The sequence below is a fragment of the Equus asinus genome, chromosome 20 (assembly GCF_041296235.1).
Source record: "Equus asinus isolate D_3611 breed Donkey chromosome 20, EquAss-T2T_v2, whole genome shotgun sequence".
In the NCBI taxonomy this organism is placed as follows: domain Eukaryota; kingdom Metazoa; phylum Chordata; class Mammalia; order Perissodactyla; family Equidae; genus Equus; species Equus asinus.
Genome location: NC_091809.1, coordinates 36,266,146 through 36,338,234, shown reverse-complemented (window position 1 = coordinate 36,338,234; position 72,089 = coordinate 36,266,146). Strand labels below are relative to the sequence as shown.

The following is a 72,089-nucleotide window of genomic DNA, read 5'->3' as shown; positions in this document are numbered from 1 at the left end:
CAATATGGAGCCTGAGAGAGGAGTGTCAGCATCAGACCCGTCATGTCATAGGTGGTACCTTTGTGAGTGGAAGGGGTGGGATAGGTTTGTGGGTGGGGAAAGAACCTGTGGGGAGGTCTGTTCTGGATCTCTCTGTTTCGCTAAGGTCATGGAAAGATTTTTAAAAAAACTGTCAGGAGAGGTTAATCCAAACCATTTTCTGTGATGCTTTTCAACTTGTTCATGAAATAAATGAACTTGCTGTTAGACCTATGGCGAAAGTTGGTCTTTTTAGCAGCAATCTACCTCAGGAGGGCCGATTTTCTTCTTTAAAATGGGCCTACACTATACCCTTGAAAAATAGTAATAACTCTAACTACAAAGTGTGTCTAAAAGTGAAGTTTAAAATATCTTCCCTTCCCCATTTTCAGCATCTCTATTATTAATGTCTCCCCATCAATTGATTGTAGATGTTTCTTGTCTCTTCTTGTGTCTCTGTTGTATTGAATTTGGTTTGTTCTGCTGAGAAGACCCAGCCTGACAGGGAGGATGTGGAAAAATGATCAGAGCCAGCCCTTGTGCCTTAATTCTGCCTGCTGTGTTGTTCCCTAGAATGACACCAGGAGCCAGCACACAGATGAGCCATTGTAAGTTCCCATCTCTGTGCAATTGTTGCGTTTGTTACCCTATTACTCAGTAAGCTATCTCTTTGGATAGAGTGCCCCTCTGGTCAATTTTCAAATGGATTTGGATGTTGGAAGATCTTCTCAGCTACTGTGATTAAATCCAACTCAGGATTTAAAAGCAGGCATTCTGCACATTGGGATAATTAACCAAAGCTTATCCCACTTTATCCCAAATCCCTGGTGACCTATTTTAGGTGTAATGTTTCAAGAGTTGCTATCCAAAGGTGGAAACAGAGTCAGTCAGTGGCATCTTGCCACCCTCCCATTCCTTGTTCTCCTCCCAAATCTCCTTCTTTAATGCCTAACTATCCCACCTGGAAGTTAAACCGAGTTCAATGCTCTTTTTTTAGAAAGCCCGCCAGATGCAAACTTGGCACTAGGACTCTGGTATAGAGAGCACTGAGACCCAGGGAATCAGAGAGGTGCAGGTTCACCTTGAAGACACTAAATGCTTCCATCTGCCCGACCTTGAAAATCTTAGGCGTGCACACTCGAAACAGCACAAGAAAAGCGTCCCATTCTCCAGTGGTGTTAACTGTTACTACACTGAAAACTCCCTCTCTCCTTCTTTCTCTATCCTTCCCCACCTCTCTCTCTCTTTTTCTATCACACACACACACACACACACCCCTAAGCACACGTGCATGTGCAGAGTCAAGGAAAGAGACAGAAAAGAAGTAACAAAGGAATCCAGCAGGAATGCCAGAACACTCAGATAAAACAACGTCCTTCCACTATGCTCTCTCTTCTATCCTTAACTCTGGAAGGGAAAATAAAAAGCAAGCAAATGACCCGCCGAAACATACAATATGAAATAGGATGAAATGGTACGTAAACGGGCGTAGAAAACTGCTCTCTGCACAAAAAGTTTTACTGTTGTATGGTGAGCACGCTTTCTTTTTCTTCCTTTCCACTTTTTTGACCTCTGCTGTTTATCTCTAGATTTATCAGCAATACTAGATGGCTTTTTCACGTCAGTAAGCACCATCCAAAATATAACAATCAGAAAGAATCAGAGAAAATAAATCAATGTCCACAAACAACCAACCAATTTTGGCAAGTACAATTTATTCATAAAAGCTACAGTTCACTGGGGATTCTCTTGTCTTGCATCCACAATGCCCTTGATTCAGACGCCAGCGTGGTGAGCGCCAGGTGGCAGCCAAGATGGGAAGACACTCATTGTTCCATCCGCCTTCTTTCTTCCCCTAATGCCTCTGGATGCCTCTGGTTCCCTCTCTTTAATCTCAGAGGCGCACTTTATTGTAGCAATTCTATAGGATTGTTATCCTTACTAATTAAAGATAGAAATTAAGGTTGTGCTGGCCTTGTTTCTTTTTGGGAGGGAGTGCTGGGGGAGGGGTTTGTAAAAAGGACTCCTGTTCCTGTCAATAGGCTCCCTGATCTGAGAATTTCCCTCGCTGTCTTCTGATCATGCACATCATTGCCCCTTGGAGGTCATAATCATGCACCAGCAGAAACCTTCTTAGCAGAAAGACTTCCGTATTTAAGCTCTATATTCTGTCTAGGATTAATTGCGTATTTTTCCCAAAGGAACTCTGTGTTTCCTAGCCAACACTGTAGATATCTTGTCTCAGATCCCCTCTTATTTTCCAGCTTACATTTACATTCATAAGGATTTTTCTTCCTCTCTTTATGAAAGCCTGTTTATGTCTGGGGTGCAAATGGGGGGCTAAATGCTTTGCTTTCCAGTTAGGACATGAGAAAGGTGAAGAGGAAGAAAGGGAGAGGAGAAAGACTCAGATCATAGCCCATCACTGTGGGTGGGAGAAGAGGATGGAAAATATACAACAAAAGCATTCTTTTATCAGTAAATAAGAGCTCCTAGACCTGAAAACACAAAGTAAATAATTCCACTGACAATAATTAATTAACAATAATAGTTTGTACTCAGAGCTCAGCTTTCATCTGGCAACCTCAGAGCACTTTACAAACCACACTTAATTAAAGCACCCAGCCCCCTGTCGAAGGTAAGCAGGTATTAATAACACTCTTTCTGTAGCGAGGAAGCAAAGGCATAGTGGAGTTCAGTGGCTTCAATGGCTTGTTACTCTGAAATTGCTGCTCAGTGGGGAAGAAAGGAACCTTCAGTCAGGTTACTAGGGTCCACGCTGGAGTCACCCGAAGTGGCGGGCAGTGACCTGTCTGGGTGACAGGAGGGTACCGTTGGTAATTACTGCCAACCTGACACAAACCTGCTGTGAGTGTGATTCTCGCATCTTGTTCTAACCTAGGCTGACTAGCTGGCTTGCAGCATCTTATCTGGTCAGAGCACGAAAAATCTCAGCTTCCTGTTCCCAAAGCAAGCTGGGAGGTGAGCTCTGCTGCACAGGCAGTATTTAATTTGTGACGGCTTGATGAGGTTAGTCACCTTGCTCTTTACCGCTGTGTTCTCCTGGCCGCATGTTCGCCAGACTTAGTTTCTGCTGGTGCCTTGACAAGGGGGCTGATGGAGAGGGATCTGGGAGGAACAGAGGAGAGATGCTCCCGTCTGTCTGGGTGGCACTGCCGTTGCCCTTTTCTGCTCATCCTCCTGTTGGCCCTCGGCTGGCAGCTGCTGCTGCGCTCCCTCCCGGGCCCCCCAGATGGAAGGAGAAAAGATGAGCTCTCCCTGCATCTCGTGCCAGGGCTGTGTGGTGGATTAGGTTGGCAAAGAGACCTGAATAGCTTCATCTTCGGGAGCAGGAAGATCTTTCTCAAGGTCACTCTGCAACATGCGTATGTTTTTGAGTTGCTCTGGGAAGCCGCCTCCCGGGTCCACTCACATCCTGGATTCTGACTTAATGAGAGTGATTCCTAAACTATTCTAGTATTGGCGTTGCTTTTCATGTCAAACATTTTGCAGAACACACCCCTTGCCAATTCTGCCACTATAAAATTCTATTATTGTTAATCCTTTTAATACTTACTTTGTAGGAAAATGCATAATGATGAGCAGCTATTATAAATTCAGTAATGATCTTATATAGATATAAATTTAATTGTACACTTGAAAATAAAGTAAGTGTAGGTATATTTACACAGCACTAGTTTTTTTAGGTGACAGACAACATTTGATGTACACTCAAATTTGAAACTGCTTACCCTAACTCCATATCCTTCAAAGCCCCTTGGATGGTAGGTTGGAAACTTTTGGTTTATAATATAAGGTATATAAAAGCTGGAGTGACTAAGCCTGTGAAAATTTCCAGAAATAGACCTAATACTTTCCCGCATGCTTGGACCATTTGGATGAATTTCTAATGCCAAGAGCACACCGGCCCCTTCCTTAAGAGAAGCATAAAAACTATGGAATCCACACAGGCTCCTTTGGGGAAATGCATTGAACCCTCAGGAAACGCCTCTTCCTCACATCTCTTTTACCTCTTGTTGCTCTTGGGTTTCCCTTGCAATGTCTTTTAGTCTGAGGGTATCAAAATATTTTGCTAAAAGTGACCACAATAATGATCCAAAAAGCTATTTAAACAGGACCATGGTGGATCTACAGTATATCAGAGGAGGCTGTAAATATTTTCTTTATTTGAATTTGAATTCTTCCTGTGTACTATCAAGGCCTTGGAGGCCGAAAAAAAGAGCTAAGGAGGATTCAGGGCTCAGAGAAATCATTGAAAAGAGAACAGATTGTATAGACCAAGCAAAGCTTGATGCCACTCATGGTGAGCATTTATTGGGCTCCTGTTATGTCAATATATTCACAGACATACAATAACAAGGTATTTGAAAAATGTCTATATCACTGCTCTTGTTGTTATCTGTGTTCTGCACAACAATTGTAATAGGCAGTTATTTTTAATCTCCTTGTTGAGAAAACACAAGCTGAGTGCAATATGTGACTTGCCCAAGGTCACAAAGTTGATAAATGGCACAGCCAGAGTCAAATGCAGGTTCAACTCAAGATTAGAAGCTCAGGCTGCGGCTCGGTGTATCTGTCAGGAGGCTTACTTGTTCCTAAGAGTAATTTGAAAGTATAACTTGCCACACAACTGTAAGAGCTGTCAGTACCTGATGGCCCTCGCTGTAGACGGCTGCCTGCCCTGTGTGCAATGGGATGTGAATCCACTGGAGGTTCTGCTACCCAAGAAAAGGAGTGAAGCCCTGTGGAGAGTTTTCACAGAAGTGGTGCTGTGTAGTGGAATCAGAGATGCTAGTTTTGGCTTTAAAGGAAAAATCTATGAATTTCAGTCCCAGATATACCAGTGTTTGACTTTTCACAAGATGCTCACCTTCTCCAAACTTCAGTTTTCCTTTCTGTAAATTGATGATTCCTTCATCCATCAGATAATTTTTTGAGTCTCAACCTTGAACTAGCTACAGTGTTAAGTGTTTGTTCTCTACCCTTTAGGAACTCAAGCCAGTGGCAGATGAATAAAAAAAGGTATTAATAATTCAGTGTAACAAGAATAACAGAGACCTGAAAAAACTTCTATAAATGCCTGGTGGTGTCAAGGAAGGCTTCACAGAAGAGATGACATTTGAATCAGATCTTGAAGACATTTGAATTGACCGGATGACGAACACAATTCAACTGATGTATATGTTTCTATTATGTACCAGTTTCTGTACTAGGCTTGGGTATATAGCCTGGGTCTTGGGTGAATGAGACAAATATCCTATCCTCAAGATGCTTAGTCTGATTAGGGAGGGAGGTCACCACAACAATGGAACATTGAAAACTGCAATGAACACACACAGGAGGACCTTCAACTCAGTCTGGGGTGGGGGGGGGGATTTCAAGCAGAGACAACAGGCTGTGTCCAAGTGACAGATCATGAGAGGCCACCACATACCCCAGTGCAGCATCTGTGTGTGAAAATGTGGATGGGAAGGCTGGAGAACAACGCAAGGGGTGGTAAAGGGCACTCGTGCCTAGTTAAAAATGTGGATTTTAACCTGAAGCAATGAAGAACTTTAATCAGGGGAATGGCCCAAATGAGAGCTGTTTTGAAGGGAGGAGGGGAGATTTCTTCTGCAACTGGAAATGATCGTCTAGGGGAGAGAGCACAGGTAGTAAGACATTTACACAGGAAGCTCTTGCACAGGGACAGCAGGTGGGTTGGCAGAGTGAGAAGAGCTGATCTAGCAAATGGCTCTGAATTAGAAGAGACAATTTATGGATTATGAGGTTTAGGAGTGTAAGGACTCAAGAGTAACTTAGAGTTTTCAATCTTGAAAGAGTGGACAGAGTAAGAATGGGACCTAGTCTTCCAAAGCAGATAATACTGCAGCTGGGAGAGAAGGTCTGATGGAAGACCGTAAATTCACATCTGGACATATTCAGTGAGGTGTCTGGACATATTCAGGTGGAGGGGTCCACTTGGTCAGTTGGGGATTCATGAGCAGACCTCAGGAGAAAGGTAGGAGCTGGGGGTTTGGATTTGATAATCATAGAGATATGGATGCAACTGTAGTGATTGGAATGATGAGAAAGGAGGACCAAGGCTAAATCCTCAGAGAAAAGAGCTTTTGGGGGTAACACTGAAGTGGATTGGCTGTTGAGAAGATTGAGAGGGGAAACCAGAGAGCTATGAGGAAGCTCAGGAATGAGGAAGATCCTGGAGGTTGAAAGAGGATGGGCGGTGGGCAAGGCAGCCTGTGCTGCAGAGTAGGACAGAGATGGAGAATGAATCATCCGGTTGACACAGGGGACCACTGGTGGACTCAGAAAGGACTAGCATCTCCCCAGTAAACTTTCTGAGGTTGCTCTGTGGGGCTGATGAGACAATACATGCAAAAGTAATAGATTGGGAGATGCTAGACACATGTAAGTATGTGTTCTCTGCTTGCATCTCTTCTCCTTCCACTTCACCCCTCACACACACCCAAACACTATTTTCAGCTGCTGACCCCTTCTCAGAAACGAAACCACCTGTATTGCTTATCCACCCCTCTCCCGTGCTTCTGTTTTTCATTTTTTTTGTTTATGCTGTTCTCTCTGCCAAGAAAGACTTTCCAATCCCACCTTGTATCTTATTAGCTTCTCTCTATCCTTTGGGACTCATTTGTAACATGCCCTCTCCAGGAAGCCTTCCCTGATTCTCAGCAATGAAAACCACTTCCCAGCCCCCTCCCACCACACACCCAAGGCTGTGTAAAATGCTCCTCCTCTGGTCTTCCATAAGACCCCGTGCATCTCTGTCATCAGGCGTCCACATTTACCATCCATTATCTGTTTATAACATTTTCATTTAATGTCCATTATGAGCAGCAGCCATGTCTTATTTCTTTTAGAATTCCCACATTCTAGCTGAATGCCTGACACTTAATAGATCCTTGATAAATAGTTGTTGAACATGAATGAGCAAATAAGATGCAGACACCCAGGTGTTGTTTTTCTTTCCTGGAAATCAGAGCGCTCAGCCTCTGAATAACAGTCTTCGACCACTCACCTAAAAAGCAAAGCAGTTGGTGGGGAGTTGTGACCAGACTCGCTGACGGCACTAATTAAAACATCCAGCCCATGTGTACGCAAATCCAGAAACAGCGTGTCAGGGAAGATAACTCCTGATCCCCACTCATCCCCAGAGCTTTTCCTGAGCCCAGCTGTTTAGAAGCCATCTGCAGTGTGGCCACTTGATAAAATTACTTTTGTTTGGTAAGTGTGGGTGGGTGTGCGGGTGTGGGAAACCAGGAAATTTGGGGCAGGAGCTGGTGGGAAGTCAAATTGCAGGGGTTTCAGGAATGAAATCACCGTGGAAAACATCCCTCAAGACCTCATCAAGTTTGGGGTTAGAGAGCATGAACAAGGGAAGAAATACCTGATTGTTTTACTTCCTTTAGACTGCCTGACTTTAATGTTCAATGCAGCATCGAGCCACAAACACAAATTCATAGGCACAAACCTTAGACAAATGATCTCAGCAGCCCTTGGCCTGCTAGAGCTGGTGCTTAACTCCTTCTGGTCACTAGATTCAACACAGAGTAAGACCGAGAGTTTATTTGGCACAAAGAGTTGAATCTAAAATGCTGTTCAGAGGAAACGTGGTTATGGAGAGACGGAAAGGGAGATTTGGGTTCTTGTCCCAGCTCTATTACAAACTGGCTGTGTGATCCTATGCAAATTGCTTCGCTTCTCTGAGTCTTTGTCACCTCATCCTTAAAATTAGGGATTTGGGACTAATAGATCTCTAGAGTTCCTTCTTAGACTGTGACTATAAAATGCTACCCTCCTGACTCTGTAAAATAGGATACACGCTCCATCCAAGTTCAGCCAGAGAGGGAGACTCAGACCCTGGCATAGCTACAGGGGCACAGTTTCCCAGGCTACCGGTTTGGACCACTCTCTTCTCTGTAGACTCAGCCCCGGTTTTGTCACATCCATGCATCCCCAATGTGTTGTTTGTACAGCTGAGTCTTTGTTATCTTCCTCTGCTTGGGCTTCGAGGAATCGCCCTTTTCCTGATCTGGCTTTCGGCAATGCTGCTGGGCAGTTGTGAGCATCTGCTCAGGTGACTGCCTCGTCCTGTCGTGGAATATGTAAGAGAAAAGAAAAGGGAAAATGGAAGTTCAGTGCATTTATGCCTTGCACCCTCATGGAACTCACGAGCTCTCTGCAGCTGCACACGAGCTGGGCCAGGATTACCATCCAAAGTGCCTCCTGGAAGCGCCTACAATAATATTCCCTCACAGTGTCAGACCTGGAGGAATTCACCATTCCATGCACGGGCTCTGTGCTGCTGTCTTCAGGCTGACTCAGCCAATGGGGATGCCATGCTCTGCTCTGTGTACTATTGGCCAAGGTGGCACTCCATTCTTTTTAGCTGCAAAGTGGGTGCCCAGAGTTTTCAGGGAGCTGGATAGAATTGAAATCCCTCCTGCTCACAAGGGACAATGCACTGAATTGGTAACTCTCTAAGCTTCTTTCCAGACTCGCAATTGCTATCACTCTAACACTTCAGCCTTCATTATCTGTGTTCAAGGGAGTCAGCAGGGGATCAATAAATAATGGGAATCCATGAGCTTTATTCAATAGCCTCAATTCATTTAACAAAGATTTATTAAATGCCTACTATGTGCCAGTCCTCCTGCTGGATGCCAAGAATACAAAAATGAATAAGCCATAAACTCTGGCACTCAAGATTCTGAATCTAGTAAGAAAGCAAGTCAAATAAAAAGAGAATTTGTGTTCAGAGATATGGAGTAGCGAGTGACTGTTGGAGCAAAGGAAGACGATGCCCAGCTATTCTTGGGAAAATAGGGCAAGTTGCTTATCAGAGGAAGTTTTTTAAAATGGCCAGTGGCGAAAGTGGCTGGAGGGAAGAGAGGATTGCCCAACGGAGCCTGCACAGATGGAACGGGCAGCTTGGGGACTGGCCAGAAGCTCGTCATGGCTGCAGCGTAGGGTGTGAGGGCTGTGGCTGGGGAGACAGGGCAGGTAAGATTTTCAGCAGGACCACCTCCACACACTGGTTGCCTCTGAGGTGACAATAGAAGGGAAAAGATCAGATTACGGAGGTTGTGTGTGCCAGCATTGTGTGAGACAATGCCCAGGGCTCCTTCCCCACCACTCAAGTCATGCACCCGAGGACAAACTGCTAAATCAGATGAAGCTCTGAAAAATCCTTGTAGGGGCTGGCCCCGTGGCTGAGTAGTTAAGTTGGTGCGCTCCGCTTCAGCAGCCCGGGGTTTGCCGGTTCAGGTCCTGGGCACAGAACTGGCACCACTCATCAATCCATGTTGAGGTGGCTTCCCACACAGCACAACCAGAAGGACCCACAACTAGAATATACAACTATGCACTGGGGGGCTTTGGGGAGAAGAAGAAGAAGAAGAAGAAGAAGAAAAAAAGGAAGATTGGCAACAGATGTTAGCTCACGTGCCAATAAAAAAAGTCATTGTAAACGGGGCTCTCTCAAAGGGCTGGTAAAAAGGTTAAACATAGAAACTTTGGTTTCTGGTGATGTGGGCTGGTAAATTGGGGCCTGGAAATGTGTGGGTGCTGACCAACTGACTCCTCTCCTTCGAGGTCCGTTTGCTGAGAGCTGAGCAGAGACAGAAGCTGGGGAGAGAGGAGTGTTCTTTCTTAATACTCAAACGTACGTTTGTAAAATAACTACACTGTGGGGACACCATGAGAGATGCCATAGAAGACTGAACCGGAGTAGTAGGCGAGATTCCGAGGTTCAGAGGGAGTGTGCAAAGAATGGCCCGCTGAAGGGAGAGCGCCGCCAACATGCTTGCTGAGCGTTGTTTCAGCCATGATCTCAATCACTTTCAAATTTCATAACATGACCATCACAGGAAATAATAATAATAGTAATATCCTCTACTGTTTGCTGAGCTTCAGCAAGACCCAAGTTGCCACACTAAATCATATTTTACCATGTGACCTATTTAATTTAATCTTCACAAAAGCCAGATGAGGTACATGTTATTGATCCCCATTTTGTAGACAGAAAACTTGGCTGCAAAGTGATCCGTCTATGTCTTAGGGTCGGTCAGCTCATAAGTTAGAAAGTAAGGGTTCGGGCTGCACAGGTTTGTTGGTCTGGGAGGAGAAACCCAAGCATGAAAAACTTGAGGGGATGGGATTGAAGGAAGGTGGTCAAAAGCTACAAACTTCCAGTTATACGATAAATAAGCCAGGGATGGAATGTACAGCATGGTGACGACAGTGACCACTGCCGCACGATACATAGGAAAGTTGTTAAGAGAATAGATCCTAAGAGTTATCCCAAGGAAAACCCCATTTTTTTCTCTTTTTGCTTTTCCTTTTTATGGATCGGTATGAGATGGTGGACACTAACTAAACTTATTGTGGTAATCATTTCACAATATATGTAAGTTAAACCATTATGCTGTATACCTTAAACTCACACAGTGATGCATATCAATTATATCTCAATAAAACTGGGGGAAAAAAAGAGGGAAGGACTTATTCTCAAAACGTGCCACAGGGGGCCGGCCCCGTGGCACAGCAGTTAAGTTCGTACATTCTACTTTGGCAGCCCGGGGTTCGCCGGTTCGGATCCCGGGTGCGGACGTGGCACCACTTGTCAAGCCATGCCGTGGTAGGCATCCCACATATAAAGTAGAGGAAGATGGGCATGGATGTTAGCTCAGGACCAGTTCTCCCTCAGCAAAAAGAGGAGGATTGGTGGCAGATGTTAGCTCAGGGCTAATCTTCCTCAAAAAAAAAAAAGTGCCACAGGCCTCAGTCTTACCCCTTCAAGGGGAGAGTCTGGTCTTGTGAATTCTTCCCTGCTTCCAGTGGGAGGAAGGGGAAAATGGTCCATAAATCAGGACCGGGCATAGCAGAACAGCCCTGCTCAGAGGAGATAACTCTATAAACAGCCACAGGGTGAAGTAACTCAGCAAAAATATAATGAAGCCTCTTCTCTGAGGCTACGGTGGGAAGCCCTGCTCTGCTAACCTCTCTGATGAGTGCTTGCTGATAACCATGTATCACCGATCAGAATCACAGGCAGTAATTACCAGTGAGGAATTTAGTCTGAAAGGTGAGATGAGTGAGATGGGAGCTGGCATACTTGGTTCTCTCCCTCAGGTTTAGTGACTGTGGACAGAGGATGGTGGATCACTTTACACCTAGAGGATGGGATGCATTTTGGAATTCTAAATGCCCTGTGCCCACGATTGTAGAGAAATCTCAAAACCTCTATCCAGTACTAAAACTATTCAAAATGCTTTTACAAAATGACCAAAGCCGGATATTAGAAAAATTCAGTCTAACTTCTCTGCTGCCTCATTTGAACAGAGCCATTTCAAGGGCCCCCATCCCAGAACTTCAACTCCCTGTTAGCCCCATGCGAAGACCCTGACCCCACCTTGGATACCTGATGGGTAATTTTCATTTTGACTTTTGTTTTCATTTCTCAATTTGCCTCTTATTGCCTGAAACTCACTGTGTTTTTTTCACTGCTACTGCTATTTTGGGTTTGTGAAGTCATTTCTTTTCTTAAGTGAGGAAGTGTGGCCAGACAGTGAGAGCCCACATTCAGAGCTCCAGAATGTCTCCTAGCGAATGAGATCCGCAAAGCTACGTCCAATCTCCCCACTTTGCTTTGCAGGAGGCAACTGAACAAATTTCCTGTGGAGGATATGACAGGGCAGGGTGAGGCCTTTGTGCTGGGCTGTGGGGCCGCTTAGCAGAGCTTCTGAATAGGCAGATCTGGACCCCTCACGCCTCCTGCCCAGGTAGCAGGGGGGGCTCTCTGGGGGCATGAGGCACAAAGCCGCGGGGGAGGCATTCAGTTCCGAGTATGTCTGCTGTAGCAGCACAGGCAGAGTGGCCCGCAAACCTCTTGAGCCTCCTGCCTGGGCAGGGACAGTCTCTCCTGGAGTGGGTGCGGTGTCCCCTTGACCCTAGAGACAGTGCTCAGCTACTGTCCCACCGGCAGCATGTCCATTCAGACCTCAGGCTCCCTCTTCTCCTTCTTGTTCCAGCTATAATTGGGAAAATGCTTTCCTGTCTTAAAAATGCATGGGCACAGAAGATGAATGGGGACCGAGAGCTAAATCCACTATTACTATTCTCCTCAACCCTGTTGTTTATTTTCCAAGGGAACTAAATAATGGATCTAAAGTGTTTGCTATTACTTTAAGGAGCTGCTGAGGCATCATAGAAATCTTTGAAAACATTCTCTTTAGATTCATGATTCTACTTCAAATGTAGCCATTTTCTCTTCACCTCCCCCTCTCTTATTTTGTCTCAGAATCTTTGCAAAGGGAGAGAACCCTGCTTGGCCAGGAGTTTTAGCCAGTTTTTCTTTATCCCTGAGCTGGAGTCACCAGGTTTGGGCTAGGGCCTTGTGGATAACATCAGGGCACAAACTGACAGCCACCAGGCTCATTCCTACCTCTGGGGACTTGGGTGCTCTGCCAGCACCGGTTCCTCCCTTAATGTCCTCCCTTGACATAGGAGCACCTCGAAGAGACGAGACTTAGCCAAGGTCCTATAGGAATCCGATGACAGAGTTAAAATTCTTATCGCTTGATTCTTATGATTCTTACTGCTTTGGGCGTAGCTATTAGACTATGAAACTGAGGATTCATACTCCGAAGGAAAAAAATATTGAATTCATTAAAGGTCCATTACATAATTGTTTAATCACATAATTTTGATGTTGGAAGGGAACTTATTGATTATTTATTCCAACCCTTTCTTATTACTGGTGAAGAAACTAAGATTAGAAAAGGGTTCAAGTGCCTGCCTAGCTCAAGGACATCTGAGTAGGTGGTGACAAAACCAAGCCTGCAACTCAGATGTCCCAGTCTGGTGCTCTTGCCTCCCCTCTCTCTGGACTCGTGATTGCTGCGGGAAGAGGGATTCAACAGGCATATTTGGTTATTTGGGTTGGACATCTGTTAGTCAATAGCTGTGCAAAGAACGATCCCTTGAACTCTGCTGCACTAGGTTCTGATGACCACAGCACGTTTAGAAGACATGGTCCCTGCCTCCTGGAGCTCGGAAAGTGAGAGGTCACCAGGCCTCACCCTCGCTTCTCCACTACCCACTGAAACAGTGATTCTTAGCCAGGAGCTCAAATTCTAGCTCCTAGAGGCTGCTTTTTAAAAATGCACCCCTAACTACTGAATAAGAATTTCTTTGGGGAAGTCTGGGGCACGTGCATTTTGCACAACCCCTACAGGGGCATTTGAAGAAGCCCATTGTTAACAGTCACAGCTCTAAAGCAACTTGATGATCTGCGAGGATGGTCATAGAAAGGAACGGTTCTGGCTGGAAGGAGGGAGGTGGATAGAAGGAGTTTGGTAGTCTGGAGGAGATCTCCAGGAAAGAAGGACTAGTCCTACTCTCTTTCCTAATCTAACCTGGCAAATATCCAGCATGACGTCTGTGTGTAGGGATGTGGACCACCAAGTCTCTGCAAAAATCATCCATTTCAGCCAGTCCCATCTCTTGCCCTCAGGTCTTCCAGGAGAAATAATAGTTGAAGACCAGTCACAAGATACTTGGGTCTCTCTCAAACCATGAGGCCTAATGCTGTGATTGACGTCAAAAGGTGAAACCTAAAACATCCTTCTTTATTCTCTGTTTTTTCTCCAGGCCTAACATTGAAAGATAAGACTGAGTTGGGAGAGAGTCCTTGGCCTGCAAGGATAGTCAGCATGAGTCAGAGGCTATTTTCAGTTTCTAACCTCTAGGATAAAGGCTTTCCAACAGAGAAAGGTGAAATTCTACCTAATTTGCTCCTGACCTGGTCCACAGGTCAGCAGCCTGCTATTATGAAACTCCAGTCGAGCTTCTGAATCCCTAAGATGGGGTAAGCTCCTCTCCTGAAAGTCTAATCACACAATGAGGTGAGGCTCTGACCTGCAGGAACTCAGGTGAGAGGACACCAAGGGGGACCCAGCAGACACGTGGGCTCACGGGCTACTGCCGTATGCGTCCTCAGCCAGGCATCCTTGCCAGCAGTCCTGTCAGCCCCTGGATCGGGCTGGCAGCAGGAGTGAGAGGGAGGAGGCAGGCAGAGGGGCATCACAGCAGGAGGAAGCTATGGAGGCATCTGGAGATAGAGACTGTTTTCAGCCGCGAATCAGCAGCTCTGCCTTGGTCTCGGTGAGGGAGGCTTCTGGCTCTACCAGAAATAGAAAGAAGTGAAGCTCCTGAGCAGGCTCTGGTTCAGGCCAGGTACCTCTGGAGGGGTCTGGAATGTCTGAGTTGGGCTTCCCTGGAGGAAATAACAATCATAAAATAAGCACAGCCACATTCTCAGGGCCAGGCATTTTCCTGTGGAATAAAAATTGGTGGGCTGTGGGCCATCTTTGGCACCAGATACACATTGATCAGCTTGTTTTAAATTGAATTTAAACCACGTTATGTGCGGCATGCGTTTTGCAGTTTGCCCCAGTTCCTGGCTTCTCTATTACATTACACTTGGCCGAGTTTACCTTCTATATTGTTACCTGGCCCCATTGCCATTTGAGTTTTCTAACTCCTTTGCTCTATTTGTCAATCCCCACAATGACTGGAGGGGAAGGCCCTGTTATTATTCCGTGTTACAGGTGAGGAAGCTGAGGCTACGAGAGAACACTGATTCGGCTGAGGCCTCATGGCTGGTAAGCATCAGAGGCAGGACTCACACTGCTGACTAGCAGCCCGAAAAGCATTTACTCTCTCAGCCCACACACAAAATGGTCTCTGGAATCCATTGTCCAGCCTCACCCCAGTGCTCCTCTCCCTCCCTCCCCCGACTCTTCTACACACACACACTCACACACACACACTCACACACACACACTCACACACACATGCACAGGCTGTCTTGGCATCGTTGGACCTGAAGATACCCTAGTACATTTCTCTTTCTCCTCCTTTGGCCTAAAGATGACTTTGAAACTAAGAGGAAGATTTGCCTCTCCCTGATGATCAGCATTGTTGAGCATCTTTTCATATTCTTGTTGGACATCTGTACATCATTTTTGGAGAAATCTCTCTTCAATTCCTTTGCCCATTTTTAAACTGGGTTACATATTTATTGCTGTTGAGTTGTAGGAATTCCTTTAAATTGAAGAAACAGAGTAGAATGGTGGTTGGCAGGAGTTGGGGAGGGAGAAATGAGGGATTGTGTTCACTGGGTATCATGTTTCAGTTGTGTAAGATAAGTTCTAGAGAACTGCTGTACAACACTGTGCCTCTAGTTAACAGTATTGAATCGTGCACTTAAAAATGTATTAAGAGGGAGATCTCAAGTTAAGAATTCTTACCATAATAAAAAAATAAAAAAGAAGAAGAAATTTAGGAGGAAGGAGATGGGCACGCTAGGAAGATGACAGAATAATACGGTATTTGTTTTCCACGATCTTCAGACAAAGCAGCAAACACCTAGAATTGTTTGAATTGGAATCTATATACACTTTACCCTTCTCAATCTTGTCACCAATGGTTGAACCAGCCCCAGTGTTGAAAATTTGTCCTGAAAAAGATCAGAGTTGCAAATGCAAGAAGTTCAATGACGGCTGGATTTGCATTGAACTCTAGGCAATCTCAATGTGAGGATGCACAAATTCTGGGGATGTTGTTTACAGTTTAAGAATCCTCCTTAATTTCAAAATTCACATACGTCTTCTCTTGGGAGTCCACCTCACTGGAATCTGTGACAACCAGAGTAAGTCATCTGGCGGCAGGTAACATGCAGTCCTGGCTGATGGAAATTTCTGGGTTTGCCCTCTACTGAGGAGAAAGCTGTTGGGCCCAAATTGCTTTCTGCACAAGTATGAATGAGTAAGCCTGTCATTCTGACCCTTCAGGCTAACATAGCTCAAAGGTCTAACCTTCCTTATCACCCCACCAAGTGTTTTCTGTGATAAAAAAGAAAGTGTGTTTACTTCCCTTTGAGATTCATTCTTTTCCCACATTGAAGGCCAGGGGTCATTTTCGGGGATGGCAGTGAAACATGGGACGGTTTAATGGCCACTGCGCCGAGGTCTGCCAGAGGACTGGGCAAGGTTTCATGTGCAACTGGGTCAGATCCAAACGAGGGTATTGCCCTCTCTTGTTGTCCCTATGGATGAATTTGTTTCGAGGGGCTTATGCACAGCGACGTTAGATAGGAGCATCGTTTCACAGCAAAGTCTCAGGCTCAGGACAGATTTGCTGTTCATCTCCCTGACAAATTATGCGTCCAAACCACCCATGATTTCTTTGGGCCTGCTGTCCTTCGGTGTTGGGCCAGTCTCTTCTACCTCCTGGATTGTGTGATTCTCGCGCAGGAGGGTGAAAGCAGCAATGAGTCCCCTTTGAAAGCCCGAGGTGGAATACTGATGGCTTCCCAGATGTTTCTGCATCTTCCTACCTGATCCAGGCCTGGCTGATGACTCCTTCTGGGGACTAACTGTGCCCAGCAGAGGGGCTAAATGAGGGTGTGGACTGAGGGTCAAGAAGGGATGAGCAGGAGGAAATAGTATTGGAAACAGTGATTGAAAAATGGTCACATGATAGCATTGAATTTTCTTGACAGGTTGTGAAAGTAAAGACCAGGAACCAGAAACAGGTTGGTGCCAAGGAGTTGACCTAAGGATGGGGTGAATCTGGAAGATAAGCCAGGGTCGAGAATAAAAATGTGTATTAATTTGGGAATTGTGATAAAAAATAAGTTCTGCTTGGAGAGAATGGTGATTGGGCAGGAGATGATGGAAGAACGTGCTTTGTTGGAGCCCAGACAGGAATCTGATGGGTAGCATGATTTAGCTGTAGCCACCATCCAAATGACACGGCTCCCGCCTCTTCTCTCTCCATGCCCCTCCCCCTCTGCTCCAGCTATCTGGAATATCTTCCAGTCCCTCAAGCACCCCCCACCCTCACCTCTTCATAGCCTCTCTTCTCTCTTTCTAGAACATTCTAACCCCAACCTCATTACATGGCTAATAAATGTCTCTTCATTTCAGACACTGGCCTAAATGTAGTTCTCTGGGAAGCTTTCCCTCGCCACCATTCCCGCCTCAGTTTTAGCTCGCTGCTCCCTCCATATGCCTCGCTCAACGCTCCTGTACTTTACGTCTCCCAGCACTTGTCACATCTCTTTACAATTGCTTATTCATTGTTGCTTTTCCCCAGCAGACTGTAAGGGCCGAGAAAGCAAGAGATCAAGTCTATACTGATTCTGGCCCCTCCAATACCTAGCACTGTGCTTACTGTCAACAAATAGCAAAGAAATTTTTATTTATTCTTATGAGGCACTTTCTTTCCCCTACCCTGATGAGAGAGCCAAACATAGTTTCTGATGAGCAAGATCAAGTTTAGCACCATAAATGATCATTTTATTGTCCAAAAGAAGATGGTCTTTTCTCCTCAACAGAAAATAAGCCCCTTGAGAGTAGAAGCTGTGTGTTTCACCTCACTTTTCGCTCTCTATCCATAGACTATTTCCTCCCACAAAGTCCAGCACAGTGCTGGACCTGCAGTAGATGCTCAATAAAAACCTGTTATTTGATTGCAGTGGTTAGCTATCAGAAAGAAGGAATTATCTCTGCTTTAAGTGATAAAACAACTTGCTTCAAACTTGTCTGAGTGTTTGGAATCAGACAAGAGTGCTTTTTAAAATGAGAAAATGGGACTTTAATAGGTCTTGCCCTCTCTCTTCCCTTACAGAAGATGAAGCAGGCATTTGATTCAGCTGGAGATGCCGTCTGCGGCGAAGAACCCTTGGGAGTGGAGAGGGATTGTTTGGCCACTGGAGGGCTCTTACATTTTTCCTTGTAATGCAATTGAAACCTATTCAGAATGACTAAATAATTAATGCCGCATTGTACGAAGTGTGCTCCCCAGTTCTTATCACAATTTTTTAAAATGCAAAATTTCAGGAAGACCAGACTTAATTTACTGTGTGTTTTGCTTCTTCAACAAAAACATGAGATGAATAATTTCCCTGCATCGTGGCTTTGCATTTCCCCATAAATAGTGCATCTGTTAGCATGGGTTATTATGTATATGATGCTAATGTGATTAGGCTCAAACACTCACTCAAAAAGCTAACTTTTTTAAAAGAATGACTTATAAGAATGAGAATCTAGGGAGAAAAAATATTAAGGAAAGATCTGTAAGGGCAAGAAGTTAGGAGTAATCTTGGCATTTTGGAGTTGGAGGATGGTACTATTTGTTCAACAATATTTATCATGGGCTCACTATGTGTCAAGCACTGTGCTGGATACAGGGCATACAAATAACAGCTAATAATGATAACAATAGCTGCCTCGCCCACTAAGGGCCGGAACGTTGTCTTGTTCACCACTAGTCCTAGAACTCTAGGTCAGAGCCTGACCTACAGTAGGTATGCAAGAGTATTGAATACACGGTAAAGGTAAGTTTACTGAGCAGCTCGTATATGCCGCGGGTTGTTTGAAGAACTTTACACGTGCTATTGTTTTTGATCCTCATGATAATGTTATAAGGTTTGTAGTAGTACTACCCTTATATTACAGATAGGGAAACTGAGGCTAACTGGGATTAATTAAATTGCCTAAGGTCACCAGAGATGAGATTAAAACCCAAATCTGTCTGACATCATCTGATACAAAATATGTGTTTCCAATCATAAAGCTATACTCTATAAAGATGATATTCCTGCAATCTGGGTATTCACACCTAGTGCCAGAAATAAATGTGCAAGCAAGTAGCCAAAATAAAAGTAATATAATTGGAGAAATATGCTGTTGTTGTATCACTCGTCTGCCTAGAGAATTCTGGAAAAGCTTCGTGTAGGAGTTCAGATTTGATCTGGTTCATGAAGATGATGTGAAGTAGAGCCGGAGCTGATCCTCGAATGATGAGCTGTGTGGGTGAGACACAGGCCTTTGATGTCATGGGTCAGCTGGGATGAGTTGTTAATAATCAACAACCTATTTTATTCTGACTAAGCCACCGCAATAAGAAGGCTTCTTCCAAAGTGTAAGAAAAAGTAAATATAGATGCTTTTGACTCTTTTGAAGTATAATATGCATATTGAAAAGTGTGCATATAAGAAAGTGTACAGTTCTTAAGGCTGCTGTAACACATTACCCAAACCTGAGTGGCTTAGAACAACAGAAATGTATTCCCTCACAGTCTGGAGGCCAGAAGTCTGAAATCAACGTGTTGGCATGGTTGGTTCCCTCTGGAGGCTCTGAGGGAGTGTACCCTCCATGGCTGTCCCCTGGCTTCTGGTGTCCGTCAGCAATCCTTGGCATCGCTTGTTGTGTTGACGCAATACTCCAGCCGCTGTCTCCATCTTCACGTGGCCTGCCCTTCTGTGTGTCTCAAAACTCCCTCTCCTTTCTCTTCAAAGGGCACCAGCCATTGGATTTAGGGCCACCCTAATCCAGAGTGATCTCATCTTGAGATCTTTAACTAAATGATATCTCCACAACCCCTATTTCCAAAGAAGCTCATATTCACAAGGATCGGGGGAAGGAGCTGGACATGTCTTTTTGGGAAGCGCAGTTTAACCCACTGCAGTCCCCTTTTAGTCCCACCTTCCCCGAGAGCAACGCTGCCTGGCTTTTAACGCTTTCACCTGTTTTTCACTTCACATAAAAGGACTTGTAAAGTTCGTACTATTTGTATTTGGATTCTTTTTCTCAAAATTATATTTGTGAGATTCATCCATATTGTTGTATGTAGCTCAGAAGATTTCTTATCATTGATATGTATTATTTCCTTGTGTGAATGTAAGATAATTTATCCATTATACTATTGTGGGCATTTAGGTAATTTTCACTTTGATGGTATTACAAATAACGCTGCTCTGAATATCTTTATACATTTTTTTAGGTGAGCTTGTGCATGGATTTATGTTGGATATATATCTAGGAGAAAAATTGCTAGGTCATGGGGTATACACATGGTCAGATTTAGTGGAACTTCCAGACAGTTTTCCAACGTGGCTATAGAAAAACTGGTTTAAACAGAGAAGTAGCATGATCTGATTTACACGTTTAAAAGATCGCTGGCTGGAGGGACACAATGGCGCAGAGGTTTAGCTTCAAGATAACATTCACAAAGGAAAGGAGTGGAAAACAAATCCAAAAGAAAGCTGGGGTAAGAGTATGGAAGCTTCTAACTCTCAGCTTAGCAGTTGGGCTGCTTTTGTTAGGGAAAATGCCATTTTTTAAAGTAAGAGAATGACATTATTAGATTTATTCCTCAGGAAGATGGATAGGAGCCAGTTAGGAGAAGATATAGGACCTTGAGAGAGATCCTGAGCATATGAACCCAGGGATGTGGTGAGAGGGATGCAGGGTGGGTAGATGGGAGAACCGGGAGTGGAGCCTACACTCTGGCAGTTCCCAGAATGAGGTGTGCAGGAGAAAGGGGGCAGTCAGTGATGCCTTCTAGGCTTCCAAACTCTAGGACACTTGGTCCAGGGCAGTGGGACTGGCAGTAGACTTAACCTGCCATTTTCATGCCAACGTTGTGGAAGGGGTGTGGTTGGGTTAGAATGTATGCTGTCTTGGCCACACTTATTGAAGGGTTTCACTCCTGGGCAATGAACAGCTCTGATCACCAACATGTGCATCTGTCAGTATTGGACAGAGAGCCATGACGCCACCTGGAAGTATGCCATCACCTCTGTATTTCTAAACACCAGGAAAAAGAGAAAAATGTGTCTAGACTCATTCAATCAGCATTTAAGAACCCACTATGAAACACAAAACCTCAGCAAGGTGTTATTTTGACCACAAAAGTGTGTCAAGGAAATTAGGGAGGTCTGGGGAGGGAAGTACTTGATCTGACTAGGGGTGTCAGGGAGGATGATGATGGAGAACATTTCCACTGGGTTTTGAAAGATGACTAGGAGTTCTCAGAAGGAGAAAGGGCTAGGGAATTGAGGCTGGAGACTGGACTTAGGCGAAAGTCGTTTCCAACAGAGGAAACAGTGAGTGCAAAAGAATTAAAACCTAATAGCTGGAAGACATTGTGCTCTGACTGTGTACCAAGCGTTGCGCTAAGAGTTTGATCTACGCTTACTCATTGGATCCTCTCTATAACTCATCAAAGCAGGTATACTTGTTATTTTCATTTTGCAAATGAAAAAAACTGAGGCTTAAAGAGGTCAAGCTGCTCAACCCAAGGACACACAGCTGGAGATAGGGGCGGACTTCTGTCCCTAGGGCTCAGGCCTCTAATCACATGAGCTCCCTTACCCCTGAGAAAGAGGTTGGAAATGGTGTGGACACTAATGCAAGTAGCTTGCATCTTGCTCATAATGATGTCATGGCAAATAAACTCTTCATCCTCAGCCACGACAACTGGCAGCAGATCATTTTCCAATATTCTCTTCCAGTCCATGCCCAGAGAAGTAGGAGAGCTACATTAAGACTTTGAAAAATGCTGGTGACATTTACCTGTATTGGTACATCAGAATAAAAATAGTTCTCCTGACCCCCTCATTTAACCCCTTCTCTTCAGCTCGGCATCCCTCGATTTTGTCTCTGCTCCATTTTTTTTTTTTTCCTCTTTGAAGATGCATCAGGTCTCAAGTTCAGCTTAATCCAACTGCTAGATGTATTATTCATTTCTACGCTTTAATGATGTGATAAGGTTTCTGGAAATAGGAAAAGGCTCATTAAACTGTCATTTGAATATAGATCACACCTAAATTCTAAGGAAGACAAAGTCTGCCAGCCGGGGATGCATTTGCCTTCCCAACTCAGCTCTCTACAAACTGGGAAGGCAGAAAGAAGCATTTCAAAGACAAGAACCTCCAGATTAGCATGTATTCGTGATTTATTCTGTAATTAACGATAACTCACAAGCAGAATCAGAGATTCAGAGAGACAGCGAATGAATGCGGCCAAAAAAAGAAGGAATCTGGGATGTCAAACACAGCGAACTGTGCATTTTGTCCCTGTCTGTGATCAGTGGTTTGATCAGGCAGGCTCTATTTGAGGTCAGGGAATATGTCGGGATTTTAATTTAACTCGCATGGCTTAGAACACAACGTCATCCCTGGCTGCAGAAATTGATTTGAGAATATAGCTTGCCTGCAGCTCTCCCTCTCTGTTTGTCTTGTCTTCAGGTTTGAGAAGATGCTAGAAAATGCAGGAGTGCAAGAGAGTGCTTCAATGTCAGATGCTGGTGAAACTGGGAGTATGCCCAGCTATTTGTCTGCCTCTCAATCCATAGGGGATTCAAAAATAATGAGTTAACCTGTATTAAAAATGTACATTGCTTTAGACCCTGGTCTAAATGCTTAGCACAGATATTCTTATTTGTTTTCTGTCCAACCCTATGAGAAAGGTCACCTTTGCCCTTAGACTCAGATGAGAGACCTCTACCTGGAGTCTCTGCTTTAATGAGCCTATTTTGGCTCTCCTCCATGGGCATCCTCCCCAGAGGGTATGAAGCTGCTCTGTGGGGACAAGAGGACATCCCTAACATCCCAGACCCAGACTGAGGTTCTGAGCAGACCTCTTATCTGGGTCTGTCCTTGCTGGCCAACTGTGTCCATAATGTGATCCTGGCTCTCTGACAAAGGGCTGGCCCTCTTCTTGGCTTATGGACTCATAGAGAGTGTTTCGTGTGGACTGGGCCATTAGCAAACTTACTTGTCTATGACTTGCAATGTGAGATGGAGCCAGGAGTGTGAAGAGAAGGGGAGGAGAGTGGACTATGAGCAAAAGCCTGGGGTGTGTTCTCCCCTAGAGAGGAACTCCATGGAGCAAGATTTCCTTGCAAGAAATCTAAACTCAAATCTTGTGCTCCTAGGTCATTGTAAACAAGTACTTGTCGAAGTAGGAGGATAGAACGTGCTTTGTTTAGTGATTTGTTAGCTTAATCTTCACTTTTGAATATTTTGACATGTGGTATACAGGCTGCCATTTTTACTCTTGCTGTGAGCCCTAAAATTGTTAGAGTGGGCTCAATGTAGGGACATTCATATCTATATTTCATAAATGGAAAAATGGAAAGCTTAGTCACTTGTTAGCAAATGCTGAAGTCAGAATTTGAATTCAGGGCATCTTATTGTAGGATCTACACTCTCAACCAGTACCTGATACTTCCTCTTATGAGGGCATCCTTGGCAGGTGCCCATTCAAATCAGCCTGTATCCTGATGGGATTAGAGCATGTAGACAAATATGACACCTTTCTATCCTGCCGTGTTTTAGGAGAAGTGGGATGGGCCCCCTGGGCCTCTGCTGGGGTGAGCAGAGTGTGTGTGTGGGTGGAAGGGGGTCAGGGGAGAACCAGAGATATTGGAGACAAGACGATCTGTTTGAATCACCTCATCAGTGTCCTTGCCAAAAATCTGTAACCCGACTTTAATTATGAAGAAACTGGCAAATCCAGAGTGACGGACATGACTCCTAAGATGCTTGCCCAGACTCCTGCCTGCTGTTGTGCGTGCCCTGCATAATCCCCTGCCGGGGGACAGGGCCTGCGCATCATGGGAGTTACTCCCTCGATTGTGTCACACACGTGGCAAAGGCGAAACATTTGCCAATGTGATTAAAGTCTCTAATCAGTTGACTAAGATAATGAGTTGAACAGAGATGATCCTAGGTAGACTGGACTCCTTCAATCAAGGTTTAGCCCTTTCCCCAGGGAGAGAAGCAGCCACAGACATTCTCCTTTTAGCCTTGAAGAAGAAACCGCTGCGTTGTGGAGAGGGCAGTGAGAGCCCAGACCTATAACTGCAAAGAACTGAATTCTTCTGACAACCAGTAAGCTTGGAGGGGAACCCTGAACCTCAGTGAGGTCTCAGCGCCAGACAACCCAGGCCCAGCCTCCCAACCCACGGAATCTGAGAGAGAGGAAGAGGGTGTTATTTAAAGCTGCTAAATTTATGGTAATTTGTTTCACGGCAACAGGAAACTAATACAAGGGACGTTTTACAAGACACCTGCTTCATACTCTTCAAAAAATCATTATCATAAAAAACAACAGGTATGAAGGTAGGGGGAAGATTCTAGTTTAAGAACAGCTAGAGAGCAAACAAGTAACAGCAAAGAACGACGACAACAACCGCCCTCAGGGCTGGCAGGGATTTCTGACAGTTTACTCACCGGGAGTTTTGGAAACTCAATTTCTGTTTTCCTTCCATTTGAATGTCCTTTTCCTACAGAGATCTCCGCTCTGTGTTTTGAGCAGAGTTTAGGCCTTATGGCTTTGATCTTTACAATGTTCCATCCTGGAAGGGGACAGTTACTTGAAACTAATTACACTGTCCCTTAGCTGTAGAGAAGGGACCTGGCTCCAGCAGTTGCTGGAAGGCCAGGATTTAATGGCAGTGGTGGGGTCATAAGAATGAACGTGAATGGCCTGCACCCACCCTCCTCTCCCACAGCTCTGAAGGTTCGGAGGTGGGGGTATCAGCTGCTCTGACAAGTTTATAATGATAGCACGATTCACTTGGACAAGGACAGAGCATTTGCAACAAGGAATCTGTGCTCAGGAGGCCCCAGATGAAATTTGTCTGCGGTAGCCAGCTTGTCATTGCCCCACTTCTAGGATCCTCCTCCCACCTTGCCTGCCATCTTTGTCACTGAGGAAAAAGTACCTGAAACTGGAGTTTACATTAAGACGTGAATGACCTTTCTTGGACTGAATTGTGTCCCATCCCTCCCCTAATTCATATGCAGAAGCTCTATCGCCCACTGTGACTGCAGTTTAGGAGGTAATTAAGGTTAAACGAGGTCATAAGGGTGGGCTCCTAATCTGTTAGGATTGATGGCCTTATAGGGAGACAAAGAGAGAGAGAGACCTCAGTCTCTCTGCATGCTTGCCCCAGGAAAGGCCATATGAGGACACAGCAGGGAGGTGGCCACCTGCGGCCCCAGGAGAGTGCTCTCACCGCAACCTGACCCCGCGGCCGCCTTGATCTTGGACTTCTCAGCCTCTAGAACTGTGAGAAAATATGTTTCTGTTGTTTCAGCCTCCCAGTCTGTAGTGTTTTGTTATGGCAGCCTGAGCTGATGAATATAGACCTCAATAAAGGGTTTTTGCACTAAAAAAAGACTGCTGGTGAGCCCCATGTTCAGCCCACATGAAAATCCCTCTAATGGTAGAATTTCAGTCTTTGTAACACCTTGGTCTTGAAGTCAATTTTAAGATCTCTAGAGAGTTCTAATTATTTTACATATGGGAATGGGTCTATTAGAGGGAATTGCAAAACATGTACCTGCATGCGCACGCGCACACACACACACACACACGCACAAACACCAGAATAGCTGGGTGGCAAATACATTAATTGAGATAGGAAAAGATTCGTGGGTAGAAGTGTATTTTATTCATTTATTCATTCATTTAACAAATAGGTATTAATCTTCACAAACTAAGGTTATATAGGAAGTGTGGCATTTTTCAAGGCAGAATGGAGCATGCAAAGAAATACAAAGCACTGTCCTTGAAGGGGTCCAAGACAGACACAAACCCAGAATGATGCAACTCCTGTTTATTAAATGCCTAAAACGAAGCTAGCCCTGTGCTACACGGCTTCTCTTAGATCAGCTCATTTATATAACCAGTCAAGGTCTGTATAATTATTTCCACTTTATATGTGTTCTATTGAGTCCTGGAGAGTTTAAATAAATTCCGCAAAGTCACATAGAACCAAGATTTGTTTGCTCTCCAATATAGCATTCTACATTAATCATGAATGAGGTGGTGTCTGATTAGCCTGAAAGAGAGAAATGAGCTATAAAGTGTTAGAGAAATTCAGGGTTTGATATCGGAGCTATAGTCAAGGAAGTCTTCGTGGAGAAAGGGGCATTCAACTGAATTTATACAGACGAAGCAGAAATGTGAGGGAGGACAATCTAGGTAGCTAGAAAGGGCTAAGCCAGGACACAGTGATGGATATAAGCTCCGTGGGGGCTGTGAGACACACACAGTGGCCACAGCAGTAAGGACTCATTTAGCAGAGTAACCAGAGTCAGAGTGAAAAGGGAAGTTGTGGGCAGGAGGAATTCAGGGTGGGGAGGTTCTGGAGGCCAAGTGGCCAGCCTCAGGGCTAGTGTCCTAATCTAGGCAATAGCTGAAGAGAGCTTAAGTCAGAGTGGAGAGGGAAGAGCAATGGGGGTGAGCCCTCACATTATTGCCAGAGTAGGATGGTGGGTCCTGATATGCCACCTGTTGGGTGAGGGGAAGGAGAGGAAAAGGGAGGAGTGCTGTTCAAGATGGTGATGAAGATGATGATGAGGATAGAGATCACATTTAGTAAGCAGTTACCATGGACCACGCCCTGTAGGAAATATTGTTATAGGTAAATTCATAACAACAGTTCTGTAGGATAGACATTATTAACACTTCCATTTGACAAATGGAAAACATGTTCTGAGAGGTTAGTTTGTCCAGGTTCTTACAGCCTGCAAATGGCAGGAACAGGATCTGAGCCCACACTGTTGAGCAAAGACCCAGAACTGCAAACGTGGAGAGATTCCCCCAGCTGCGAGATTCCGAATGTGGGAGGGTCTTCAAGTCTTCCCTCTGTTGTCCTGCAGCCCACACCAGATGGGCCACGGGACTACGCAGAAAACATCGAGACACCTAACTGATGGAACGGGTTTTGAAAATGTCTCCATGTTCCTCAAAATAAGGAGTGTGGCTCCTCATGCTGCTTCAGAACTTCTTTATCTTTTAACCATTTTTCCCTTCAAATTTAATTCTGCTACCTTCTGCACTGAGGATTACCTAAAGGCCAAGTTTGACATTCTTAATCCAACCATTTCTGAGTTATCTGAGAACAGAAAAGGTACAGGGATAAATGCTTAAAGCGTTAACTCTGAAAGTGCCAGAGGGAGCTGACATGGGAAAGCTTCCTTCCAGGAGGACCCTGCAGGGCTCAGACGTGAGGGATCCCCTGTGAGCTGGGCAGTACCAAACCATCCTCCTAGGTTCCAGAGTCCCTTGTTTGTTTTGACTGTCTTGAAAAACTGCCTAGAGATAAATTATGTGGCCACTGAAACTGCTGGGAAGATATCGTTTCCCAAAAGGGGCTTAGCTGGAGGAATTGGAGCCATAGGAAGGCAGTGACAACCTAAGCTGTCAAGGAAAATCAACAGGTGTTTATTTTGTGGGTAACTGCCATGAGTCGCATGAAGTAATGGACCAGGAAGAAGATGCAGAAGAAATATGCTAAGAACATAATCCAAACCTGCAGAAATTTTTATATCAATTCATCCATTACTGAGCAACTACAATGCAGCAGACATGGTGCCCTGTGCTCACGGGCAAATCTATGACAAACAAAACAGACTTGTCTCCTGCCCTCATGGAATTCATATTGTGGACTACTTATGTGAAATTAAACCACATTTTCTTTTCAGCTGTATTGTGAATAGCAACGAAAAATAACAGGGAGAGGGCCAGCCCCGTGGCCGAGTGGTTGAGTTCGCGCGCTCCGCTGCAGGCAGCCCAGTGTTTCGTTGGTTCAAATCCTGGGCGCGGACATGGCACTGCTCATCAAACCATGCTGAGGCAGCATCTCACATGCCACAACTAGAAGGACCCACAACGAAGAATATACAACTATGTACCGGGGGGCTTTAGGAAGAAAAAGGAAAAAAATAAAATCTTAAAAAAAAAAAATAACAGGGAAGCCCAGCAGAAATATATTCTTCATCTGAATTAAAAGGTAATATGAGATTTGAACACATTATTCATTTCATGATAGGGACAAAGACAGTGGGCTATCACCCGCGTGCACACACATACCTTACCTCATGCATGAAGGATATATTCTTTGTCTAGAATTAGCTGAAAAAAAAGTTTGCAGTTTTTAGAGTTTTAATAGAGAGAGAAAATATAGGGCAAAATCTTCCTTATTAAGCATCTTACAATTGGTTTGAAAAGACTTGCCTTTGAAAAACTGGAGACCAATTCAAGACGGTATAGTCAAGCTCTCCGGTACCCGGGCCACTTCTATCAAACTCAAACACCGCTCTGCCTCCTCAAGGGAACAGACTGCTTCTAAGAACTTGGCATTAAGTACCGGGATGCAGATGGGTACAAATAGATGCTGCCAACTACAAATGAGTCTTATCCGTTCAATAAATTAGGCCCCGTCAGGAATACGTTATGTGTCCTGAAAGTAATAAAAGTGCATTTCTTTATAATTATGCCACTTTCCCATTTTATTTCTAAATTCATTTGAATTGCTGGAGTTCACACAATTAACCAAAAGCCTACTATGTTCAAGGCATGATAGGGGGCCCTGGGGTAACCCAGTGAACAAAACTGTCCCAGATGTTGCGTGTCCTCACGGAGCTTACATTCTAGTGAGTGATCCAAGAACAGGTAAATAAACACATAAATTAAATCACTGCCAATTGTGAAAAGTCCATGAAGATCAATAAGGCGACGATAAGGGAGAGAGTGACAGAAGGGTCTGCTTTAGACAGAGCGGTCAGGGAAGGCTTTAGGATGAGTGAGGATTAGCAGAGTGGAGAGCAGGGAGAGCATTTCAGCTATAAATAGAATCACGAAAGGACGTGGAGTTTTCTAAGAGCCACAGGAGCTCAATGTGCGTGTTGGCTAGTGAACAAGGAAAGGGGTGGCCAGAAGTTGGAGAGAGGGGTGAGGGCCAAATCCAGCAGGACTTAAAAGACCAGAAGAGAAGAGATTAGAGGGGCCTGGCGTGGATCCAGACAGCAGTGAGGAGGCTACTGCATTAGGCCAGGTAAAGAGAAGTACTGACGTGATGAGGATTATGACCCTGGAGATGGAGCATGTGGACACATTCAAGAGACAGTGTGAATTTGCTGCTCCATCAGTTGAGGGGATGAAAGAATAGGAGGAATCAAGCATAACTTTTTTTTCACTTGAGTAAGTAGAATGCCCGTTTGCAACAGGAGGAAAGAGAAGAAAAGTGAAGGGCAAATAGATTTATAGGTTTGATGTCTGGAGGATGAAACACTTTAAGTGTGATGATTTCTATTTTCCCAATGGAAAGTGAGATCCACGATCACATTTTTGTTGCAGAAAAAAATAATTTTCAAAACCCATTAGCTTCCCTTTAAGCCCCCAAATATTTTATGGTCTGCAAGTTTTCATTGACCATTTCTCTTATTTCCCCGTTAGCATTTGTACTGTCTCCTTCCTCCTCTTGGCGCTTCTGCCATCTTTCCTGCTTTCTGGGTCACTTAGCTCCAAGCACACAGGCTTCCGAGTGCCACAGGCAGACTCAGTGGCTTCCTCAGACGCAGACGCTACTGAAACCCAAACCCATGGAAACTACAAAGTGAGGGAGAGAATGCTCAATTTCCTTTATTTTCATTGGCAGTTTCCCATTTTAGGGCACCGTGATTGCTTTGGGGCAATGTGGAGCAGTGCTTTCTTCCATTGTTAATTTAACAACCCTGTTATGCCATTGTCTGTTTCGCCATAATATCAACTCTTCCTCCCATATCTCTCAGACAAATGACCTAGCTCTTCAAGCACTATCCATGGAGGGCTTCACCATCCACCGAGGTAGAACACAGATACAGCAGTCCCCCTTTTATCCACAGTTTCACTTTCCGCGGTTTCAGTTACCTGAGACCAACTGAAGTCTAAAAATATTAAATCGAAGATTCCAGAAATAAACAACCCATAAGTTTTAAATTGCACGCCATTCTGAGAAGGGTGATGAAATCTTGTGCTGTCCTGCTCTGTCCTGCCCAAGATATGACTCATCCTTTTGTCCAGCGGATCCAATGCTATATATACTACCCGCCCATTAGTCGCTTAGTAGCCATCTCAGTAATCAGATCAACTGTCACCGTATTGCAGTGCTTGTGTTCAAGTCACCCTTAGTTTAGCAAAGGCCCCAAAGTACAAGAGTAGTGATGTTGGCAATCCAGATAATCTCTGACTGTGCCTAATTTATAAATTAAACTTTACCATAGGTATGCATGTATAGGAAATAACATAGTATAGATAAGGTTTGGTACTATCTATGATTTCAGGCATCCCCCGGGGATCTTAGAACACATCCCTCACAAGTAACGGGAGACTACTGTATATCATGCTAGTGTTTAGATATGTATGTGTTATCACACAAGGATATAGGAGAAAATGATATTCTAAAAATAAATTGTATTATTACACTGTAATTTCCTACCATTATTTGTAAAAGCTGAGATGTACTAGGTAGAAGGATGAAGGAACTCCAGTTTCAACAGCGTGTATTTAGGTTAAAAACATATGAAGAATGACAAGTGGAGACAGAACCCTGCTGAAGAGAAAGAAGACCTACCGATCTGAGTCATCCAGCCATTCGTTAATTCCTCCGTATCTTAAATATTCACTGAGTATGTGCTCGATGACTTCACCTTATGTTCCTGGCATTGGGAATTTGAAAAATGAATAAGAACTAATTATAGTAGGACAAGAACGAGGAGAGCTGAACTCAAAGTGTCATGAGGACTCAGATTTAGGAAGGACAGGGGTGCAGCTCGGCATGGAAGGCAGAGATGTGGGCTGGGCAGTTGCTCGTCAGGGAAGGCTGTCATAAAGGAGGTGACATTTATGTCCAGTTTCAGTAATATTAAGTGGCCGTGGCAGAGGGTATATGGGTGAGGAGGAAGGTGGAGCAAGGGAAGAAAGAAGAGAGGAGTGGAGGAGGTGAGGCAGAGAAAGCAGGCGGGAGCTAGGGATCTGTCTGGAGAGGGGTTCTGCATGCATTTCATAAACTCCTATAAACATCTTGTAAACCTGTGTTCACAAGTGTTTGATCACTCCAGATATTATATGTCTAGGCACCTCACTCCTCAATCTTTATCTGCCTGGGTGTTCTTTTCCAAAAAGATGTTCCATCTTGTTTAACTGGACCTAGGATCCCTCCCTCAGACAAAAGCTGTTCCCTTCGCTGAGGCTGACTTCTCACCCCGGCATTAGTCCCCTCATCAGTCGACACTGTGTATTGTACACATGCCAGTGCATGGGATCTTCATGAGGTGTGATGGCAATGGAGAATTGAGGGTAGAGACAGAGATGCAATAACCCAGAGGAACCGAAATCGGCATTCCTCCTTAAATTCCTGACAATCTAACTGATAAGCAAAAATATACTGTCTTGAGGTGACTTAAGAGATCTTACAAAAGGACCTACAGACAACCATGGCTTCCTACTAGCCAAGCTGAGTGCCTGGGTGCTACATGGAAGAAAAGCAAAATTACTGTCTACACCTGCATGGTTTCTTCAGGAAGGCTGACCGAGCTAGCTTTGATGCATTCTGTGTTTTTGTGATGGTGCAAAGAGGGGTGGTGGGAGGCATGCAGGGTGACTAAAGGAAAGGACCAAGGCCTAGGGGCCCAGTGCTGGTGAAACCTACTCGGGAACTCTGTGTGTGCTGGGTGACTGGCCCAGATGACGAACTGATGTCCATTTGTTTGCCTGACTCAGAATCAATATTCATAGAATGATTCAAATAAAAAAGAAAAAAGATTTAGTTTCTCTGGCAAACCAATAAAAGGCTCTGGGATTTTCCTTTAAACATTTTGAATAATCCTATTAGTAGCTTAGAAAAATGGGATTATTTTAATGGCAGAGTATATATATCCATATATTTCCCATCCACCAGTGTCTAAAGGAGATTATCCACACTGGCTGAAACCTACCGTTTTTGTGGGGTATATCCCTGTCACCAGGTTTGGAGAGGCAGGAGAGGGAAAGAGCCGCTCAGCCACTCTTCTGGGACTGAATCTGCCCGATAATGTCTTCTTTGCCCACGTGCCAAATGGCGTGTAGACTAGTTCTCCTCGGCGTCAAGTCAGGCGAAGCCCAGCGGGGGCGCGTAGTGCAGGCCAGAATCAAACTGGTGAGTCAGAACACCTAGGTTTTTAAAGATTTCATTTTTACTTTTTCTCCCCTAAGCCCCCTGGTACATAGTAGTATATTCTAGTTGTGGCATATGGGGTGCTGCCTCAGCGTGGCCTGATGAGCAGTGCCATGTCCGCCGCACCCAGGATCCGAACCAGCGAAACACCAGGCCACCATAGCAGAGCGCCCAAAATTAACCACTTGGCCACGGGGCCGGCCCCAGAACACCTAAGTTTATATCTTGGTTCTGGCTATGACATGTCACCTAAAAAGGGGAAATCAGTAATATTCAAGTCATGCGGGTGTCTTGAGAACTAAACAAGACTATGTAAGTGGGAGCACCAGGTCAAGCGGCCAGACCACCAGTTCTGGTTGTTATTTGTACTAGTCTGGAAGTCTCTGATGTCTGAGAGCCTATTTTGCAGGTATTTTCTTGCCAAATCAGCTGCCCTGACTTGGAGCAGGTGGGGTTTATTTTCTGGTCCATGTGTAGCCCTGCTGGGAGGTAGAGAGTATAAAAGGAAGACTTCTTCCTGTGTTCTCTTCCAGCCTTAGGATCCGACCAATGAGGTTTATAGAACTAATCCTGCTGTTTCACAATACCGTGTCTGTATGAGAATATATAGATATATATTTGTGTGTATGAATGTGAGTTATATGATTTTTAACAAAATTTCTACACGGTTGGATTTTCTTAGCAATCCTCTTTACATAACCTATGCACCCTTCCCCAACTTCAAGAGTTGTGTGATTTCCGGACAAGAGAAACAAAGATACTTATGTGAGAAATTGGCCTGACTTTCTTCCAAAGCCTTCCCATCTCCCTGATGTCGTTACTTGCAGGGATCAGACACACATGCTGCCAGAAACATTTCTTCTATATGTTGCAATGACTCTTGCCCCCGGGATAATGAACAAGACTTGGCAAAAGCCAGGCCCCTGTAGCTGAGCCAACAGGAGACGTCCACATCAGAGAAGCCAATAACCAGAAGGCCCAACTAGAAACCCCATTAGGGATTTGCAGGACAAAAAAGCCATTAGCCACCAAAGTCTCTTTTGATTTAAACAAGTGACAGGTCCTATATGTGTTTCTTAGAGGTATTTTCCTTACTAATCATTTAAATTTCCCATCATGAATCTTTATTTCAATTGGCAAAAGAGGCAAGGAGTGCTTTAGGAGCTATTAATTTATAGTCAAGGAACTCTATTGAGAGGCATACACAGACACCGTCTTTATTCTTCACTTTCATTTAACCATCAGGTACAGTTGGTTTATTTTGTGCAGTGCTGGAGGAAGGAAGGGGGCATGCACACAGGGCCGTGCACACAGTAGGTATTGGGCAAATAGCAGAGGGTGGGAGGATAAAAAGAGGGGATTGACAGAGGGAGGAAAGAGAATGAAGGCAAAAGAGAAACAAGGAGAGAAAATCACGACCACAATAAAGGAAAGGGCAGAAGACGACACGGAATGAGACACCAGATGACTCTTGAGGTAAGCTCTGGAGGTTGTACGCAGCTCTCCCCTTTGTAGTTTCAGAGGGTTGTTCCCTGCTGAAATGTTAACTGATTAGCTATTTTTTCATTCCCCTCAAATGTGTTAGTCTTTAAACCAAATCCTCTGTAAACTGGGTAACCATAGCAACCCAACCTCATGTAAATGGTTCCTGATGGGCAGCAGCCAGTGGTGGTGGCCAAGAGGGCCGAGGAAGTCAATGTAAAGGTCAGAGGAGGCCCTTGAGGCAGAGGTCCCCACCCCAGGCTGAGGAAACCACCAGTGTGTCCCTGGGGCCCTCCAGGCACTAGAGTCTAAATCTGCGGTCTGCCCAGAAAAGGACGGTCCTGGTTGGGGCAGTGGGGTGGGGCGGAGGATCACGCTACACCCAGAAAAGGACTCTGCCCCTGCGTGTCCCACATCTGGTCAGCCTCAGGGTTCAGCCAGGCTTCAGTGCACAGGACAATGTAAGGAGAGAGCAAGCAAGAACATTTGTTATTTCTACCCAGGCGGAAAGCAAACAGCAGCAAGAGCAGCAGAAGATTCAATGTAGGAACAGCCTACAAACTGCAGGCTGTAACCTCGACGGTATTGATTGAGTGCACTTGTCCATCTTCATTTTTAACTGTGAGCTTGATTTCTGGCAAGTTTATAGGATTATGGCTTTAATTGGATGTCTGTGTTTTACTAGATGTAAGTGAAATTTATGGCTGTGGGGTTTGTGGTGCCAAGGTTTACCTCAGTCACTGCTTCCAGCTGAGAGACCTGAGACCCGCCAGCCAATTGGAGGCAGCTCTGGGGCTTGCATGCGAGGGAGGCACCGGTGGGGGCCGCCTGCAGGCCGGGGTCACATGGAGAGCAGACCGACCAGGACGCGAGCCAGGAGCTCTCACAGCACCCACACGTCTCCCGTGCTCTCTAGCCTCATCTGATGCTAAAAGGAATTGGTAACAGGCATCCTGGAGAGATTATTGATATTTAGGCAGGTCCCTGAGTGCTGGCAGTACACAGAGAACCGCTCCGTAGGATGGCTGCTGTTGTAAAGTGTTTAGAGCAGGCTTCTAGCAGAGGCCGAGGGGTGTGGGAAATTAGAGGAGCATAGGGAAGCTCTTGAAGCTTTGAACCTAGGCAGTTGGTGTACTTATCTTCTGTGATTTAATAACTTATTATGTAAATTTAAATTATTATTTCATTTTTCAAAGTGTGACTGCTCCTAATAACTCATTTGACCTCCAGAGCAGCTATCTGTTCATGCATTCACTTATTCATTTTACCAATTATTTATTGTGCACCTAATATGTGCCATTCCCTGGGTGTTAGGTGAGGGTAGGAGAAAGTCTTATTTTATTTTGAGGTTGAGAAAACTAAAGCCCAGAAAAGCTATGTCCTTTACCCTGGCCACATAGAAGCCTCCTGGTAGGGTCGGAACTAGGACCCAGATACCTTATTTCAAAGTCAGAAAGAACCTGGTCAGCTGGTTGGTAGGTCAGAGAGTCAGAGCTGAAAAAACAAAGGCGGGAACTTCCAGTTAGTAAATGAGTTCTTGGACTTCTTTTTGGCTGCTCAGAAAACCCAAGGGCTCATTTTCTAGTTTTAGTTGGTTTGGACAGTTTTATTTACTAAATTAGGTGGCCTCCAGGAAGCGGAGGTTACATAAATCGTTCAGTCAGATTCTTCTGACCAAGGACAGTGGAATGCTGCCTGATGAGAGTCAATCCCGATCCTTTGTTACCTAAATGCATTGCTTGTTTATGAAGTGGGCTCGGAATAGAGATTCTTTGGGTGGGGCCCAGACTGAAGGAGCAGAGATCCATCACTATAAAAGACAAAAATAAGAAGCATTTAAATTTTACATATGTGCTAGGTACTCTGGCTAGCGCTTTGCTTGCATGATTTCATTCAATTCTCACAATGCCCATTTTATAGATGAGAACATTGAAGCTTAGAGAAATTATGTAATTTGTCCAGGGCATACAGCTCCTAAATGGGCAGAGCTAGGATTCTGCGGTGCTTTGATATGACCACATAGCTCATGCCTTTAATCACCGCACTCTTCACGAGGGGATTTAGAGGCATGTTGAGGTGGGTGCCATTGTTTTATAAATGTTCTGATGACACTGTTTTAAAAAGGGCTTAAACTCTTCATACATTGGCCTATCAGATAAATGAATAAACGTGTGATACAAGAAAAGGTAATACTGAAAAATTAGGGTGGATAAGAGCGTGGAAGCACTTGACTGCCAGTCCAAAAATTTCGAATTTGATTCAGTGGTAGGAGAGAGCCTCTGAAGGCTCTTTAGTGGGGGCACATTGTGATGAGAGTCGCGTTGTGTGTACTGTTGATGCCCAGTCAAGGGATTAGTGACCTAATTCAGTAAGAGAGGGAGTGCTGAGGCAGCTAGTGGACTTGGCCGCAAACAGGAGCAGGCTGGTTGTGGTAAGAGGCTCACTTTGAGGGTTTTGGTTTAGTTGTTGGGTCTGAAATGTTTGTGCCAATCATGGAAATATCTGGGAGCATTTGGAAATACCGAGCTCAGGAGAAAATAGGCAGGGGCAGAAAATATACATTTACATATCAGTTTACACAGAAGTCACAGTTGGAAGGAACTCAGGAAAGGAAAGGGATCTTATGGGACTGCGTGATAAAAGACCTAAGCTCAGAGGTCTCTTTTTGAGAAAGATGAATAGGAAACAGAGATTGGAAAGAAAGAGAACCAGGAGATCCATGTGGGGTAGAATTTCATGATATAGAGGATAGTCAAAGGCTTCAGACGCTCTAGAGAAGTCAGGGAATGAGAACTAAGAAACAATTGTTGGCTTTAGTGATTTAGAGATCACTGGCATCCTCGGAGGAAGCATTGTGAGACACGGGTAAGGGGAAGCCATCTTGCAGAGTTCATGAGCCAGTGGCTGGAGGAATATGAAGTTCTCTTTGCTGGGGGGGAGGCGGACAACTCTGTGGAGGGGATAGGGTAGCAGCTTAAACATGGTAAGAGACAGGTTAGCAAGAGAGCAGAAGGACATTTTTTTTTATGAGTGGGGAGATAATAATAATAGTTAATTAAAGAGAGAGAAACATGTTTGTAAACAGAGCAAAAACATCCAGAGAACAGAGAATGATTGAAGTTATAAGACAGAAGGTGGGGAGAGTTTTGATAGAGCAAGATCTTTGAGAAAGAAGAAGGTGGTAGGTAGGGAAAGACCCTAAGTACTGAGCTTGGTCTTAAGAAGAAGCAGGGGCTGCTTGCCGTGTAAGAGCTTTGAGAGAGTGAGCAAAGAAAGGCATTCTGGGAGCCTGGCAGACTGCATAAACATCCTCAGGGTCTTCTGCTGGAGCACAGGTGGGTTGGTAGGTGAGGAAGTAATGATTTCAGGCAACTTCCAGGAGAAGTGAAATGTGGAGTTGATATGGAATAAATAGGTGATGAGATTTCAGATGAGGTGAAAAGGCCAGGTGAGTTGAATTAAAATGACTTGTGGTTAGCAAAGATTAAACATGTTTCATAAAGTTCTCCAGTTGTATTTCACAGCCTGGGATGGTGAACGGAAAAAGCAAAGGGTAGTTTCTCAAAGATGAGAATTGGCAAGGAGAAAATGGCAAAGAGAGAAGGCACTTGAGGTGGTGGTGAAATGACTCAGCATCGCATTAAGGTGAGTAGGAAGACGAATGAGCTAAGAATGGAGATAATGAATTACATGGGAATAGGAATGGCACGATTACTGGAACTTAGGGTTAAAACAAAGAACCACTTTAGTTAAGCAAAGGCAAAAGGAAATTAGAGGATAAAGAGGGAGAAATCGAAAGGAATTGTTGCAAGTTCAAGACCCTAGAGGTAGAAGAGTCAGTTCTGAGTGATGGTGACGTGTGACTGGGATGGCAAGATCAGCCAGTCTCTGAAGATGCTAGAGAGTTACAGATCACCAGTATGAATGTTGGTATATAGGATCAGGGTGGAATAGCACAAGCCAAGGCAGAAACTGTGAGTGCCCTGGAGCTAAGCAAATAATGAGGACAATATGGGCTTCAAAGATTAGCCCATGTCTAGGGATGGTGAGGGAACACTGTTTTGGATGGTGCCGTATGCATAAGTAGACCCTTCTTCTGGTTCTGGGTGTCAGGGGTGGCGGAGTGTGGAAATGGAGCTTGTTGGGAGGCCTCTGGGGCGACAATAATGCATGATGGTTACAAGCTGCGGTTCTTGGTCAGGCTGCCTGGTTTCTATCCTGGTTCTGTTATTTTCCAAGCCAGGTGGTCATGGGTAAGCTACTCAACCACCCTGTCCCTCAGTTTCCACCTCTGTAAAATGATGATAATGGTGGTATCTCCCTCATAAGATTGCTGTGAGGATTAACTGAAGTAATGAAAGAGAGGAGCATAAACACACTATGTAGTAAACACTCAATAAAAATGAGCTTTTATGTTATTATTATCATTATTGGAAGGGTTATACAGCAAGTGGTATGTATCATCAGGGAGAAAAGTAGGTTTTAGTTTATGCGGCCATGTATGGAGGAGTGTTTAAAGAAAATATCAAGGATGTAAGAGATTTTGTCTCCAATAAAATTGGGGTACCAAGGTTCACCCTGGTTCTGCTCCTTAGGGAGCAGCAACTTTCAAGAGGAGAGGGAACCAGCTGGTTGGGGAAGTGACCAGGAGCTGGGAGAGGAGGGAGGGGCTCACGCTGGAACATCAAGAGAGAATTGTACAGTAAAGGGGGCCCTGGGGAATTGCGAGTCGAGATACAGGAAAAAACACTTTTGATCAGAGCTTTTCTTTTGGTTCCTTTTTTTTGGTCTTGATTTGCCCTAAAATGAGTTAGAAAAACGCTTTGCTTTCTTTTGATGAGAATAATAATCCATAGCATTGCTTTGAAAATTTTAAGTTTTGAAACCAGAAAGTCTTTTGCCCTTGTTTTGCCAATAAATATGAAATTTAATGAAGGTCTTCTGTCCTTTCTCACTAATCTTAGTAGTTTCTAAAACTCTTTTTAAAAATTATGTCATTAATTTGAAAGAAAGCATATTAAAGTATTAGGTATTACAATCCTAATCTCGTCCTCTGCCTTGTAAAATGACAGATCTCAAAAAAAGAGAGTGGTCCTGCTCGCACCAGTTTTGCTTGCTCTTAAGGGAAAGCCATCGCCACCAGGAAGAAGGGCTCCTGAAGGAAGACAGAGGAAGAAGGGGGGCCTATTTAAAGAGAGGGTTGTGTGAGGAGATTTGTGAGCGATGAAAGAGATACGCGGGTGATAAATTTAGGTTTTCCTGAGGAAGAGAACTTTGGGAAAGAAAAGTGTTTAAAAGCACTTTTTAAATAAAATTTTGTTATAAAAATTTTAAAGATTACAGAAAAGTAGAAAAAATAGTTCAATAAATAACAACGTATTCACCATCTATATTTGACAATTGCCAATGCTTTGCTGAATTTGCTCCATCTATCTACCTGGCTGCTTTTGAACCCATTTTGGGGAACCATTTAAAAGTAAGCTAGAGACATCATGGTACTTCATCCTTAAGTTCTTTAGCATGCATCTCCAAAACATGTCAAAGACAGTTGCAGTTGCTATTTCTGCTTAACAAACCACTCCAAACAGTGGCACAAAATAGCAACTGTTTTATTACACTCCCGGACTCTGTGGGTCAGGAATGCATGGACAGATGGCTTGTCCCTGCTCCACAATATCTGGGATTTCAATTGGGAGTATTCAAATGGCTAGGGGCTGGAATTATCTGGCGGCCTCTGCAGATAAGCCCAGGAATGACTCAAAGTCTGATTTTAGTTGAGCCTGTGAACTGGAGCACTCATGTGGCCCCTCTGTGTGGCTTAGGCATCTCACAGTATGGCATTTGGGTTCCAACAGGGCACATGTCAAGAAAGGAGTGGCCATTCCAGGAGAACTAGGTGGAACCTGCATAGACTTTTCTGATGTGGCCTTAGAAGCCCTGAAGCCTCGTGTCCACTGAACCCTGCTGGCCAAGGCATGTATATACACGCCCGTATTCAAGGCAAGGGAAGTAGACCCCTCCTCTGCGTGGGATGAATGTCAAGGACTTTTAGCTACTTTGAAAAGCCACCACAAAGACAATTTCCTACATAACACAACGCTATTATCATACCAACAAAAATAAGTTCTGAATATCATCTAATACCAACTATCCCCCAATTATCTCAAAAGTGCCTTTAAAAGCTGATTTTTTTCAGAACTCAAATCCAATCAAGGCCAATGCATTAAATTTCTTATTCTGTATCTTAGTTTAAGGAGGATTTTAAAGAAGCCTTCTAGTATAATATGCAATATAACATCATTTTCCACTTGCCAAAGCAGCTGACTTTCAGTTCAAATCGATACAAGTCTTTATTGCTTTCAGGGGCAAGTTTGTAGTCTTTGTTTGTTTGGGATGCAGTAAGTACGCTGAGACTGGCCTCACTTCAGACTGATTACCTTTGAATCATTCATTCATTCATTTAATAATAACTTATTGAGGGCATTCTATATTCCGGGCACTGTGCTAGATGCTAGGCATATAAACGTGAATAATACAAAAGTAATATGGAAAAAGCAAAATCCTCACCCTCAGTCAACTCTCAACTAGGCAGAGTAGACAGAAACTCAATAGGCAATTATAAGTAGTGGGATACCCGGTGTAACAGAGGAAGTTTAGTTAGAGTCGTGGGAGCAGACAGATAGGAGTCTCTCACTCTTGAGAGTCAGTTCAGAGTCTAACAGGGATAGAGACATGTCTGCAGATAGATCACAAGACAAGTGCTAAAACAGATGCAAGAATAGAGCATGGTGAAGAAAGTGCGTATAAAACCATTTAGTGACCCATTTCCCATAAAATAAAGTCCAAATGCAGTGGCACATTTTACTTTACTCTCCTTCTTTTGCTCTTTTCTGATTCACCTCCCTAAGTCCAAAAGTGTGTTCCTAAGAATCTTGGTCCTCTTGGATTGCTCTCTGGCCTAGGCCATTGACCCAGTTGGCTCGTTTGTACATTTTATTTCATTAAGTTTAGATTTCTCCCCATTACATATTTACACTTACTTCTGGGCCCACACACAAAGCCTGCAAACTCTACTCCCCACCTCTCTGCCTGCTTCCCCTTGGGTTTTTCCTGTGGAAGTTGGAAAGCTGATGGGCTCCCACTGACTCTGCCATTTTGGACAACATCACTGCTGCTCACTAGGGAAGCCATAAAACCCGGCTCATTTGCATGAATCTCTGCAGTGGCTTATCTGACCCCAGGGCTGTTAGAAATACTCATTAGATCCTCTTTAATTAAATATGTAACACACATCATGCCATCAAGCATAGGCAAAAGAAAAAAAAAAAAAGGAAAGAAAAATACAAATCTAACAACGGCTCCTGCTCCTAATTAAAAGCAGGCTGCCTTTGCCTGAGAGCAAGCTGGGGATACCGCTTTTATCCTGGGCACAGCCATGGAACCCCTGGTGCCAAAGCCAGGGGGCAGGGACATGAGGCTTGGATGTGCCAAGGGGGCTGAGCTTTGTTGGGTGACATAGGCTCTCTCCCTTAGCAGTAGGTGGGATCTAATTTCAGCTCCTGATATGTGATTCAAGGTAAGGATGAGCTTTTAATTCCTTTTATCCCGTTTTTCAAATGCTCTTGGATTCAATACCATATAGTAGTATTGTAGGTAAACAGAATATGAACACAGTGGGATGGTCTCACCAGGCAAAACGTCATGAAAGCTCAAAGAAAATGAGCCCACAGGCATCAGTTGCTCATATGTGATGGCAGCAGGAGGTGAAGGAGCAGATTGGCATGGGGGCACAAGGGAGAGGCTCCTTGACAGTCTTTATTGTATGCAGGGCTGAAGGTTGAAAACAGCAGACATAAGTAGGACTTCCTCATTCACCTTCTCGTCATCTTGGTTCTTAGGTACCCCTTGAATTTTCCTTCTCCCCTCTCCTAATCTCTTCTCATCTTCACTCCACCCTTGCCACTTCTCTTTCTTCTAGGGAAACTCAGCAGAACCTCTCCACCTCTGCACTTGATCTGCCTTTTCTATTATATCCAAATCTTGAAACAGCTTCCCCATGCCCAAATGAATCAAAATACCTCTTAGTTATCTTTTCAATAGTGATGGCTCCTGAATTTTTATAGTGGAGCGATAATCTTGTTGGAAGAGGGGCAGGGCAGGAAGGGTGTCTGGGAAGGAACTTATCCTCATGCTACATATGCTTTCCAAGCCCACTTTTTATTTGTCATGTTTGTCTGTTTGTGGTAGCCTTAAAGGGGTGATGGGAACTCCCACTTTAGGTGCTGCTCTACGATTAACTAGGAATTCTGGATCCTTTATAAGATTCACTTGAAGTGGAAAGGAAGATTCTTTTTTATCCCTGCTGTTCTCTTTAATTTTTTACTCCAGTCCTCATCCAATGTAGTGTCCCAATGGCCATTGGGGAGAGCAAGAAGGGAGGATATTCACGGTATTCATTTGCAAGGTTGCTGCCAACTCTTTGGGCACAAGGGCTGTTGAATCTATCAAGATCTCTCAACCACAAACATATTCATTTAGTGAATAATTGTTAGGCCTTGTTATGTGCCAGGGCTTGTTTCAAATGCTAGGGACACAGCAGCAAAGGAGGAAATGCCCTCCTCTCATGGAGTTTACATTCCAGTGGGGGGGGGGATCAGATCAGAAAACAAATAAACACCTAAATATATGAAATTCTAGGTAGTGAAAATAGAAATGAGGGGAAAAAGAGTATGTAAAGCAATGGGAAATGACAGAGGTGCCAATTTAGATGAGGTGGTTGAAAATTTGGGCAAAGACCTGTGTGAAGTGAGGGAGGGAACCGTGTGAATATCTGGGGGAAGAAGTGTGCCAGGACACCACGTTCAAGGCACCGAGGCTGGAGCTTGGAGTATTTGAGAACTAGCAAGGAGGCTACTATGGCTGGAACAGAATGAGCAAATAGGAGAAGTATTAGAATACTTCCAGTTGATTCTAAAGCATCAAAGCCCAATTTTTAACCTTGTTACTGCCTTGGACTGCACCTATGTCGTCATTCTGATGTATGAAGACTGGAGAAAGGAGATGATTGGCTGCTATCTGTTATATTCCCAGTTTGGTTGTGGTTAAACAAATCAAGGTAGGAAATGGATCTTAGAATACAGGAAGGCCTTCAGGGGCTCAGTGTTATGTAATTCAATCATGGAAATTAGAGACACCAAACTCTTTCAAGACTTTGAACCTTGAAAGATGGAAGAGAGATGAATTGAGGCAAGAGGGTGAACCTGGAGTAATAGAGGTCTAAAACCTTTCTATTTATGTGGGTAGAAGGGTGTGGTTTTGGATAGAAAAGGCTCTAGTCAATTTTTGGCACAGAAAACAAGTCAAAGTAGAGTCAGAGACTTGTGACTCAAAAGAAAAATAGAAAATAGCTGAGGGAACAAATTAGAGTGGAGTTGTGAAGGATGTAGTCAAAGGCATAGGTCAGGTGTCAGATTTGAGCAGGGTGCCACTTCTTTCCCTGGTCCAGAAAGAAGAAAGGACTCATAGGTGAAGGTTTAGAGAAATGCGGAAATTGTATCTCCAGTACGGAACTCTCTCCCAAATTCAGGACTTGGGTGTCTAGATTCACATAGCTAACTGCCTCCTCAACATATCTTCTTGATTGTAAAATAGACCCTTCAAATTCACTGTGTCTATCACTAAACTACTAATCTTCTCCAACCATCCCCAGATCTGCTCTACCCTTGGTCTTCCCCATCTCAGGCGAGAACAGCTCCATCTTTCAAGTTGCTCAAGCCATCCACAACCTTTCTTTTTCTAGAACCTTAACGGCAACCTCTGTTGTCTCTATTTTCAAAATATATCCAAGACCCAGCTGCTTCTTACCGCCTTTTTAGCTACCACCCTGGTCTGAGCCACTATCATCTCTCTCAAGCAATTTACCATGGTTGCTTCCTACCCAGTCTCTCCGCTTCTATCCTTGCTTCCCCCCCCCCGCCCCACACCTAAAGTCTACCCTAACTCAGAAGTCAGAGTTATCCCTAAAAATCAATGTCAGATCATATCACTCCTTTGCTCAAAACTCTGGAATGGCTTCCCATTTCTGTCAGAGTCAAAACCCAAGTCCCCAAACTTGTCGAGAGTTGACAATGGTCTGACCTCTCCACATCCCCTTACATTTCTGAATTCATTACTACCACTCTCCACTTGGGCTACTCTACTCCAGCCCCACTGGCTTCCTCATTGGTTGAGATATCAGGCATCCTTCCATCATAGGGTCTTTGCTCTATCCCTTCCCTACATCTAAGTGCTCCTGCCCCATATCTGCCTCACTAATTCCATCACCTCCTTCCAGTCTTTGTTCAAATTTCACCTTCTCAACAAGGCATATCCTAAGTCCAATCTTAAACTTACTCTTTCCTGCCCCCAGAAACTCCCAACGCATTTATTCTTTACCAGAGTACTCATCATCATACAATATATCGTATGTTAGTAATTGATTATGCTCAGTTGTTATCCTCCTGCCAGATTTCTCCTCAGGCTACTTTGTCATTTTTGTTTGTTTTAATTTGCAGATATATCCCAAACACTTGGAAAAGTTTGCCTGCTTTGTTTAATAAATTGGATAAGTGGATAATATAGAATCCTAAGGGACTTGTACTGGGTGAACTTAACTTTCCTGATAAAATATGAAGCAAGGTCATCTGCCAAAACTAAAATAGAGGAACTGAAGTTTGAAAAGATTTTGGAACTATCTCTGAGGAAAGGAGGTAGAGAGTTATCCAGGTAGAAATAAAAATATTACTGACTATCAGTAAGGGTCTTTGATTTTAAAAGATGCAAATGTATTATGATGCCAATATGCATGATCATATTACTGTCATAGTGATCCCCAAAAAGATAAGTTCACATCCAAATCCCCAGAATAGTTGAATATCACCTTATAACTTTTATAGCAAAAGATGTGCCTAAGTTAATCTTGAGAAGAGGAATTTATGCTGGATTATTTGCTGGGCCCAAAATACAATCACACGCATCCTTATAATAGAGAAACAGAATGAGTTTTGAGACAGATGTACAGAGAGAAAAAAATACATTGAGAAGGCAATGCAAAGTTAGAGATAGAGATTGAAGTGACATAGCCACAAGCCAAGCAATGTCAAGAATTGCCAGCAACTACCAGAAGCTTGGAGAAGAGCATGGAACTGATTCTCCCCCAAGGTCTCTGGGGGGAGTGCGGCCCCACTAACACCTGGATTTCAGCTGTCTGGGCTTCAGAACTGTGAGATAATATACTCCTGTTGTTTTAAGCCATCCAGTCGTGCTAATCTGTCACAGCAGGCAGAGGTAACCAATACAGATTTTGGTACTGAGGAAGTATAAGGTGCTGCTTAACAAATACCTGAAAATGTGAAGGTGGTTTTAAAATCAGTTGATGAGTAGAGGCTAGAAGAATTTTGAGGTGCATGACAGAAAAAGCCTGGATTACCTTGACGAGATGGTTTGTCGAAATATGGTGATTCTGGCGAGAGCTCAGAAAGAAGTCAGAGTCACAGTAGGGGAATCTTCCATACTCTTAGGGAACATATTATATGTATCATCATGAACAGAACATCCTGTCACAGGAATACGAATCTTAAAAGCATTCTAGTGAAGGACTAGAAATATTTCTTCTGTTATTGAAACATGTTATTGGAAACTGGAGTAAAGGCGATCCTTGTCATATGGTGGCACAAAATCTGGCTGAATTACGTCGTGCAGTTGTGTAAAAAGCAGAATTTGTAAACGATGACCTTAGATATTTAGCTAAGGACATTTCCAAGCAAAGTGCTGCCTGGTTTCTTTTTGTTGCTTATAGTAAAATGTGAGAGGAAAAAGATAAATTGAAGAAAGAACTATTAAGCAAAAAGGAATCAGAACTCGATTTGGAAATTTCTCAGCCTATCCATATTGAAAAAGATGCTAAAGCTAAAAGATTCACTGTGCTCTGGAAAGAAGGACAAGACTGTGTCTGGACAACCTTTTGCTGAAGAGACTAGGTGTGTGACAAATAAATCCACTCAACCATCTCAGCAGAAACAAGGACTGGAGATGGGATTATCAAGGAAACATCCGTGAAAGAAATTCTTGTCTAATGATGTGAACCCCCACGGCATACATGGGAAATCCACGAGGCATTTGAAAACGTTATACTAATAGAAACACTACCAACTTGGACCAACAGAGAGAGAGGCGGGACAACATGAAAGAAAGCTGTTGAACTCCCACAATTCTACATACAGTAAACTAATACACAATACAAAAATCTGAATTGTCATACAAACAGTAGCGTTCATTTACCCAAAGTTGAGGGATAGCAAAATAAGTGTAACAGAACACTAGGACACTAATGAAAGTACAAATAAAATAGCTCATTAAGGGTCCAGTCAAGGAGGGGAGGAAAACAGTTCCATGAGTATATCATGGATCAGAGAGGTCAATTGACTGGAGTTCTCCATGACGTCTAAGAGGAAATCAATTAGGAGAGAGGCTGTGGGAGGAATGTAGGAGATTGGGTTCAAAGAAAGAATTTATTAAATTAGAAATATTGACGGTCAACAAATTTAGTGATAATGACATCCAGTGGGTGATCATACTCTTGATGGTTGAAGCATAGTGGAGGTGAAAATCATTCAAAGGAACATCATAAATGGTAGTTGAGAGATTAGGGTACATGATAAATGGGTAATATGCATTTTAAAAATGGAGATGACTTTTAGATATCATATTTATGATATGGTCAATAGGATTAGGAGTGAACACTACATATATTTTATCAGAGTCTTGTTCTCAAAGATTTGGAGCTAAAACCAAGAGAGGTTCAGTATCACTCTCTGTAGATTCAGAGACATAGCAAAAGAGAATAAAGAGAAAAAGATGCTCAGAGAAAAGCCAAGATAAGATCCATAGAGAAAATATAATATAGGTCATCTTTTAAGACCTGGCTCAGTTTAGACCACTTGACTTTGTGATATACCCCTATAGCCTTGTATCTATTTTTAAATTATGATACCTGGTGTTTGTTTTGTGGCTTAAAAAAATCCCCTCTAATTAATACACTTTGTCTATCCTCTAAGCCTCAGAATCACCCTCCCTTTTTATTTTATAAATCTCTATTGACCTTAACTTAGTTCAACTGTTAACGCTCCACTTCCTGGCCCCCTTGCTGAAATACAAATAAGCTGCCTTATTATTTTTAATTCAGTTTCACTTTAATCATATAAGGCCTAATAGAGTTATAATATAATCTCATTGTCCCAAATAGCCTGATCTTTACAATGGCAAACCACTTTCCTTTTCACCATGGTATTTTAAAAATTCTATTATAAGTGTATATTTTAACCTTTTTATTTTGAAGTGCACCATATTTACAGAAGAGTTTACATAAGACATACATGCAGTTATATAGATGGTAAGGAGAATTTATAAAGCAAAACTCACTAACCACCAGCCTGGTTAAGAATAAATCATTGCCAGTTGGTTTTGGAATTAGTTGATGGATAGAGGCTAGAAGAATTTTGAGATGCATGATAGCCAGATATGCCAGTGGGCCCCAAACCCAATTATATTCTGTTGCTTTTCCCCAGAGTGAAAATAATTTTTTTAAATTTTTGTGATAATCTCTTTTCTTTCTAGTTCCATCTGTGTATGTATATTAAGCAACACATTTTTAATATTTTAAATTTTGAAATTCATAGAGACCATATTGAATATACTCTCTGGAATTGTTTCTTTGCTCAGTGTTATGTTTACTATTCATTCCTGTTGATGCATGTAATAGTACATCATTAACTTTTTCTAGGCCAACTTTAAGCACCATTTCCTCCATGAAACCTTTCCAATCCTTCTACCAGATCAGATAGGCTCTTTGAGGGAACATTTAATTTTTCCTTATTTTCCAGCAGTTCCTATATTCTGCCTTGTGATATAATTTTGCATCTCTTTTATATTTACCCCTGGTTTAACAGGCCTTTAAAGGCAGAGTGTTTGTCTCAGATTTCTTTGTATCCTCAATGGTACCAGGCCTAGTGATTATGCATAATTTATGCTTATAAAATGCTTATTAAATGCATGATGTTGAGACCTACAATATATATATTTGGATGGAGGACCCTTTATTACATATTCTCCACAGTCTGGACGGCTTGATAATAAATACATTTCATCTATTCCTCTCCTTACTAAACCATTGTGCATGATCTGCTCAGTGTTTGACTTCAATTACATTCTCAATAGCATTTTTTTTTTCATCTCTCAAATGCTGTGTTTTGTATCTGCTAACCTTCATCTGGCTAATATTGAAATCTTTGCTCAAAAGAAAACAATTGGGTAAACAAAATGTAAGTGGGTAAAAGATTAATCAGAGTCAGGGCTCTTGATTCTATGCTTCTTGGGCTAAACAAATGTAATGAGAGGGAATCCAATAATAAAAGCGAGAAGAGTCAGAAACAGCCCTTGAGACCATGTGTGGAGATGCAGCCTGTTTGCTGTGGTCCTTGCTGGAAGGAGCACAATGCTTCCCGTGGCTCGAAGTCCCGGAGTCCCAGGATGGTAGCCATTCTGAAACACTTCTTCTGGAAGATGCCTAATCTCTGCCAAAGAACAAGTGTATTTAGGAAAGCAAAGGTGAATTCCCCTAAGCTCAAAGCATACAGAGCAAAACACAACTTCCTTCTGAAAAGGAAATGAAGTCTTTTATTTCCTTATTTATTAGATTTGTTTCTAACTGCACCCTGTGCCACAGGCCTCAAGGCAGAAAAGCTTATCGTAAAATAATAGAGATAATTAAATTTTATATTATGAAACAGCAATCAATGCAGGAAAACTAGTATCTAATCCACTGGGAATATCAAAACTAAAGAGGTGGGTTCTGCATGATGTCCCAAGGCCAAACACCATTGCTACCTCTATTCCTCTCTCCCCTCCTCATCCATTAATATTTATTAAAAATTGTGGTTGCTGGCTACTTCACATATTTTTTTTCTACAAAATAAGATAGAAGCTGAATTATATAAGCAACAAGGGAAATCTCTCGTGTCTGACGTTTTGGGTATTGACCCATGAAGAACTTTAAGAGGGCTCACTCTTACCCTAAGACAAATTTGTAAAATTGGTTCATTTTGTCCTCAGAGAGATTTCACCTCTTTGATGCTGCTGTTCTCCCACTGGAATCTTCTTCCTCAGAGCTCCCAGTGTCCACATCCTACTCCCAGCTCATTTGTGTAGAATTCCACGTAGAACTTCCCACATCTTTTCTATAACTTTCCTAAACCCTTACTTTTCTTTTAAACTTTATCTGCTTAGTGGTATGGCATTTGCATTTTTGGAATAAATATATTTGAAAATCTATATTTCCCATAGGAATATAGTGTAGATATTAAAAACATAGGATTTAATGGCTAGAAGACTTGGGTTTACTTCTGGCTTCCTCACCTAGGTCACCATATGACCTTGAAAAAGTTTCTTAGTCCCTTTTAGATGTTATTTTCCAGTTTCACCTATAAAACAAAGTATAAATTCACTTTTCATTGGAAAGAAAAGTAAACCAATAACTTGTTTTATTAGCTATCAAAAATTTGTTCTCAGGGGCTGGTCCCATGGCTGAGTAGTTAAAGTTCTGCACACTCCACTTTGGCGGTCCAGGTTCATGGGTTCAGATCCTGGGTGCAGACCTACACTATTCATCAGTCATGCTGTGGCAGCAACCCACATATAAAGTGGATGAATATTGGCACAGATGTTAGCTCAGGATTAATCTTCCTCACCAAAAAAAAGCAAGAAATCTCAGTAGAAAGGGAAGGCATGTCATTCAAAAAACAGCAAACAACCATTTAAGAGACAGAAAGATTAAGTTCTGGAGCCATATGGATAGTTGTCCAAAAAAAGTAATTGCAGAGTTAAGCAAACTGGTGAGCTAATAGCCATTTCTCCATCATAGTGGCAATGTAGCAAGAGACATGAGGGTTACAGAGATTTGTAGAGCATCCACAGGAGTCCTCACTAATTTGCAAACCACACAGTTCACTGACATTTGAGATCCCAAGGGGACTGTGGACTCCTACAGTAGCTATGAACAGTAAAGTAGGCTCTGTAGAAGATGAAGAAGTGGAGGCACAGAAAGTCTCGGTAACTTGCTGAAGAAGATGTAGCTAGTAAGTGGTGGGACTTGGAAGCACATGAAAGCCCTTTGACTTAAAATCTTCTCCTGAAAAGAATGAATTCCTTGGCTTTTTGTATTGACTTGACTCAACAGGGACTCAATTTGACAGTGAAGACATCATCCATGTCAGACTTCGGACTCCTGGAGGAATGAGCTAAATGAAGTTCTAAGTAATAGTGACATTCATTTAGATAAGAACATAATTCTCCATTGTCTTCTTAAATATTCACAAGTGGGCAGAAGGAATCTAACTCTAAGTTCTTCTATTTGAACATCACTTTACAATGTTCAACTATTTTCATTACCAGGTAACTCATTTGTGGTACATCTTTCTGTCTGTATTTCCACCATTAGGTACTAAATATAACAAACTAGAAAAAAGATACCTCAGCGATTAGGGTATTTTCTAATAGAGGACTAAGCCAGAATATTTGCAGAAGTGGCAGCATCCTGTGCTACCCAGAGCAACAGAGCAGGTTTGGGGAATCCCTTTATGGGCTCAAGAGGACAAGAGATATAACAGACCTGTGTACACATGGCATAGTGAATTAAAAAGAGTGCTTAGGGCCAGCCCGGTGGCATAATGGTTAAGTCTGGCACGTTCAGCTTCGGCAGCCCAGCTTCGCAGGTTCAGATCCCAGGCGTGGGCCTACATCACTTGTCAAGCCACACTGTCTGGGGACCTACATACAAAACAGAGGAAGATTGGCACAGATGTTAGCTCAGGGCTAATCTTCCTCAAGCAAAAAGAAGTGTGCTGCCTTCCTTGTGCACTTATATCACCAGTCAGAGCCCCACTTATTTCATCTGTTTCCCCAAGGGGAAAGTAGGGTTAAAAGAGAAATAGAAAATGTCTTTTTTGAATCTGAATACTTGACGAGAGACTGAACACCTAGGCTTAAAAATATATATTTCTCTCCTATCATCCCTGTGATAATAGAAATCAAGGGACATTAAAACAACTTTGGAAGCATAATCAACAAATATATTGCAGTAGCGAGAAGAGCAAAAGATTTGGAATCAGACAAACTTAGGGCAAATGGTGGATCCACCACTTACTAGTTACGAGAATTCTGTCTTCTCACCTGGGAAAAGGGGCCAGGAGTCCTCATCTATCAAGATTGTTATGAGCATTAGATATAATGTGCATAAAAAACATTGTCTGGTGCATCAAAGAAACTCAATTACTTATAACTGTAGTTGTTTTTATTATTACTAGGAGGAGGATATGAGAAATAATCTACTGACTACACTAATAATAAGAAAAAAATTGGTTTTCTGCATCATGGCTCATTACAACAGAATGATGTTCTCTAAGGAAATGATGGAGGCCATCACTCAAACACCTGGAAGAATGTGGAAACACATTCATCAATGTGATCAGAATTTTAAAAAATAAACACTTTGTGAAAAGGCAGAGGAAGGCCCAGACGAAACTGCAAAATTAATACCACGAGAAGCAAAAAGTGTGCCTCAGGGGTGAAAAAAGTATGAGAAAATAGTGAATATAATAGGAATATTATCAATGGGCCTAGATATCTACATGTCAGACACCAGACACTGTCAATAAATAAAATATGGCTGTATATTTCAATACAAAGTAATATACATACAAAGTTATATATAATGTGTGTGTATACATATACATATATACACACACACAGACATATATATATATATATATATATATATGATCTCATTAAAGTATCACTGAAATTTAGTGGGGTTAAAATATGACTGTATATTTCAATACAATGGCAAGAGAATGGCACTATGTTAAGGTATGCATTTCAGTAGAAATCCTCAACCTAAGGTTGGAGCATGATACAACATATTTGGATGTGGAAAAGAGCAGAAATGAGTAGAATTGTTATAATGGCAGAGGAATACTACAGTTTCTCTAAACCCATCACATAGATGCACCTTAAACATGGTACAAAACTCCTCAGGGGAAAGAGTCTGACCTAATGGTATATTTTGACCGTCCAGGAAACACTTGAGAATCTGAATATTCTAAAAGTGGAGCATCTTGTTAAAGCCATGATATGACTTCTTCTTATTTTGTATTTTAAATGGTAAAGAAAATCACAGGACGAATTGTTGCACTGATTTAATTCTGACCGTTGAAGCAAATCTGGTCACTGTCATGAGAGGGGCAAAGACCTTGGAGAAAGTAATCTTGTGAAATTCACAAAAGTCTAGAAAGATACAGACTTGACCTCAGAACAGCACAGCTAAAAATAATCAGAATGTGTGCATGGGTGTGTGATCCCAAGGAAAGAGACTTGAAAGAGAACACAGCTTAAGAGAGACAGGATGGTCAGAACGCTCGGAAAAAAATATATATATTTAATCAGAAATTATTCTAATGATAAAAGGATATAAATCTAAAGCAACTAATATAGCTAAAAGTCGAGTTCATATTTTAAAAGGACATATATTAAATATTGAAAGAGGAGAATAAACATCAAGAGAATACAAAAGAGCAGCAGCAGGAATAATGTTAGGTGGTCTAAATGTTAAAATAAGACAAAGATTTGAGAAAGATGCTTTAAAAAGCATAAAATTATTGAAAAGCTATGCGCAGAGCAAGATGAGCAAGAAAGGTGTCTGAGACTGGGTTTGCCATGAAGCAGATTCCAGTACAAAGGCTTCAGTGTAAGTAATATATTTAGAAGTGAATCTAAAGAGCAGGATTGAGGGCAGAGGGAGTGAAAGAGGGAAGAAAAGCAGTTACAAGATGCATTATAGAGTTGGTCACTGTTAAGAGAGATTGGTACTAGACCTTATGGAATGGAGGTGTCTCGTGTCCGTCTCACCTAGAAATGAAAGCTAGACATATTATCCATCAGTTCCCATCTTCCAGTGGTTGAGGATGGTGCCCTGGGTGTTTGTTCCCTCGCACTTCTGGGTTGTGACTGGATGAGGACCAAGCTGATTACCCTGGCCATCAGAGTGGACCTGGGCTGGAAGGGAGGGGGCACAGCACAGAGGTGGGATGGCTTACGTTGGTGGAAGCCCTCTTGGAACTGGTTGTTGCAGCCTTGGCTGGAGTAAGAGATGGAGCCTAGAGGACTGGACGTTTGTCTAAGAGGTGTTTGATAAAGAAGGATGAGGCAACCTACTCGAGGAGGATTTGTGTAATGTATACAGAGAGCAGAAAGGGAAAGTGAAACAGCTCAACTATAATTTCTCTACTAAGGTAAAAACTCATGAGACCATGAAGGATAAGCCATGGATAATTAAGGGAAAACTAACGGCATTTAAAAATGTCTACCTGATGGTCTAAGTTTCTCCCACTGTAACACTCATGAAGACACAATCAGATGTGCGAAAACTAAAATTAAAAGAAAAATGATAAAAAACAAAGCGTAAAGCAATGCATACAGAAAGCAATGTGTAAAGAATGTATTTATGGAGACATTTCATGCATATAACCACCTCATATATCATTTACTGTGCTACCTTAGCTGAATCATTTTAGCTCCCTCGAGGCCTTGGTGTTCAGCTCCTGCTCCTAGAGGCCCTCCCACCTCATCTTCGCTGCTGTGTCGCCAGTACTCAGAAGTAAGCTTGAGACAAGAAGCTGCTTAATAACACTTGTTAAACGAACAAATGAGAAATTGATTGAAACACAATTCTTATAGGAAACTAAATATATCTTGAAGACAGACAATTTTAATATTATAATAAATTTCAATTCATGGATATATTGAATTTTGTGTGCTACATCCAGAGCATATGTCTTATTTTCAAATTTTAATGAACGTTTATAAAAATTGATTAGATTCAAAGTCACAAATAAAATTCTTAAATCAGAAATTGAGCAGGAAAATGTTGTCTGGTTACAATATAGGAAACCATAAATTAATAACCCAAATTTAAAAAACAAACAAATATAAAACCCAGCAATTTGGTAATTTAAAACATTATTTTAAAAACCTATTAGGACAAAAAAGAAATCAAAATTACAGTAATAGGCTATTTTGAAAATAATAGGAATAAAAAAACATTACTTATTATTGTAATGCGATGCAGCCAAAGTTATTCTCAGAGGAAATAATCTTAAATGCTTTCATTATTAAAATAATGATAAAATAAAGGAATTTAGCAATCCACTCAATAAGTTAGAAAAGAAAACACAAAATAAACCTAAGAAAATGGAAGAGAACATGAAATAAGTATAAAGAGAGATTTTTAATGAATTCAGAAACAAATGAATATAATTTCTCAGTAAATCCAAGAGCTGTTTCTTTTAAAAAAACACACAATACCAATGGAAATGGCAAAAAACAAATCACATCAAGACAAAGAAAGAAAGCAAAAATACATTTTTTTAAATAAGGACATAATAGAAGAGTTTTTTTCTTAACTCAAGGAAATATTACACACAAGTTATGCTAAGTAACTTAAAAGCTACATTAAATGGATGATTTCCTAGGAAAAAATATCAATGGTCAAAATTAAGTTACGGAAAAGTAGAAAATTTGATTTGAGAAATAATATAAAATAAATTATCAAAAAGTCTTCAATAACAGATCTATGATCAAATAATTTTACTGTTAGAATTTCTAAGAGGAAATAATTCCATGCTACATTAACTGTTCCAAAGCACTGAAAATGACAGATGGGTATCCACTTCATCTTCTTAAGCTCGAATGCCCACCCAGCTCCCACCCACCAGGAAAATGCAAAAAATCCCACAAAAACCTATAAATGAATTCACTGAGAAGTATTGATGCAAAAGTCTTAAACTGTTAGCAAATCAAATTCAAAGTATCTTCAAATAATTCCCCACCATGACCAGGTAGGTCTTGTCCTAAGATTGGAAGTCTGATCTATTGTCAGGAGTGATATGATTATAATATGCCATATCTTTAAGTCCAATACAGAAAAAAACCCACACACAATAATCTCAAAAGATGCTGTAAAATGTTTGATAACAGTCAATATGCTTCTTAATTTTTGTTTAGAAGAACACAAACACATTAAGGACGCTAGGTTCAGAAGATTAAGCCCTCGGTTGCAAAAGGCTATCTATCCGAAATCAACAGCTAACATCATACTTGACGGCAAAACACTAGACGCAATCCCATTAGAAAAAAGAAAAAAAGAACATGACTTGGGTCTACCATCTTCTTTACTATTAACTCTATTCTTTTATTATCAGAAAATAAAATTTTAGAAAGAAGAGGAATAGAGGTAAAGAAAGGAGAGGAATACTTAGTAACACCAATAGGGCTGGTAAGAGAAAGACTGCATTAATTGTATGCAAGTTACTTGGTATAAACAATTTACATCCCAGGATGTGGAAAAAATGGTACAAATAATTCAGGAGTCAATTGTGATGTACTTTCAAGAATGGAGCCACGCCAGAGGCTGCTTTAGATAAAAACACTTTGTCTTACTATTTAAATATGGAGAGAAAGTGGATTCCACACTATAGACCCCATTGACCACTATCCCTAGAAAATTAAAAAAATATACGTCACTGATACTAGTGCTTAATAGAGAAGACAATTTCAATGAAAATTTGAATGGAATTTGAACTTAAAAATGTTACTAAGAATTTTTAGATTGTTAAGAAATTTAGTTATACTGCTAAGTCATTTTTTAAAAAATTCAAGATTAAAAGTATAGTTGATAAAGGAATGCTTTAGGTTTAGTGCATTTTCGATTGCAACCAGTTTTTTGGCAAAATTTATTCTGATATCCTTTGGATAATATGGCAAGTGTGGGCTAGGGACTGTATATTGGGTTTGTTGGTTGAGCAACCTCACCCAAACCAGGCCATGTGCGTTGAGGCTGTGCAAAGGAGAGTCGAGGTCTGGGAGCCAGGTGGGCCTGAATTACCAGGCCAGTTCCACTGTTACATTTGTGGACTTTAGACAAGTTGCTTAATTTTTGCCCGTCTTTCAGTGAGGATAGTTCCCTTACACGGCAATACTGAAGATTGGAACTAATTCATAGAAAATACCTGAGACAGTGCCTGGTGTAGAGCACAGTGCAAGGGAAGCTTCTGTTGTCCTAGTGGCTGTTTTAGGTGGCTTGAATAGAAGACTTTAGCGGCTCGTAAACTAACTGTATTTTCTTGTTTTCTGTGTTCCTGATGCTCTGGCACCCGGGGCCTCCCTGGCTGGGAGGAGACTGCCCTCTCAGGGTCAGCTGATTCCTAGAGACAGAAACTGCTCTCCTGAGAGTGCGCTCTTGAAATGCGAAACGACTAATTCAGAGCCCATATCTCTCCCTGACTTCTTGTACCAGGCACCTGCAGTCCAGTACTCTATCTCCTACCTTAAATCACTCCAGAGCCAGGTACTGGCCAACTAGAGACCCCCCTGTATCCCAGAGCACGCTGAAATTATTCACACTAGCAAATCCTAGACCTGTGCACCCTGTTTCCCCTGGCTGGCCCGTTCCTTCCCAAGGAGAGCACAGTGAAGTCTCACACCTGTGCTTCCCCTCACTCTGATGCCCCCAGTGCTTCCCTGTGGCTCTGCCCAGCACGCTATGCCTCCTGCTTCCAGGGATCTGTCAGCTAAACTTCTTCCGTCCTGACAGGCATTTCCGTGTCTACCTGTCTTAGCATATCTGATGAAAACAAATCTCAGTACATTTGAAAACAGCATGTCATAAGACTCTGCTGCTGCCTATCTGGTTCATTATGATTATTTTTAACATCATATAAAAATGATTAAAAAGAGGCATAGATTTAGATAAATTAGAGCTGGAATAAATCAAATTCTGGATAAGAATTAAAAGTCTAAAAGATCTTGACAGATTGGGCTTACGAAGGCAAATAGCACAGAGTGAGGTTTAAGAGTGAAGTATATTCCTGTACTTAAAAGAAGTGATGCGTTAAATGCAGAATGGGGGAAATATGGCCTAACAACAACCCATCAGAAAAAAATGAATCTATACTTATCTATCCATTTGGACGTCTTCACTCGTTGGGATGAGGCTGACGGTGTGATGTGGCTACCAAAAAGGCAAATGCAAATTTGGGCTGTGCTAATAGTTTGATTGTGTACACAAAGTAGAGTCTATCCTCAGTGTACCGTGTGTGGTTGGACAAAATTTGGAGCTTTTTTCTCTGTAAGTCCTAGGAACTAAGGAACAATTAGAGTTGGAGAATTAGAATAGCGAAGGCTGTAAAATAAAATTGAAGGAGCTGTAAAATAGAAAAGAGCACAGTTATCTTCAAGTATCTGAAATGTCCTCACGTAGAAGAGGAAATAGATGTTCTCCTTTCTCTTTATTAGGTAGAACCATGTCCAATGAATGGGAGTTCGAATGAGGAAGGCTCATTCCGGTAAGAGTTAAGGGGAAAGGTGGGAAGGAATTAACATCACATTTGTTGAGCTTATATGATGTGGAAGACACTGTACTGTCTTACACTCATATATACTTTACTTTCTAACTCTAAATGTTCTCCAAATACACTATTGTCATTGGTCTAGTAAAAGTCCATAAAACATTTTATAAGGAATCCCACGGAAGATAAGGTTTGATATCCTCTAAGCCCTCTTCAAATACTAGGAGTTTATGATTTCTTAGCTAGCAGTCATTCTGTAGGGAGCGAGGCTGGGCCAGGGGCTGGAATATTTCTCAAGGCTCCTTGTCCCAATATGACCCTAATCACAGAGAACACGAGGGGGACTGTTTCTTTATTAAGTTAAAACTCTGCTCTCTATTCTATCTCATATAAGTAAAATTTTTATCTATTTACCTTTTGAGAAAGAACCACATGCTTAGTAATCTGTATTTAATAGGGGCTCACATCAAATTCAGTATCATTCTCATGGGTCAAGTTACCATAGTTGGCTGTCTGAGGCTGGGTATAAGTGTGAAATGAGGAATAAGCGTGCATCATTGGTTGACACGACCTTAATCTACAGTCTTAATCTTAAAACCTTAATCTTAATTAAGATTTTAATCTGAATTAAGATTAAGGTTTTAATCTTAATCTATGATCTAAAATATCTAGACTGTTTTAATTATATGTATCCTAGAAAAAACACAATTTAAGAGTCACAATTGATAACTTCCACTTTGCCTCCTAAGGGAGAAGCATGACTGTTTCCTAAGAGGATGGCCTTCTGTTTAGCAAAATATCTTGCTCATACATGTGAAAGATGAAGCTCTAAGAACTTGAAACTCTGGAAGAAGACCGTGAAATGAAGAGACAGTTAAATCGCTTTGCATGGAAGTTAATACTTATTTGAGGGAGTAAAAAGCAAGGGTTGGAGACGAGTTCTGAGAACAGGAGACAAAGCCCAGCAACTTCTTAGGAGAAGTTCAGGTATATATGGGAAGAATTCCGTGAAGAAATGTTGAACAGACAAGAATTTTCCAGTGGTAGGAATGGCTGCAGAAATTTTAGGAAAATAAATTTTAAAATTATTTCTGTATATTCCTGCAATGTGACAGCAATTTGCTACATAGAAAGGTCTTCTAAGAACAGCGTTTTAGGGAATAAAGGGGCTGATTGGTGTATGAGTTAGCACTGGACAAGAAGAAGAGAACAGTCATGGGAGGGGAGACGCAAGTCCAATGGGAAGAGTTAATTAAAAATACTGATACCAGGAGAAGGTACATTTAAGATGTACGCAAAAATCTTAGAGAGGATATTGAACTTCGTATTAAAGATGAGAATAGCAGTTGAAGTTAATTTTATGTAAGTCTCAAAGGACCGGAAGACCTCAGCTGTCACGGAGATTGCCTGTATAATTGCTTCAATGCTCTTTTTCACTGTACTTCTGTAGAAACATCTTGAAAGTCAAGCTTGTGAAACAATTACAAACATGTTCCCATTATTCATATAGCTCTGGCTTTTTACTTTTTGTTTTCACTGAAAAGCCCAAACTGTTTTATGTTAAAGTAGAAAAGATAACATGCCTATTGGAAAGACAAATTTTTCCATCCAAATTAACTCATTGGATTTGACCCTTAGACACTATGAGATGGTTTGGAACTGGTTTCATAAATTGGAAAGACATTAATTTTTAATATGGTACCTTTAGTAAAAAGATAGTGATTAAAAACTCACTGATCCAAGATGCCAAATCAAATTCACACCATGCCACTTCCCCGAAAATTCCCTTGACGATTTTAATGGGTAGTTAAAGCCATACATTTCTAAACTGAAAATCCCATAGAAAACTGCTCTCAGAACCTCCCACGGGCCAGGCCATCTGATCCCTCCTTTGTTTAATCTTCCACCTGGCAAGCCACAACTTCAGCAGCTACACTATATATTGGTAAACTTTCTTCCTGTATTTTCTTTATTGATCTAGTACAATGGCATAGAAATACATTTCCACATTAAAGGAAAGATGGAATTGACACCCTAACAGCCTTAGAATAGTTTCTGCTTTACTAGATTCTGAACTATTTTCACCCTCAAGTTATTTGAATGTGAGCCGAGGTGTGAACAAGGCAGGAATGAGAATCAATAATTAAGCTTGTTCTCTTTATACCGCTATGCTGGGAAATCCATTTCTTTTTCTCAGTCTGATTATTATTTAGCATTTATCCAATACCCTCAAGCCAGGTCTCCACAGTAGTAGAATAAAACTTCTGTAAAATGAAACAAAAATACACAGCAGAACAACCCACTTCGCCTGTTTCCACAAGGGTATTTCATTGTCTTGGAGTGGTCAAGTCCTAGGGGAAGAGGCTGGCGCAGCAAAAGAGAGAAGCTATTTTTGTTATCTGTTTTCTTAGATGTGAAATGTCATACTCCACCCCATGGGCCCACTATCATGTATGACCACTGAAAAAACTGGAACAAGAGCCTCTAGAGAGATGCCTTTTCCAATTTCTCCAGTTTGCCTTGCTCCTCCATAATTCCCCCAGACATGGTATTTCTACCCCCATTGATTAGAGACCAGGTTGTGAGCAAATACGAAATGCCTTGTGAGAAGATGTCCAGAACCCTGAACCTGGAGAATACTCCACAAAACCTTGCTCACAGACTTTCCAAAGAATCAGTTATGGGTAATACAGCAATATGCCCTAAAAGACAAAAGGAAAATCGTGACCTGAGAAAGAGGTGTTATTTGTCTATTCCCTCACGGCTGGGCAATGAGATTTACTGGGAATTGAAGTCATCTGAGTTTGCTGGTTCCAAGCTGATTGCCTTAATGTGGTGTGGGGAAATTGGTCACAGCTGGACATAGCCTTGCTTACAACATTTCTCTTTTCATTATTTTTCCCCAGAAGATTGCAAATCAGCAGAAAAATAATGCCTGTCCCAATGTTTTCCTGGGCTCTGATGTTGTCCAGACACAGTTACAGTTATCAGTTTAATGGCTCTATATGAGGGCAGAGTCCTGAGCTTCTGACTGTCGTTTCCATCTAAGCCAGGCCCCAAACTCAACCTGTCCCAACTGCATTTCTCATCTTTTTCCGTATCTGTTCCAATGTCACCCAGCTCAGTTACTGACATCCCGAATCTCTATTGTTCGGTATCTGTATGTCCTTGTCTCTAACTTCTGTTCAACTCAATCTGTACTTCCAAACAAGGCCCTATATCTGTTGTTACAAATAATCTCTCCCTTCTATAAAAACCTGTAAAGTTTTGTTATTATTTCTGTTATCATGTGTGCCAAAGTCTGCTTCAAATTATTTGTATTTCTCGTAACACTTTAGTTTAAAAAATTTGGATTGGCATTCCATGGACTCTGTTTTTCTCAATTTTCTGTGGATCTTTTTGAGGGTTAGAGATCTTGGATTATTTGCAATGGTATCCACTAAAGTTTCGAACACACTACGCTGTGTGCAGTAGATACACAATAAATTATTGTGCCTTAGTAGAAGTCATAAATTTTAACTTGTCTACTCAATTCAACATTTCTCTCAAGTAGCTCAATGTTTCGATAATGCCACTTCCCCACAATTTTTTCTCTTGTTACTCATGCTGAAAACATGAGATATGTATAGGATTTTGTGTATAATGAGCATCAGGGTTAAAAGCGTTGACAATTGTTGCAGATACTGGTGAAATTTTTTAAATGGGTTGACTATAAAAGTAATACTAACTACAGTCTTTTAAACAGTGTACTATGCAACCCAATAATAATGATTTATAATAGTAATACATGTTAAATTAACTTTGTTATAAATTTTACTTGATACAATTTTCTTAATTATACTGCTAAAATATTCATGTGTATTTAATTGTCATAAATTGTTTCAATTTTCACATGGTTGTCTTTTCAGAATTTAAAAAGAAATCATTGAAGTTGTGCTTAGCATAATCTTCAGTGTTGTTTTTTTTTGACCAGAGGTGTAAATAAGAGTTGCAGTCATCAAAGAGATTTTAATGTCACTTTAGAAAAAAATAAACATATTGTAAAATTAACTTTTTTGTGAACAGCTCTATGAGTTTTAACACATGTATAAATTTGCGTGGCCACCAACATAATCAGGATGCAAAACAGGTCTAACAATCAAAAAGAGTTCCTTGCGCTCCCTTTGGTAGTTAAATCCTCCTTCCACCCCCAGGATCTAATAACCTCTTACCTATTTTCAGTCCCTATAGTTTCAAGTTTTCCAAAATGTCATGTAAATAGAATCAAGCAAACTTTTGAGACTGGATTTGTCACTTCGATGCATCATTTTGTGTGTGCATCTATGGTGGCTTCCTTTTTATTTCTGCATGGTATTCCATCCTATGGAAGCACCTCAGTTTGTTTATTCACCTGCTGAAGGACATCTGAGTTGATTGAAGTTTCTGGCAATTATGAACAAGCTGCTATAAACATTCATGTACAGGTTCTCGTGCGAACACAAGTTTTAATTTTTCTAGAGTAAAACCCAGGAGTGCAATTTCTGGGTCATATGGTAATTGTATGTTTAACTTTATAAGAAACTACCAAACTGTTTTTCTGGAGGGACTCTATCCCCCCCCCCTTCCCCTGGTAACCACCGATCAGTTCTCTTTGTCTATATGTTTAACTTCCATCTATGAGTGGAGTCATACAGAGTTCATCTGTCTCTGTCTGGCATAATACCCTCAAGGTCCATCCATGTTGTTGTGAATGCGACAATTTTGTCCTTTTTTATGGCTGAGTAGTATTCCATTGTGTGTATATATATATATATATATATATATATATATATATACACCATATCTTCTTTATCTAATCATCAGTTGCTGGGCACTTAAGTGGGTTCCGTGTCTTGGCTATTGTGAATAATGCTGCGATCAACATAGGGGTGCATGGGACTCTTGGAATTGCTGATTTCAGGTTCTTAGGATAGATACCCAGTAGTGGGATGGCTGGGTCATAAGGTATTTCTATTTTTAACTTTTTGAGGAATCTCCATACTGTTTTCCATAGTGGCTGCACCAGTTTGCATTCCCACCAACAGTGTATGAGGGTTCCTTTTTCTCCACAGCCTCTCCAACATTTGTCACTCTTGGTTTTGGATAATTTTGCGTATGGCCAGTTTTTTAAAATATATTTTATCTCTTCTAATAAATGTTCATTAGTATCTCAGAATGGTTTTATTTTGCATTTCCCTAATATCTAATGATGCTGAGTACCTCTTCATGTGCTTATTGGCCACCCATAAATCTTCTTTGGGGAACTGTCTGATCAAATCTTTAACCTGTTTTTTTAAAACTAGGTTATTTTTTTTCTTATTGTTGAGTCTTGAGAGTAATTTATGTATTCCAGATTCAAAGACTTTGTCAAATATGTGTTTTGCAAATATTTCATTATTTTAATTTTCTTAACAATGTCTTTTGCTGAACTAGAAAATTTTTGTTTTGCTGAAATTTAATCCATTTTCTTTTCATTTATGGATTTTACCTTTGGATTATATTTTAGAATTCTTTGCCTAAAACAAAAAGCATAAAGAATCTTTCCTGTGTTTTCTTCTAAAAGTTTTATAGCTCTACATTTTACAAGTAAACTTATGATCCATTTTAAGTTAATTTCATAAGAGGTGTAAGGTATAGTTTTAGGTTCTTTTTATTTTTAACACGTGGATGTCTAATTCTTTGAACACAATTTCTTGAGAAGACTAACCTTTCCCTTACTGAAGTGCTTCTGTATCTTTCTCAAAGATTAATTTATCTTGTTTGTGTGAGTATATATATGGACTCTCCAGTCTGTTCAATCAGCCTGTGTCTGTTAATAACACATTGTCTTGATTACTGTAGCTTTATAGTAAGTCTTAAAATTCAGTAGTGTTTGTTCTCTAATTTTGTTCTTTTTCAAATTTGTTTTGGCTATTCTAGTTTATTTGTCTTTCCATATGATCTTAAGTGTATGCTTGTCTCTACAAAAAAAAAATCCTGCTGAGATTTTGATTGTAATTGTATTGAATTGATAGATCAATTTAGGAAGAAAATACAGCTCTTCCTCCACTTACAATGGAGTTACATCCTGAAAAACCCACCGTTAAGTTGAAAATATCATAAGTTGAAAATGCATTTAATACAGCAAACCCACCGAACATCAAGGTTTAGCCAAGCCTACATTAAAGGTGCTCAGAACACTTACATTAGCCCATACTTGGGCAAAATCATCTAACACAAAGCCTACTTTATAATAAAATGTCGAATGTCTCATGTAATTTATTGAATACTGTACTGAAAGTGAAAAAGAGAATGGTTCTCTGGGTCCAGAATGGCTGTCAGTGTATCGGCTGTTTACCCTCCTGATGGTGTGGCTCACTGTGCCTCTGCCCAGCATGGAAAGGGAGTACCATCTCACATCTCACTAGCCCACGAAAAGATCAAAATTCAAAATTCAAAGTTCAGTTGCCACGGAATGTTTATTGCTTTCACACCAACATAAAGTCGAAAATTGTAAGTCAAACAATAGTAAGTCAGGGACCATCTGTATGTCTTTACTATACTGAGTCCTTCGATTCATGAAAATGATATGGCTCATCCTTAGTTCATGTCTTTTATGTATTGGGTTTTTAACTTTACCTCTCCATACATGTTTTCCCAGTGGTTGCTCAAAGGATACAATATTTGTATTTAAAGTTTTCACAGTCTACTTAGAATTAATATTTTTTTTTTTGAGGAAGATTAGCCCTGAGCTAACGTCCGGCACCAATCCTCCTCTTTTTGCTGAGGAAGACTGTCCCTGAGCTAACATCCATGCCCATCTTCCTCTACTGTAAATGTGGGATGCCTGCCACAGCATGGCTTGATAAGCTGTGCGTAGGTCCACAGCTGGGATCTGAACTTGCAAACCCCGGGCCACGAAAGTGGAGCGTGCAAACTTAACTGCTATGCCACCTGGTCGGCTCCTAGAATTAATATTTTAGCACTGAAAATGGAATGTAGAAAACTTGCTACCATGTAGGTCTTTTTACCCTCCCCCTTTTTTGTTGTAATTGTCAACATAAATTGAAACTCCCTTCAAAAAATGTTATAATTTTTGTTTTTAACTGTAATATATATTTTAAAGAATTTGAGAGTATAAGATTAGTCCATTATATATTCAGATACATGAATTTCGATTGCTCTTCCTCATTCCTAAAATGCCAAGTTTCTTTGTAGTAACAAATCTCTTCCTCTTGAACTTTCTTTAGCATTTCTTTTATAGAGTTCATCAGTTGGCAATGAATCCTCTTGGCTTTCCTGCATCCTGGAATTTCTTTATTTTGCCTTTATTTCTGAATACAGATATAGGATAACTGAATATAGAATTACGGTTTGATAGTTCTTTGCTTTCAGCACCTTAAAAATGTTCTCCCATTATTTTCTGGCCTCCATGACTTTTCACGAGAAATCTGCAGTTGTTTGAATTGACCATGATGAAGTCACAATGTTCCCCTGTAGGGTTCCCCTACGTGTAAGGTGTTGTCTTTCTCTGGTTGCTTTTCTCTTTGATATATTTTTTTCCTCCTTTTTTAACCACTTTGTGATGTGTCCGGGCATGGATTTCTCTGCGTTTATCCTGTTTGAGTTGTGCTGAGCCTCTTAATCTGCCAGTTTATGTCTTTCTAAAATTTGAAAAGGTTTCATTAATTATTTCTTTACATATATTTTTTGCACAAATTCTTTCTCCTCTTCTTCTGGGGCTCTGATAACATTTGTGTTAGACCTTTTAATATTGTCTTATAGGTACCTGAAGCTTTGTTCCTTTTTTGAAAAAAGAAAACCCTCAGTTTTCTAATTCTTGTTCAGGTTGGATAATTTCTATTCATCTATTGTTAAGTTCACTGACTCTTTCTTCTGTCATTATGGAGCCTATCCATTAAATTTCATATCAATTATTGTACTTTTTAACTCTAAAATTCCTGTTTGGTTCCCTTTTACGGCTTCTATTTTTTTGCTGAGATTTCTGTCTTATCATTTGTTTCACAAGTGTTCATCTTCACTTCGTCATAGTTGTAATAGCTGCTTTAAAGCCCTTGTCAAAGAATTCTGACAAATTATCTGATAATTCTGTGTCATCTCTGGGTTGCTTTCTGTTGTCTTTTCCTTTGAGAAGCTGGCAGATTTTCCTGTTCTTTTGTATGCTGTCTCATTTTGGATTGAATTCTAGACATTTTGAAAATTATGTTATGAGATTCTTGGTCTCTAAATAATCTTATGGAGATTGTGTTTTTGTTTTTGCTTTTTTAGCCATCAATAAATCTGGTTATGCTCAGGTCACAAATTCTGATTCACCTTCTGTGGGCTGTGCTTCTAAGGCCAGTTCAGTTTTCAAAGGCTTTTTAGAGTTATATGCATCTGTCCAGAGCTCCCAAGATCAATCTGAAAGCTGGCAATAATCTAACCCAAACTTCAGTTCTCAAAGCTTTCAAGAGCCTCCCAGGCACATTTAGGCACAGATTCCTGCATGAGAAGCTTGGGGTGAGTCTAAAAGTTTCTCTTTCTCAAGCTCTATCCTCTTTGCTGTCTTATTCATAATCTTTGGTTCCCTTTTCTTGTCCTCTGGGGAAAAAACGTGGGACTCTAGGCTCTCTGTGCTTTTCAGCACACCTTCCACAATTGTGTCAGTCTCCAGGGCCAAGTGGCTGGAGGATAGTGAGATCCTCCTGGATTCCATAGTTCCTCTGGTCAGAGAGAGTGATTTTCCTCTCTCAGGGTTTAGGTGCATGTTGCCCACTGAAGCAACTGCCATAGAATTGTTGCAGCTTTGGGAGTAGGGTTGCCTGGTGCAGAGATGGGAGATAGAAAAGAACAGAAAGCTTATCCTACTTTCTATGTCCCGGAGGGGGCCTCCTCCCTGCTTCAGGGATCAGAATGAGGGCTATCCCCACACAGCTTCTTAGAGCTCTTTCTGCGCACACACAACTCCAAGATTTATGCTGCCTTTGAAGCCAGGCTGGAGATATGAGAGGAAAAACAAACCAGGAAACTCACTGCCAATCTGTTGAGCCTTAAGTTCTGGTTTATTTCTCAACATGTGTATTACCACTTACTTTTCAGTCTTTAGATAGTTGCTTTATTCATTCTATCCATGAATTTTAGTTGCATTTAAGAGAGAGACAGGATGGAGTACGCCTTCTCTGTCTTAACCAGAACTGGAACTTATCTATAAAGTAGCTTTGGAGATAATCATAACATTCAGGAACCCACTACTGGTGAGACTATACATTTTTCAGAACTAGATTTTGTGATAAAAACTGGTAAGCCAGTTTGTAAACAAACTAGGAAACAGACTGGTAAAAAAATAGAAAGAAGCAAATTTTCTGGAGTTTTATTGGAGACATCTTGAAGAAGACCAAACGTTTCTATATGCAGAAGATCTGGTAGATTTTCCAAGACTCAATCTACCATTTCCTTTTAGCATGCCACTCCAAAAGTTTCTGGGAAAGGTATAATTGCCTTCCAAGTTGGAAATACTCTAGCTGCTTGCAACTCAGGTGGTGTGTAATAAACTATTAAAATACTGACTTGCAAAGAGTGTGAGGAACTGCAATTCTTCTCACTTAAGTAGTTCAGTGGAATTAACTATAGCTTCAAACCAAGTCTTCAGGCTCTTAAATTGGTGAATGACCTAATTGTTATACATACTTTTCTAAACCCCTAAGTTATTCTTTGCAGTATTATGCAGAAAACATAAAAGCAAACCAAAAGGTTAGACAAGGGCACCCCACTTGGTTAATCAAAATACCTACTTATTAATTAAAGAATGGTAGGTCTTGGAATTTTCCACCTTCTTCTTTCCTGCTTCGGAAAACACACACCCCTGCTCTCATGTACAAGTATCCTTCTCTTGTATTTATGTCATGAGAAAAAAAATTCCCTCCCTATGAAAGGCAAACACTTTTGCTTTTGGAAAGAAAGACAAAGATCCTGCCAACTGGATTGGTAGGTTGCAAATCTGTGATTAGGAAGATGCTCCATGAAATATGTCGTTTCTGCTACCTTCTTCCTAATCAATTCAAACCAAGCTTTATAAGATAATTTTTTCCAAAAAGAATTGTTTTAAGTTAGTGAAATTAGTCACAACTATTAGTATCTATGAAGCAATGAAGACTGTCACCCAGTATGGTATGGAGATGGGGCTGCAGCTGATTTAGAAACACTGTGTTACTATTATCACAAGGCTCGAGTTACGCCTCTGCCACATGGTGTAGTCTTCTGGGAAGCTCATGAGTTCCTCGCTTTCTGAGAGATCCAGGTATTGGCTAGATCACTGATGATGAGACATTATGAAGAGGATTTACTTTGTGGATAAATACTTGAATAAAATGAACCTTTATCTTATATTCAATCACACTATTACCTAAATAACTATGGAACCTTAGCCTCATGGCTTTCATATGTTTAAAGCCTTGAAGAGACATTCTATAAATTGAGAGTAAAGTTTATTTTGTGCAGCCCAAAAGACAGAAGCAAAAATTAATGAACTATAGGAAGTTACATTTTAGTTCATTATGTGGAAATTTTTTATTTTTAAAAATGTTTAATGTAAAATATGACAAAGAAAATACAGAAGGCAAAGGTTTAGTCTTTCTAATTTATCAAAAAGAAAACACCTTTGTAATCACCACCCATGTCAAGAAAAAGAACCTGCTAGCACCTCAGAAACCCCATATGCTCCTCCAATCATTGGTTCCACCCTCTTCTCAAGAAAAGCATTGTCCTGATTTTCAATAATTACTTTCTTGCTTTGTTCATAGACTTACCACCAAATATGCATCCCTAAGCCTTATGTTTTAGTTCTGCCTATCTTTTGAATTTATATAAATAGAATCACATTTATATATATATATATATATATATATATGTATGTATATTCTGCCTCCTCTCAAAAATATTTTGTGAAGTTCATGTGTTGTATTAACCATAGTTAAGTCACTTTCATTGATATATAGCATTCCATTCTATAAACACAACACAACTTACTAATCTGCCCTTGATGGACATTTGGGTTGTAGCCACTGGGGCTATTACAAATAAAACCGCTATGAATATTCTCATACATGACTCTTGGTACACATAGGTCATAGAATATGACTTTAGCAGACAATTCCAAATTGTTATTGAAAGTAATCACGCCAATTTATATTCCCACCTGGGATAGATGAGAGTTCCAGTTGTTCTATATTCTTGTCAAAGCCAAATATTGCTAATATGTTGTTTTAAAAAAATTTAGTCCTTATGAGGGGTCTTTTAGTAATATCTCATTGTTTAAATTTATATTTCTCCAATTATTAATGAGATTTTACACCTTTACATATTTTTATTGGCTATTTTAATAATTTATTCTGTAAGGTAGCTATTTAAGTCCTTCACTCTTTTCTGTTGGGTGTTTTCCTTTTCCTTATGATATATATGAATTTTTATTTATAAAATATGAGCATTGTGAATATTGTCTTTTACTATATGACTTGACTTTTCACTTATTTAGTGTTGTTTTATGAAGAACAGAATTTCTTTATTCTAATTTTTATAATTTACCAACTTTCCAATTATGACTAGGGCTTTTGTGTCTTGCTTAAGAAAATTTTCTATATGCTGAGTTTTATACTAATTTACAGAAATAACATATCTACAATCCACTTGGAATTTATTTGTGTGAATAAAGCGAGCTTAGAGTCCATTTTAATTTTTCCATACAGACATCTGATTAAATAGCACCATTTCCTATTTAGTCAGTTCTTTTCCAATTGTCTGTGGTGCTATCTTGATCATAAATCAGATGTAGGTTTGAAGTTAGACACTGTTCTGTTCAATTTAGCTGTTAGTCTATACTTGTGCCAATATCACACTTTCTAAAAATGACGATAGTCTTGACATCTGGTAGAGTAAGCCTTGCCACTTTGTTCTCCTCAATGTTACAGCTCTGAGTTTATGTTTGTGTCTCCCTCAATATTCACATGTTAAATCTTAAACTCAATGTGATGGTAGCAGGAGGTGAGGCTTTGGGAGGTGCTTCGGTCATGCAGGTGGTGTCCTCATGAATGGTATTAGTGCCCTTAGAGAACAGACTCTGAAGAATCCCCCTTGACCTTTCTGCCATGTGAGGACGCAGCAAAAAAATAGCCATCTATGAGCCGGGAAGCAGACACTCAAGAGACTCCAAATGTACTGCCACCTTGATTTTGGACTTCCCAGGCTCCAGAACTGTGAGAAATAAATTTCTGTTATTTATTTATTTATTTTTCCTAACTAGGAAGATTTTTTTAATTGAATAAATTTGACGTGTAACATTGTGTAAAATGAAAGTGTACAGTGTGTTACTTTGATAGATTTATATATTATAATATGATTGTAGATGTAGCAATATTTATCACATTATAGAATTATAGTACAATACTATTGTCTATATTAAATTTCTTTGTTTATAAGTGCCCCAGTCTATAGCATTTTGTAAAGCAGTCTGAATGGCCTAAGACAATAACCTAAGCTCTTGTTGTTTTGCCATTTCAAGTTAATTTTAGAATCAGTTTATGTATTTCTACAAAATAACCTCTGGGAATTTTTATTAGAATTGTATTTAATGTGCAGATCAATTTGGTAGAATTGATATCTTAATAATATTGAATCTGTCAAGCCTTGAACATAGTATTTACCTGTATTTATTTAAGTATTCTTTAATTTCCTGCAATAACATTTTTCCATGAAAGGTTATTGAATATATTTTATTATATGTATTCCTATGTTTTCTGATGCTATGGTAAGTATTTTTAAAAGACCTAAGATTGTCCAAAAGAGGTACATTTAAAATAAATAGACAAGTAACTGTTGAAAATAAATGGATAGGAAAGATACAGTAAGTAAAATAAAAGCCAAAAAAGGCTGTGAGATGAATCTTAATATTTGAAGACCAGAATTTAAGGCAATAATATCATAAAGAACAAAGAATGATATCACATGCAGGTAAAATTAATCATAAAAAGTAAGGAACATCCCTCATAAACACACATGGACCTGTCTACAAAGTCTCTAAACATATTAGACAACACCTACCAGAACTGGATGGGAAATAGATGAAACAAAATTTTAGATGGAATTTTGACATACCTCTTTCAGAAACTGATAGAACAAAAGGAGAAAATATAAGCAGACATATTAAACACATAAACAACAACTTTATTAAGCTTAAGCAACTATATATGGACTTCTATACCAAACAGACAGACAGATACATTTTTTTCAAGGAGACATGTAATATTTATAAAAATAGACCATGTATTTGTCCTTAAAAGAAGTCTCAGGAATTTTAAATATTCAATGCATTCAGAATATCTTCTCCGACCATAATGCAATAAAATTAAAAACCAGTAATAAAAAAAGGAGTTTTAAAAACCTGAATTTGAACTTGAGCTTCTGGGTAAAATGGAGTAACAGGCACTGAATTTATTCTCCCACCTGAAATAACTAAAGAAATGAACAAAATATTAAATAAAATATTTCTCAAAACACTGGCTATCAGAAGACAAAGGACAGTGGTCCCATAGAGATGAAAAACAAATGAGATAAGCAGTATAATTATCCTGGCTTACTACCTGGAAAAGGGTTCCAGGATGTGGTACAGACAGAGGGAACCCAGGAAAAGGCCTGGAGTCATCCCAAGTTGAGGAGATGGAGCTAAGAGTTCAGAGAGACTAAGGAAGATAGAAAATTAATGACAAAAACATTTTTCAAATTCGGAGTAACTATAAATTTACAGATCCAGGAAGCTCAATAAATCTCAGCACAAGAAACTTGAAGGGAACTACACAAAGTGTATAAGAATCACTTTGCTTAAAATCAGTGATAAATAGAAAATCTTAAAAGTGGTCAGACAAAAAAAGGACATGTTATATACAGAGTAAAAAAGGTAAGAGAGCAGATTTCTCATGAGAAACAATGCAAGACCAACATTTCAATGGCATCTTTAAAGTATTAAAAACAAAACAAAAAATTAAAAAAAACCCGCATTGAATCTGTAGATTACTTTGAGTAGTACGGACATTCTAACAATGTGTTATGAGGTTTACAGCATATGTAGAAGGAAAATATATGACAACAATAGCATAAAGGTGGGATGAGTAGAAATAGAAGTAAGCTGTTGTAAGCTTCTGACATGAGGGAGTTTAATACCCCTTGAAGGTAGACTCTGATAAGTTAAAATATACCAGAAAACTTAAATATAATATAGCGAAGAGTTGTAGCTAATAAGCAAACAAAAACGGAATCATAAAAGGATATTTAATTAACACAAATCAAGGCTAGAAGAGAGAAAAAAAGAACAAAAACCATATTAATAAATAGAAAACAAATAGCAAGATGGTAGATTTAAACACAACCATCCATATCACATTAAATGTAAATGTTCTAAACACCTTAATTAAAAGAGAAAGACTGTCATATTGGATAAAAAAGCAAGCCCTAACTATATGCTGCCAAAAATAAATCCACTTTAAATATAAAGACACAGCAATTTAATAATACGGAAAAGGTAACTATGTTAACAGAAATTAAAAGAAAGCTGGAGTGGCTATATTAATATCCAACAAAGTAGATTTTAGAACAGAGATTATTACCAGGGTCGAAAGGGATCATTTTATGATGATAAAGAAGTCAATTCAACAGAGAATATAATCCTGAACATTTTTCTCATCCAATAGCAGTTACAAAATACATGAAGCAAAATTGATAAGAGGAATGAACAAATCAATGATTACAGTTGGAAACTTCAATACTCCTCTCTCAAGAGTTGATAGAACAAGCAGACAGCAAATAAGAAAGACTATAGAAGACTTAACACCATCAACCAACATGACCTAATTGCTTTCATAGAACAATTCTCCCTACATACACATTCTTTTAATTGTACACAGGATATCATTTATCCTGTGTTTATCAGGATAGACCATACTCTAGGCTGGGAATCAGCACTCTATGGCTTACAGGCCAAATATGGCCCATTGTCTACTTTTGTGAATAAAGTTTTATGAGAACACAGTCATGGAATTTGTTCCACAACAGTAGAGCTGTATATTTATGACAGAGACTGTATGGCCCAAAAGCATAAGTTATTTACTATTTGACCTTTATTTTTAATTTTTTTTCTGAGGAAGATTAGCCCTGAGCCAATCTGCTGCCAATCCT

At 41.0% G+C, this 72,089-nt stretch overlaps 1 long non-coding RNA gene across 1 annotated transcript; it reads left to right on the top strand.

Annotated features, from left to right (window-relative positions):
- The first annotated feature begins 33,829 nt into the window (after positions 1-33,829).
- On the top strand, positions 33,830-60,860 carry LOC139041207 (uncharacterized). The gene is made up of 3 exons (XR_011496026.1): positions 33,830-34,002; positions 56,821-56,870; positions 57,623-60,860. It is a non-coding gene; the product is annotated as an uncharacterized lncRNA (long non-coding RNA).
- Positions 60,861-72,089: the final 11,229 nt, after the last annotated feature.